At 42.0% G+C, this 72089-nt stretch overlaps 1 protein-coding gene across 2 annotated transcripts; it reads right to left on the reverse strand.

The window, feature by feature from the left end:
* Positions 1–6007: 6007 nt before the first annotated feature.
* vcpip1 (valosin containing protein (p97)/p47 complex interacting protein 1) lies at positions 6008–43639 on the reverse strand. Of its 2 annotated transcripts, none has more exons than XM_067980250.1 (4): positions 40917–43639; positions 24603–24689; positions 11209–12159; positions 6008–9146 (listed from the first exon to the last, which is right to left on the reverse strand). In XM_067980250.1, exons 1-3 carry the CDS (start codon positions 43444–43446, stop codon positions 11240–11242), a joined length of 3537 nt encoding a protein of 1178 aa, XP_067836351.1. In that variant the 5' UTR covers positions 43447–43639; the 3' UTR covers positions 6008–9146; positions 11209–11239. The 2 variants fall into 2 exon arrangements, with proteins under 2 accessions (XP_067836351.1, XP_067836346.1); XM_067980245.1 differs by having other exon boundaries at positions 40839–43639.
* Between the last annotated feature and the right edge of the window lie 28450 nt (positions 43640–72089).

Consider the following 72089-nt stretch of genomic DNA (forward strand, 5'->3'; position numbering starts at 1 on the left):
TAAAAAAAAACCTTTTCTATGAAGCTAGGAAGAGCCTTGATTCCATAGGCATCATGATCATTCCCCCCGACCCCCCACTTGCTCCAAATCCCCTCCCAGGACTTACCTGAGGGCTGCTATTGGCATTGCAGCAGCCTGACATTGATGTCCACTTTGCCAGCGAGCTGTCTGGGGACATGTACAGGCGTCCACAGCTCGCCAGTCTAATTTAAATGAGGCCCAATTTTGATTGGGCACAGGGAATGTAAACTAAGAGATTGAAGAAAATGAGAAGCAAAGGAGAAGAGTAAGAGTGGAAAGCGGATGACAAAGCAAACTAGAAGTGAAAGAAAAAGGAGACAGAAGTGTCATAGGAAAGAGAAACAAAAGTGGTGAAGACCAAGTGATACAGAAGTAAAGGAGAGAGGGATACAAAAGTGGAGCAGAGAGCAACAAGTGAAGGAGAGAGAGTGGGACATACTTTGCAGACATGTAAATGTCAGCTTGGCTCAGCTGGCATTACTCAAAGTCATCCAGGACTTGAGCAAATAATCTAGGTTATTTCAGTGCAGTACTGAGGAAGTGCTGCATTATTGGAGGTGCCATCCTTTGGATGAGATGTTAAATTGAGGACCCATCAGTTTGTTCCTGGTAGTTCAGGTAAACACAAAAGAACCCATGACACTTTTCAAAAGGGAGCAGGGAATTTTCCTAGTGTCCTGATCAACATGAGAATAGTGACTGTTCTTTAAAGTGATTCATTAATTGTGGTGCTTGGAATGTCCTGAGTACATGATAAGGCACTATATAAAATGCAAATTAATTCTTACCAGTAGGAGTAACCTTATCTAGAGGGGTACAAGAGGCTAAGCTATATGTTGGTGGGTTTGAGTCCAAAAAATATAAGAAGGACTCAATTAAATTGTTTTTGGTGCTATTTTATTGTTAAGGATGGATATGTGTGGGGCAGGCTTGATGGACCAGCTGTTTTTTTCCTGCCCGTCAATTTCGTATGAGCGAAAGCAGGCTTAAAAATGACACTATTTTTGTTCCAGTGCTTCAGGATTTTTTCCAATTAAATTGTGTGCTCACAAGGTGCGTCACATCTATCAAGCTCCTAGCCTGTGCTTCTGCTGCGTCCTCGGGCCTGACCACTGCTGGACGTGTAGTCAGGGTCCAGGCTGCTTCCAGCCCTTTTCAAACCCCGTCTCCACCTTAAGTGACCTTAGATCTCCCTAGGTGTTTGCAGTCCCCATTTCCCGCTTCAGTGATCCTACAACCCAGTCACCCTTCAGTAATTCCACAGCCCTACCTCACACCCCTGTCCCATAATCATAAAATCATAGAATCTTACAGCAGAGGAGGCCCACTGTGCCTGTGCTGGCTCTTTGAAAGAGCTATCCAATCAGTCCCAGCTCCCTGCTCTTTCACCATAGCCCTGCAAATTTTTACTTTTCAAAATATATATCCAATTCCTTTTTGAAAGTTACTACTGAATCTGATTCCATCACCCTTTCAGGCAGTGCATTCAAGATCATAACAACTTGATAGAGCAGGAGGTAAGAGAGGAGGGGGAGTTGCGTTCTTGATTAGGGAAAACATCACGGCAGTAGTGAGAGGGGATATATCCGAGGGATCGCCCACTGAGTCTATAAGGGTAGAACTGAAAAATAAGAAGGGAGAGATCACTTTGATAGTCAATGGGAAATTTAGGGGCAAATATGTAAGGGGATTACAGACAGCTGCAAGAAAAATAGGGTGGTAATTGTAGGGGACTTTAACTTTCCCAACATTGACTGGGACAGCCATAGCATTAGGGGCTTGGATGGGGAGAAATTTGTTGAGTGTATTTAGGAGGAATTTCTCATTCAGTATGTGGATGGCCCGACTAGAGAGGGGGCAAAACTTGACCTCCTCTTGGGAAATAAGGAAGGGCAGGTGACAGAAGTGTTAGTGAGGGATCACTTTGGGACCAGTGATCATAATTCCATTAGTTTTAAGATAGCTTTGGAGAATGATAGGTCTGGCCCAAAAGTTAAAATTCTAAATTGGGGAAAGGCCAATTTTGATGGTATTAGACAGGAACTTTCAGAAGTTGATTGGGAGAGTCTGTTGGCAGGCAAAAGGACGTCTGGTAAGTGGGAGGCTTTCAAAAGTGTGTTAACCAGGGTTCAGGGTAAGCACATTCCTTATAAAGTGAAGGGCAAGGCTGGTAGAAGTAGGGAACCTTGGATGACTCGGGAGATTGAGGCCTTAGTCAAAAAGAAGAAGGAGGCATATGACATGCATAGGCAGCTGGGATCAAGTGGATCCCTTGAAGAGTATAGAGATTGCCGGAGTAGAGTTAAGAGAGAAATCAGGAGGGCAAAAAGGGGACATGAGATTGCTTTGGCAGATAAGGCAAAGGAGAATCCAAAGAGCTTCTACAAATACATAAAGGGCAAAAGAGTAACTAGGGAGAGAGTAGGGCCTCTTAAGGATCAACAAGGTCATCTATGTGCGGAACCACAAGAGATGGGTGAGATCCTGAATGAATATTTCACATCGGTATTTACGGTTGAGAAAGGCATGGATGTTAGGGAACTTGGGGAAATAAATAGTGATGTCTTGAGGAGTGTACATATTACAGAGAGGGAGGTGCTGGACGTCTTAACACGCATCAAGGTAGATAAATCTCCGGGACCTGATGAAATGTATCCCAGGACGTTATGGGAGGTTAGGGAGGAAATTGCGGGTCCCTTAGCAGAGATTTTTGAATTATCGACAGCTACAGGTGAGGTGCCTGAAGATTGGAGGGTAGCAAATGTTGTGCCTTTGTTTAAGAAGGGCGGCAGGGAAAAGCCTGGGAACTACAGACCGGTGAGCCTGACATCTGTAGTGGGTAAGTTGTTAGAGGGTATTCTGAGAGACAGGATCTACAGGCATTTGGAGAAGCAGGGACTGATTAGGAACAGTCAGCATGGTTTTGTGAGAGGAAAATCATGTCTCACGAATTTGATTGAGTTTTTTGAAGGGGTAACCAAGAAGATAGATGAGGGCTGTGCAGTAGACGTGGTCTACATGGACTTTAGCAAAGCCTTTGACAAGGTACCGCATGGTAGGTTGTTACATAAGGTTAAATCTCACGGGATCCAAGGTGAGATAGCCAATTAGATACAAAATTGGCTTGACGACAGAAGACAGAGGGTGGTTGTAGAGGGTTGTTTTTCAAACTGGAGGCCTGTGACCAGCGGTGTGCCTCAGGGATCGGTGCTGGGTCCGCTGTTATTTGTTATTTATATTAATGATTTGGATGAGAATTTAGGAGGCATGGTTAGTAAGTTTGCAGATGACACCAAGATTGGTGGCATTGTGGACAGTGAAGAAGGTGATCTAGGATTGCAATGGGATCTTGATAAATTGGGCCAGTGGGCCGATGAATGGCAGATGGAGTTTAATTTAGATAAATGTGAGGTGATGCATTTTGGTAGATCAAATCGGGCCAGGACCTACTCCGTTAATGGTAGGGCGTTGTGGAGAGTTATAGAACAAAGAGATCTAGGAGTACAGGTTCATAGCTCCTTGAAAGTGGAGTCACAGGTGGATAGGGTGGTGAAGAAGGCATTCGGCATGCTTGGTTTCATTGGTCAGAACTTTGAATACAGGAGTTGGGATGTTTTGTTGAAGTTGTACAAGACATTAATAAGGCCACACTTGGAATACTGTGTACAGTTCTGGTCGCCCTATTATAGAAAGGATATTATTAAACTAGAAAGAGTGCAGAAAAGATTTACTAGGATGCTACCGGGACTTGATGGTTTGACTTATAGGGAGAGGTTAGACAGACTGGGACTTTTTTCCCTGGAGAGTAGGAGGTTAAGGGGTGATCTTATAGAAGTCTATAAAATAATGAGGGGCATAGATAAGGTAGATAGTCAAAATCTTTTCCCAAAGGTAGGGGAGTCTATAATGAGGGGGCATAGATTTAAGGTGAGAGGGGAGAGATACAAAAGGGTCCAGAGGGGCAATTTTTTCACTCAAAGGGTGGTGAGTGTCTGGAACGAGCTGCCAGAGGCAGTAGTAGAGGCGAGTACAATTTTGTCTTTTAAAAAGCAGTTGGACAGTTACATGGGTAAGATGGGTATAGAGGGATATGGGCCAAGTGCAGGCAATTGGGACTAGCTTAGTGGTATAAACTGGGCGACATGGACATGTTGGGCCGAAGGGCCTGTTTCCATGTTGTAAACTTCTATGACTCTATAACTCACTGCATTAAGAAAAACTTATCTCCCCTGTTTTTTTTTTGCCATTATTTACATGTATTACAAGAGACCAGGTTAGCGGATGAGGGTAACCTGGTAGACATTTCTGAACTTCCAGAAAGCTTTTGATAAGGTGCTTCACAAGAGGCATCTCTGCAAGATAGAATCTTGTGGAATTAGTGAGCATCTGCTGCGTTCGATTGATGCCCATGGACAGAAAGTTGTCGTCGAATGATTTGGATCTGCTTGGAGACAGCTTACCAGTGATGTTCCGCAGGGATTGATGTTAGGAACTTTGCTATTTACTATTTTCATTAATGACCTAGATGTAGGTATTGGGAAATGATCTGCAAGTTGGCAGACGATACCATGATACATGCACGTTAGGATTGTGGAGCAGATCATGATATATTGGAAGAATGGGCCGTTGTTTGGCAAATTATGTTTAACTTAGAAAAGTGTAGTGTTATGCACAAGGGCAGATCAAATGCTGAATATACTTAAACCCTATCAGGAACAGAATTAAAACCAATGGTGAAAGAAAGAGATCTGGGTGTTTTACTGCATCATCTCTCTCTAAAGGTTCATGACCTATGCTGCAAATGCATAGCTTAAAGCAAACAGGGTTTCAGGTTGTATTCAGAGGACGATTCACTATAAAACAAAGCATGCCCTTGTGTCCTTGTACAAGAACTTGGTTAGGCCTCAGTTAGAACACTGTGTCCAGTTTTGGTCTCCTCACATCGTGGGGGGTGGGGGGGGCCGCTGGTATTGCGGCTCTGGAACGGATGCAGAAGAGAGTCAGAAGATTAATACCTAGTTTAAAACACTGTAGTTACTCAAAGAACTGGGTCTGTATACTTTAGAAAAGCGTAGACTCAGGCGATTTGATCGAGATTTATAAAATAACGAAGGGACGAGATTGTGTCTTTGTGGACCAATTATTTCAACTGAATAGGTTAGCGAAGACCAGAGGTCACACATACAAGTTATGTAATGGCAAAACTAGGTTGGATGTTCAGTGGTTCTTCTTTTCCCAGAGAAAAACAGACCTGTAGAACAGGTTGCCAGCTCATGTGTTGAATGCTGATTTGTTGTATTCCTTCAAGAGTTGGACTTGTTTCTGGCTGAGGTGGAGATCACCTCATACAGGAGGTAGATATCCTATAATATTAAATCAGGGTCTATACGATCTGTGGATTAGTTTCAATCGCCTAAAGGGGTCTGAGAAGCATTTTCCATTTTTTTTTCCTTAATCGGCCAGGGTTTATATCTGGTTTCTCGCCTCTCCTTCAGAGATTACATGGCACCAGGCGGGTGGGGAGTCTCTGTAGCGGGATGCACTAGGCATCACAACTAAATGGGACAGGCTAGATTGACGAGTGGGTCTTGTCCTATCAGTCTTCTTCATATGTGGCACAACAAAACCAACTGAGTTTTAGAGGAAATGCCTCCCCAAAACTGATGCATGTTTTGAAACAAGAGTTTGGAGATTTTGTTATAAATGAATCATAATTCAAAGCAGTTTAAGTAAATCTAGTTCCTACAGATTAAACACAGAGCTTGCAATATTGAAATAAATATTTTGTCTCAATTCTCAAGAGCTGCATAAATCCAACTAATGCAAATGGAAGAAAAGTACATGAAGCTATACCACGTGAAAGCACTGTTTGGAGTGCAAAGATGAAAATATCAGGATTTTCTCTAGAGGACCGACACATATGTAGGGAAGAAAGCAAAATGTAGGTAAAACAGTTTGAAACTTTAAAACATTCTTGGACAATATGCACGTGAAACATTTTAATTTATTGCACCTTCAATATATGCTCATAACTCATGCTAACAGCAAGATGGTACTTATAGACTGTACCACTTTTTTTTAATAAGCATTCAAGGAAAGAACTCCAAGTACTGTACAAGTCACTTATAGTACTGTACAATATATACTATTATAATACACAGGTGTTACATTATAGAGCAATTCATTTTAGATATTTAGTACAGCAACCACAAATATAAACAAACCAAATTTGCTGAACAATTGCCAGTGTTGTCCTGTTATCATAAATGTGTCAGTACATTTCTTATATCTATTATCAACTGTTTTCATTTTCTTTAAACAGGAACATTCAAAGCTCTTACATTTTCTCCATTAAAAATAAACCATATATACAGTACACTATCCATACATACTCAGGGAGAGTTACTTCAACATGTTCTAAAAACTAGATGGCAAACACTGCAAAAAAAGTCCAGCTTTTCTGGGATATTTAACTTTAGGCCTGCTTTGCACTCTCAATTTATCTAAATTCTCATATTTTGTTTCTCAGTTATATTCTCTACAGAATGCTCCATCCAACAATACTTTGCATGAGTTCTGCTATCGCATTTAAAAGGATAATAAAGTTGAAAATCCCATGGAAAGATGGCAATGAATTTTAATGTACATGCTTAATGGAGTTGTCAAATTACCTAAAAACAAATTCAGAAGCAAATGGATCATTAATGTAGCTTAAGGCCCAAACTGCCAGCATACAGCTCATTTTGAAAGGAGTCATGAAAAAAATCAACACTCCTGTGAAATTTGATTTTTACTTTAATCAATACCTTTGTCTGAAAGCACATTCATTTTTGCATGCTAAGAATGTAAATGTTTATGAAGTGTGTAAAGTATACAGCAAGTCTCTAAGCATCTTTAAAAATGATTCAATTGCCATAACGATCACTATAAATTAAATGAAATCTGCCTATTAAAAAAGCAAAATTAAGTTAATATTAAGATTAACAGACTGCGATACTGGCTATTCAAAGCACAGTCTAAATGAAAAGCAGAAACTCTCATCTTTCTGTTTTTGCAAAGGGGAAATCATTGAGGTTTATTCCCAGAGAGTCTTTTTAACATATTGTGTAATAATGGATTTATGAATCCCTTTTAAAAAAAATAAGTAAGGCAGACTTATTTTTATGTAGTTTTACTGATTAAGGCTTGTGCATTCTGATTTCACATATAAGGAGTAAAAACTACCTTATTCATACAATGGCAATATTAGAGTTTGCATTTCAAAAATCAGAAAATATTTGGTAGTTCTTCCCTTTCCCATCGCAACTTAGTCTCATTAAAACTGTTCACTACACACTGCCACTGTAAAATCACCTGCTACAGTTAATAACCACTCTGTTTGACTGCAATAATACTACCAGCATCAGTGACTGCACACACTACAGAATGGCATTTTTAATCGTGGAGAAAGACATCGGTTTTACTCAGAATTTGCAATCATACTAAGAGGAATATTGCGCTCAACGTGTTTGATACAACTTGGTGTTTTGAGTGAGGGTAAAGGAACTCAAATTGCGATTTTTAAAAGACATCGTAGTGCTTATTTTTGTTTTACTTGCACCATAGCTAAATATGTGATGATATTTTTAAACTCAAGTAAAATGGATGAAGTAAGACAAGATGATCAATACTAAACAAAACTGTGAATTAAGCAACAGGAAAATAAATGTCCAGTGAATTTGATACCTTACTTTTGAAACCAGCAGGAATCTACAATTTTGTTCTAAAGCATTCTAATTTTCTGTTCCTCACAAAATAAAGCTAATTTCCAACTCCTGTCCATTGCTGTGAGAGTGGAATGTTAAGCTTGTTGTACTTATTTTCCTTTACAACAATGGGTATAATCTCCAGTCTGACAACAGCCTGTGGACTCACATTGCTGGCTGACATCTGTAATGGAAAATAAAAACACAACCAATATTTCAGACCTCGTGTGTTTTTTTTTAAAAAGAGGAAATTGGATCTTTTCTCACTTCACTTAGTGCCAAGGTTAGGTTAATTTTGGGGAGTACTTTAGAGAACAGCACAGAAAGTTATTGGATCAAAGAAAGTGATTTGTGGTGGAAGTCCGAAAAATGCTGAATTCAAGTCCTTGGTTCTCTCCCAGAAAACAATATAATCTTTCAGTGCAGCATATTATTTTTTCCAAGACAGTCATTAAAACTTTAGGACAGAGAGCTTTTTTTTTTCAATTCTACTATATCACATACTATCTAGACCAAAAACTAAAGATCTTTACATTAGTACAGAATTTTCTAAATACAGATATGGAACCTATGCTCAAGCAAAGATGATTTCCAAGTATGGAATTGGTCAGTTTCACAGCAACTGGTATTCCACTCCTCCTTAAGCACTCAGCCAAAAATATCTGCACATCATGGAAATAAACAAAGTGCAGCATTCAAATATTTTAACTGCAGGTCATTTTGTCATCACCAATTGGATTACTCCTGCACTAAGATCATAGTTTAGTTTGTCATGAAAAATAAAACTTTAAGTGAATCTCAGATCCGTCAAGAACCTTTCTGTGGTAAGGCAATTAATACCTTTATTGCATCATGACTAATTACAATGGTTGACTTAGATTATTTCTGCAAATTGCTGAACCAAAAATATAGACAACTTTTATTATGCTAGGCCCCAGCCCTAGAAGCCAGGACAGTGAAGTGTTTGGATCTTTCTAAAGAGCAATATATTTATTTTGTGTTAATGGATGTACACTATATGTGACCTTATGCAACTTCACATTCCAATATTTTATTTCTAGCACAAACATCACCATCAACTAATATTGCTAAAATCAAATTTTGAATGCATCAGGAAAATGTATTCTTGTGAGACATCTCTTTTTACCAAAGAGGTCTTACTGAGAGCTGCATCAACAACAGAATCTCATCTAAGCGCAAGCTAATAATCATGGTTCTGTGGACTAATTTGGGCAGTAGTAAGGCAGAAACTGTTATATGGATCACCAAGAAAAATCTTGATATCATGCAATGCATAGGGGGATTAAATCTGATTCTGTCTTTTGAACACGATGAGCTTCTTTTGCCATGGCACGACTCTTGGACAAAGCCCAGCTCTGCCTATGGGGGAAAAAAATTAGACAAGTCAATAAATTTAATTTTGACCGTGCAAATTTATTTTTCCCCTTACTTCTTTCTTTTTCCAGGAATTTACAACAATACATCTTTGTCTAGCCAGAGGCACAGGATGGCTGGACAACGTAGTTCCACATAACTGAATATTAATGCTGCTCTCAGATCCTCCAATATTTACCAATTTAGGTGCGGAATTATTAGTTTTGCTTTCTTCATCTGCCCCATCATTCCCTTCCTCCAATCCTGTGGACAGCTGTACAGGGACAAATAATCTTATAACTCAACTACAAAACTTTCTAGTTGGGTCAAACATTGAAACACTCGAGTTATCAGACTGTCTACAGAATGCCTTCTAGCAAGCTTTATTTCTTGTATTTTGGCACATTATATTTACTGAAATTATTAATGTAAGGGCATAGATAGATTTAACAAAGCAATTGTGTTTCAAGAATAATGGATAGCTGGTAGTGTGTTACAAGGCTGCAACTGGGGTTAAACAGAGATAAACGAAGAGTGGACATTTGTTTTGTATATCATTTGAACCACAACCACAAATATTTGTTACACCTTTGAACATACTCCCAGCCATTTTTAAAAATCTTTTACTAGCTTACACTCGCCTCTCATTACAAGTTTTCCCATTTTAATATGTATCTTTTGTTAACCGTGACAATTTTCCCTTTATTGCTAACAAGCTGTTCTAAGTGATGTTGCATTAAGTGTTAGAAAACCTGAGGGGAAAAAAGACAATGATTACTATTCTGCACTAGGGATGTAGTTGCCTCAGCTGACTGGAAGAATATGTTTTATTTAAAATGTAATTATCTCTTTCACAGGGTTAGAATATTTTTGTATGCAATTCCATATGAAAAAACACAGGCTGGAATGTGCTACTAGAGTAATAACACATTGAAGGTTCACAAGATATTGTAAACCAGCTCAAGAAGCTTACAAACACCATCTGAATACTGAAATGCATTTATGCCCTTGTACAACAATCCCTACTGTTATATAAACAGCAATTAAATTAGAGTTGTGGACAGTCTTGCCCTATTTTAATGAATTGTTATTTCCTCTACGTTTGGGGGTCATGCAGTTCATAGTCTCTTAAAATCTCATCATGTGATATGAATTGAAACACTATTGAAACACATGGGACGTGAACTGAAATAGATTTATTTCATTGTATGTTCAAGGGAATAGCATAATCTGTATGTTGATAACAAACATATTTGCATTGTTCTCACCCCAACCTCATGTATCTATCTATTAGAGGTTATTAAAAATCTTACATCTTTTCCTGTATTTCCTGTCTACAAAACCTGACTTTCTGTTGTCATGTTTTTGTAACACTTTTTGTGCTAACTTTTTGCCATTATAAATTCCTATTGCCATATTTATAATAGGTTTTGTCTATGTCAACTCATATTAGAAATCTTACCTCTGTGTGCACTGGGTCAACTTTTCCAATGACAAATTCCTATGTCCATATTTATACAGGAAACTGCCTTATATTTACATCCTCCCACCACTGGCACAGTTGTTGGACCTCAGATTTGCATCTCCCAGCTTCTCAATCTGTACTCCGGAGAAACTCCTATGCTCCAACCAATTCTATTTCTCTACTTCCCAAATAGCGATACATCTTGCTAATAATAACTATAAAATAAAATTATTATATAAAAATAAGGACAGAATACGAGTTTAAAATGGCAACTGCCTTGGTCCAATTACCTCTAGCTCTCTAACCCTGCTTCACCTGAAGACTACACTTGGTCTTGACTCCCTGTGTGCAATGCTATGGGAGATTGACTAATATATCTAATACTTCCAAAATAACCAGCTATACTGTTCCAGTATTTTTAATTCACATTTCCCCACATGACTCTCCTTCAGCTAACAGAATAAGCTTGTGAAGGGCACTGACTTCTAAATAGCTGTTCCAAAAACAATCATTCATTTAATTCCTTTTACCTTTTCCACAGTGGAATATTCTGCTGTTGTAAAGAACAGCTTACAATATCTTGAGTATTTTTTTCAGACTCACCAAGCTTCATTGTATCCATTTCTATATGAAGTCAAGAGTGATCCATAGGTTCAATTGTCCCCTCTATTTCCTGACTATCCATTTCTTCAAGGTCTTCGTTCAAATGGTTTCCATCGTGTGCCTTGCTTGATGGAATGGATGGATGGGATAACAGTTCCACACCAACAGCTGTTGTTTCCATGCCCAAATTCTCACTGTCACCTGCTTGTGGAGTGACTGAAGGTGGCTCCAGAGCACCAGTTAGTAGACTTTCAGTTCTCATTATTAATTCGACTGAGGAAGTTGTAGAGTGTACTTTTGTTTCAGGGAGTTCACTAGGTATTGATTGTTCTGCATTTTGACCCCTCAAGTGTTTATCCATGGAGGCTTGAATGGAAGATACCATTTCCTGCAACTTCTTACGTTGTGCTTCAATTAAATTGGGGTCAAGTTGCCTACTGTCTCGCATTGTTACAAAGCCAGGCGCCATTCTTATTAGCTGACTATCCCCACTGCTGGACTTGGGTGGGGAAGCTCCTTGCTTGGGACTAGACTTGCCAACACCATAATTAAGATCTGTTCCTGAAGAACTACTGGTGCTTTGTTTCCTAGGCACCTGCATTTCCTTGCTATGTCTCTGCTCCAACTGTGGGCTACTTGAAGCAGTCCCAAGGGAATGGCCTTTTCCCTGGAAAGCTGTGACATTTGACATTTGTTCAGATTTTTTTCGCACCACTCCTCCACTGCCCAGTTTCATCCCTCCATGTGAGGAAGGACTTCCTTCCCTGCTTCTTGACCCTCCCTCAGACCGTAACTGACTTAAGGCCTCTTTGATCAGATTGTCAATGTCAGGACCAACGGGAATGTGCCCTGCTGGATCAATGCACAGCTCCAGCCTATCGTCTGTTCCATTATACACAAACGTCTTACCAGGAAGATGGGGAAGAGTGAAGTGCTTGCCATCTGCCAAACCTGCATACAAGAATGAACACCAAGAACAAAATATTAGAATTAGTTGACACAACCTAGCATTTATGATCTCCATTTCAAAAAAGTAACTGCACTGCAATTCAAGAAAAATTTAATTTCATTGGTACTAATGAATTTTCATTTGTGTGTTTCAATGTAGCATCTCTATGAAGATTCAAAAGCCTGTTTTTTCAAAAAAGAAATCCTGCCAATTTTCTCCCCTCCTTCTTGCTGCTGCAGTTTCACTGGTGAACCCCATTACCTTGCCCAAGTAAGCACTCTTCACATTGAATCTAGACAGAGACTGTTAGCAGGCTAATTAACTGCAAGGAACATCACTGCCGACCCAACCCTGTCCACACCCAATGTCCACCTTCCAAAGGAGTTGTTGGATAGATTAGGAGTGAGAAACTTATTGATTTTCCACTCTCTAACCCACAGGCACTGAGGCGAATTGTAGCACCCTACTACTACCACCCCGAGCTGAGATCAACTAACTCAGCACAGTCCAATGATCTGGCCTGGGACCTTGTCTGTACAATTTAATTGCTTACTGCCTTAATCAGCTGAGCCGCTAAACAACTTCTTATTTAAGCTACATGAGAACTACACATTAAAAATGATTTTGTACTAATTACTTTGAACAAAACAGCATGTTTGGATACATTAATCGATGGTAAAAGTAGCAAACTTTTATAGAGGAAGATGTTTACATTTCAATACCAGTTTTTCTCATTGCATGTTTGAACTACAACTATTAGGGGATTAATAATTTTAAGAATTTATATAATTTTTCAAACAGAAAAATTACAATCATTTAAGGACAAGGTGCTAGCAACTGTACAAGTTATTAACTAGGCTGCATTACTTCTTTTTAATTATCTTTCAGCTATTAACTTTAAATCATATTTTTGATGAATTTTTCAACTGCTGGGAAATGGATTACTTTTCACTTACCAATGTCAGCATCAAGCATTCCTAAATCATATATTGCAAGTTCAGGTAGAGCCCCTGTTAATCTGTTCTAAACTCAACTTTAGAAGAGCACCGCCTGCTACAACAGCGAGACATTTTCATTATCCACACCAATCATCCTCACAACCTCTCTGTTGATTGCCAATTTAGTGTCATTTTGTGTCAAATTTTAAGCAATTTGGGCTGGGTTCTCATACTTACTAGGCAATGGGCTGAAAAACTCAATTCACATTTGATTTTCACATAGACTGGAGCTTTTTATCTCATGTCTGAATTTGAATCCAGACGTGACCTAACCCTCTACACCAAGTTTCCATCGTACGTATTATATTTTGAGGTAAAACAGAGCATGTAACCTGCAATGAATGCATTGAGACGCTGACAAGCATGGGTTTCACAGTACAATACATGTACCAGCAATTGTCAGCAGGACAACTAGTCTAGCTGCCTGGAAATTAGAAGTCAACTAGCAAATAAAGCTAATACAGATTCCACAACTGCTGGGGTGACTGAGAAGTGACTGGTTACAGTTTAGTGTTATCAAGGAGTATGAGTTCAATAAGAACATAAGAAATAGGATCAGGAGTAGGCCATCCGGCCCGAGTCTGCTCCGCCATTCAACAAGATCGTGTTGACTCTGCCAAATCCTATTATTATTTTCTAAGTGACTTGTTATCACATCCTTTGTAACAGATTGCAACATTTTCCCTACTACTGATGTCAGGCTAACAGGTCTCTAGTTCCCTGTTTTCTCTCTCCCTCCTTTCTTAAATATTGGGGTTACATTTGCTACCCTCCAATCTGCAGGAACCATTCCAGAATCTATAGAATTTTGGGAGATGACAACCAATGTATCCACTATCTCCAGAGCCAGCTCTTTCAAAACCCTGGGATGTGGATCATCAGGTCTTTGGGATTTATTGACTTTCAGTCCCATTAATTTCTCTCGTACTATTTTTTTTTACTAATACTAATTTCTTTCAGTTCCTCATTCTCGGCAGACCCTTGGTTCTCTAGTATTTAGAGTCATAGAGTTATACAGCACGGATAGAGGCCCTTCGGCCCATCGTGTCCGTGCCGGCCATCAAGCCCTGTCTACTCTAATCCCATATTCCAGCATTTGGTCCGTAGCCTTGTATGCGATGGCATTTCAAGTGCTCATCCAAATGCTTCTTGAATGTTGAGGGTTCCTGCCTCCACAACCCTTTCAGGCAGTGAGTTCCAGACTCCAACCACCCTCTGGGTGAAAAAGTTCTTTCTCAAATCCCCTCTAAACCTCCCGCCTTTTACCTTGAATCTATGTCCCCTTGTTATAGAACCCTCAACGAAGGGAAAAAGCTCCTTAGTATCCATCCTATCTGTGCCCCTCATAATTTTGTACACCTCAATCATGTCCCCCCTCAGCCTCCTCTGCTCCAAGGAAAACAAACCCAATCTTCCCAGTCTCTCTTCATAGCTGAAGCGCTCCAGCCCTGGTAACATCCTGGTGAATCTCCTCTGCACCCTCTCCAAAGCGATCACATCCTTCCTGTAGTGTGGCGACCAAAACTGCACACAGTACTCCAGCTGTGGCCTAACCAGTGTTTTATACAGCTCCATCATAACCTCCTTGCTCTTATATTCTATGCCTCGGCTAATAAAGGCAAGTATCCCATATGCCTTCTTTACCACCTTATCTACCTGTTCCGCCGCCTTCAGGGATCTGTGAACTTGCACACCAAGATCCCTCTGACCCTCTGTCTTGCCTAGGGTCCTCCCATTCATTGTGTATTCCCTTGCCTTGTTAGTCCCTCCAAAGTGCATCACCTCGCACTTTTCCGGGTTAAATTCCATTTGCCACTGTTCCGCCCATCTGACCAACCCATCTATATCGTCCTGCAGACTGAGGCTATCCTCCTCGCTATTTACCACCCTACCAATTTTTGTATCATCAGCGAACTTACTGGTCATACCTTTTACATTCATATCCAAGTCATTAATGTAGACCACAAACAGCAAGGAACCCAGCACCGATCCCTGTGGTACCCCACTGGCCACAGGCTTCCAGTCACAAAAACAACCTTCGACCATCACCCTCTGCCTTCTGCCACTAAGCCAGTTTTGTATCCAAAGTGCCAAGGCACCCTGGATTCCATGGGCTCGTACCTTCTTGACCATTCTCCTGTGGGGGACTTTATCGAAGGCCTTACTGAAATCCATGTATACCACATCCACTGCGTTACCCTCATCCACACGCCTAGTCACCCCCTCAAAAAATTCAATCAAATTAGTCAGACATGATCTTCCCTTGACAAAGCCATGTTGACTATCCCTGATTAATCCTTGCTTCTCCAAGTGGAGACTAATTTTGTCCTTCAGAATTTTTTCCAATAATTTTCCTACCACTGATGTTAGGCTCACTGGCCTGGAGTTGCCTGGTTTTTCCCTACTCCCCTTCTTGAATAATGGTACTACATTAGCGGTTCTCCAGTCCTCTGGCACATCCCCTGTGGCCAGAGAGGTTCTGAATATATGTGTCAGAGCCCCCGCAATCTCCTCCTTTGCCTCACACAGTAGCCTGGGATACATTTCGTCCGGGCCTGGGGATTTATCCATTTTTAGGCCTGCTAAAACCGCCAATATCTCCTCCCGGGAGGTTTTTTGTGTCTTCTTCCGTGAAGACAGGCACAAAGTATTTGTTTAATTTCTCTGCCATTTCCTTATTCCCCATTATAAATTCTCCCATCTCTGTCTGCAAGGGACTCACATTTGCCTTCGCCAACCTTTTCCTTTTTACATACCTATAGAAGCTTTTACAGTCCGTTTTTATGTTTCTTGCTAGTTTCCTCTCATATTCTATTTTCCCTTTCTTTATCAATTTCTTGGTCCTCCTTTGCTGAATTCCAAAATGCTCCCAATCCTCAGGCTTACTGCTTTTTCTGGCAACTTAAATGCCTCTTCCTTTGATTTAATACTATCTTTAATTTCTTGTTAGCCACAATTGCACCACTTTTCCTGTTAGGTTTTAGTGCCTTAAAGGAATATATATTTGTTGCAAATGATGTATTCATTCTTTAAATGCTAGTCATTGCCTGTCTACCGTCATACCTTTTAATGTAGTTCCCCAATCAACCACAGCCAACTTGCGCCTCATAGCTTCATAGTTTCCTTCGTTTGGATTTAAGACCCTAGTTACGGATTGAACTACATCACTTTCAAACTTAATGAAGAATTCTATCATATTATGGTCACTCTTCCCTAAGTGCTCCTTTTCAACAAGATTATTAATTAATCCTTTCTCATTGCACAATACTAGATCTGAAATAGCCTGTAGTATACAAGACCTTGGTGAGACCTCATTTAGAATATTGTGCTCAGTTTTGGTCCCCTCATAAGATGGGTGATATTGAGGCGTTAGATAAGGTTCAGAGGACTACAAGAATAATTGTTTAAAACACCATAGCTACCCAGGTAGGCTTTAAAGAGCTAGGTCTATATACTTTAGAGAAGTATAGGCTCAGGGGCAATTTGACTGAGGTCTATAAAATGATGAAAGGACCAGATTTTGTGCACGCTGACAAATTATTTCAATTAGATTGGTTGGAAGGACCAGTGGTGAGCGTATAAATTACACATGGGAAGAAGTAGGTTAGACATTAGATAGTTCTTTTCCCAGAGTATCGTAGACCTATGGAACAAGTTGCCAGCCTGTGTGGATGAATGCTGATTCACTGTATACCATCAAAAGAGAGCTGGACCGGTTCATGTCTGGGGCGGAGATCGCGTCATACAAGAGGTAGTACCAAATGATAAAAGTTATGGTCACTGTGGTTTCCCGGACTAGTTTCGATCGCTTAGAGGGATTCGGAGAGGAAGTTTCCAAATCTTTCCCCCCCAAATTGGCCTTGGGTTTTTGATCTTGTTTTTTTACCTCTCCCAGGTGAGGAGTCATGACACAGTGGGAATAAAGAGTCTCTTGACGTGATGGCTAAGGTATCTCAACTATATGGGGCAGGCTAGATGGACCAGCCAGTCTTTTCCTGTCTGAAGCTTTAGTACGTTCGTATATGTAATCAGGAGTAAGAACAGATTCAGAAGGATAAGAAAATATCAAAGAGACAGTTAACACTGTTAGACAACCTCAGCATATTGTGGTGTGAACGAAGACAAGGAAAAACATTCATCTAATTGTAATCTTTAAAAATACAACCAGATCTACCACCACTACGCAGCTTGGAACATTTAAGAGCTAATGTTTTGTAAATGATTGCAAAATTAAGACAGATTGAATTGATAGGGTTAAATTCTAAAATTTGATTTGATTAAGAAAGGTTGTTTCTCTCTACTGTATTTCATTTCTCAGTCCATCTTCCTCTACTCCCATTCTTCTTTGATACAATAAAGATCTGTCTCAATAAAGCCTTATGATCTAACCAGTTGGTGACAGGTTTGATTATGCCACATGTTCAATAATATTGTCAAACCTTGTTTGTGACACAAGGTTATTTTAAACTTGTGACACTATTATATTTACCAATGAGTTACAAGAATGATCTCCCCTATGCAACAATGCCCTCAAGTTGCAGCTGCAGGGATTAAATACAGTATCAGCAGTGCCTTAAACAGCTATTACTATGACCCAATTATTTCTTGATAGCACTAGCTATGACTGATTAAACAATGTCAATAGATCTGCAATAGGCTACAGGTTACTATAACCACAAACTCAAACTGCATTTAAACAGTGGCTCAATCACCAAATTTAACTGGCCAAATACTTAAGTAATCAGCCCAATTTTGGAAAACAATTGAAATGAGTATTAGAATATTAACCTCCTGTCTAACGTGTGTATTTGGAGTCTTGCACAATTGTGGGTTAACCTTATGCTGAATGAAATTCAGCATGAGCCAATTCTTAGCTGCCCAAACTAATAACTAAAGATGAAAAATACATTACACTAAGAGATACCCCATAGTATTGCTCACATGTAGTCCAGACCCTGGACCGTAATCTCTGATGTTTACTGTGGTTCTACTCCAGTTAAAAGCAATGGGAAAAGATTTTGAGATAAGGTAGATAGTCAAAATCTTTTCCCAAAGGTAGGGGAGTCTATAATGAGGGGGCATAGATTTAAGGTGAGAGGGGAGAGATACAAAAGGGTCCAGAGGGGCAATTTTTTCACTCAAAGGGTGGTGAGTGTCTGGAACGAGCTGCCAGAGGCAGTTGTAGAGGCGGGTACAATTTTGTCTTTTAAAAAGCATTTGGACAGTTACATGGGTAAGATGGGTATAGAGGGATATGGGCCAAGTGCAGGAAATTGGGACTAGCTTAGTGGTATAAACAGGGCGACATGGACATGTTGGGCCGAAGGGCCTGTTTCCATGTTGTAACTTCTAACCTAGTTTTCTATCGCTTTAATACAGCAAATTTACTGAAGCAATACATCAATACAACAGATGCAAGGTAAAAATTTAATAAAGTTTACTGATACTAAATTATACAGGCCACACCAGTATAACATTTTTAATAGTAATTGCCTACCACTTTATAAAACTTGCTTAAAATTCAAGTAACTTTGTTCTTCCCTCCTAAAAATCTCTTATTCTCAGTTATTTGCATGCTAAAATAGATTTTTGTCCTACTTCCCATGGTGGATTCGTAGTATTTTCTACAGGTGGCAGTATTTTACTCATTTCTTTGTTCTTGCCTCCTTCGCAAAAGCTTCTCAGTTATTTACATGATCACAAAGAGATATCTTTTCTCCCCCTTACTTTTCAAGGTGGATTTGTAATTTTTGCTGAAACTGTTGTAACAAAAATAAGTTATCCTTGAACTGTTAACTACAACTTGCATTTACGTAGCAACTTTAACATAGAAAAATATCCCAAGGCACTTCAGAGAGGCATAACAAGTGTCTTTTGCCAATGATTTGAGCCTGGCTGACTGACTGACTCTGTCTACACATCTGAGTCAAAAATCAAAGTGCCTCATAAACACCTCCTTCCATCTTCAGCACAAATATCAGTTCTCCATAGCAATACAAAACAACCCTCATCCCCAACATCACCATTAGCTCAAAAAATCTATTTGACAGATTAAACAGTTTAGAATGAAAAAAAGAGTTTTGATAATGTGTATTAGGTTTTGTAGTTCCATAGGCAAGGGATGAAATCAACAATTCCCATATGCATCTTTCTCACACATCAAACATGAGAATTGAAAAAAAAACAAATCTAATTTTTTTCCTGAAACTTGTGCCTCATAGTTGTTATTTGTACATTTCTGCCTAGTTGCCATGTTTCATAGAATAGTGTAATGTTACATTCAGCCCATCCAGTCTGTGCTGGTGTTTTTTCTTCTAGCCATAGTCTAATCATACTCTTCAGTTCACTTCCCATACCATTTAATAGTCCTCATTTTCAAGCAACTAGCTAATTCCCTTTTAAATTAATTTATGGACTCAAAGAAAAAAATTGTATTTATATAGTGCCTTTCACGAACCCAGGACATCCCAAAGCACTTTACAGCCAATGCAATACTTTTTAAAATGTAGACACAGGTGTAATTTAGGACCCTGCTTCAACAATGGTTTGTGGAAGAGAATTCCAACCACTCTCTGTGTGAAGATTTTTTTTCTAACCTCCCCTTTAATTCTATTTCTGATCTTCCATTTGTGCTCGTCTCACTGACCAATGGAAACAATCTATCACTATTTACCTCATGATAACCCTTCATAATTTTGAAAGCCTCTATCAAGTCACCCGTATACTTCTCAGATCTAGTTAGAAAGGCCCTAATTTCTCCTAACTACAACTCCCCTTCATCCCCGCTAACGTCTTAGTGAATCTACATTATACCTTTTCCATTGCTTTTATATGATTCCTATAATGGAATGCCCAAAACTGTACACAATGCTCCATTCCAAAGAACAGCTTAACTAAGGTCTTGTAAAAAATCAACATTAACTCCTTGCTTTTGTATTCTATGCCTCCAGATACAAAGCCAAGGTTACCAGGATGAGCTTTTTAAAAAAAATTAGACCTCCCACACCATTGTCTGAGCTGCATCGGCAGCACAGACAGCAACCTCAAATCCAAGCTTAAGCTCAAAGCTGCTGATAGAGGTTTGGTATCAGAAAACTAAGATTAATAGGTGATCTTCCAACAGCTGAAATAAAGTTGAAATATTTTTGAATTTTTTTTTTACACTTTTATACATTGGCTTAGTTATAAGTTGTATTTTTTAATCTGTCTCTAATCAGTAGGGTAAAAAAATGGTGTCTGAAAAAATATTTTGAGTGTTTTGGTTCAGTTCCTCTTTTTTTGAGCAGATTTTGCTTACTGCTCAGTTAACAGTTCTGATATGTTGCTGTTTTAGGAACATGAAATTTAAGCCAACCAGGGAAGAGTGTGACACAAATTTGCATATATACACGCATGGTGCCTGAGACATAATGGGCAAAATATGCACTAGATGTACTGTTTTTATAATACCAGCAAATCTCCCATAGAGTAAGTAAGATGATATGCTGTCTATATTGAAGTGGAACATAATACCATGGAAAAAAATGTTAGTTTTCAGCTAAAGGTACTAGTGTAATTAAGGTTACAAAGTCTAATTGCTATTAAATAAACACTGGGTGAATTTGGACGGATGTCAATTAAGAAGCTGCAAACATCCTGGCTCCATTACTTTGTGATTCTGAACAGTACCTTAGTTACTTTATATTTTCCTTTGAAACATGAGAGACAAGAAACTGATTAGAAGCAGATCTCTGTGATGTTACTTGAGAGTTAGAGGTTAGTTTGTTGCAAAGATGGGGTGAGGTGGGGGGGGGGAAAGAGATGCTGAGGTGTAAAAGAAGGTGTTCATCGCCAGAAAAAGAATTTGGCAAGTAATTTCTAAGACTCCTGCCCAGATACAGTTAAGCAAGTGCTTTTTTAAGTCGCTGTGACAGGAGTTGTAAGGAATCTTACAACACCAGGTTATAGTCCAACAGTTTGGACTGTTGGACTATAACCTGGTGTTGTAAGATTCCTTACATTTGTCCACCCCAGTCCATCACCAGCATCTCCACATCACAGGAGTTGTTGCAGTGCTGTCTGGGTATTCTAGGTGAGGAGCAAAAACTACAATTCCCATGAATCACACAGAATGTGTTATTGGGAAGCTATAACTCCCCATTCCACATGAAGAATTGAAGCCCTACGAAAAGAGCAGAACTCAAGCTCCAGACCTGAAAGAGAGAGAGAGAGAAAGAAAGAGAGAGGAACAGGGGGCAAGGTCTTTCCTGCAGAAACTACTTGGAAGCATTTCTAAGATACAATGGCTGAACTTAGTTTAATGTTCCACCACCCAGTAACTTTTAATGGTATTATGGTAAAAAAAAAACCATAGGGCTTTAAACTAATAAGAGGGAGGAGAGAGTAGGAATAAACAGGTCATTTTCGGGTTGGCAGGTTGTAACTAGTGGGGTGTCGCAAGGATCAGTGCTTGGGCCTCAGCTGTTTACAATATATAATCAATGACTTAGATGAGGGGACCGAGTGTAATGTATCTAAGTGTGCTGACGATACAAAGCTAGGTGGGAAAGTAAGCTGTGGGGAGGACGTAATGAGGCTACAGAGGGATATAAACAGGTTAAGTGAGTGGGCGAGAAGGTGGTAGATGGAGCATAATGTGGGGAAATATGAAATTATCCACTTTGGTAGGAAGAATAGAAAAACAGAATATTTTTTTAAAAGGTGAGAGACTAAGAAATGTTGGTGTTCAGAGAGATTTGGGTGTCCTTGTACACAAATCACAGAAAGTTAACATGTAGGTACAGCAAGCAATAAGGAAGGCAAATGGTATGTTAGCTTTAATTCAAGGGGGCTGGAATGTAAGAGTAAGGAGGTCTTGCTACAATTATATAGGGCTCTGATGAGACCACATCTGCAGTACTGTATACAGTTTTGGTCTCCTTACCTAAGGAAGGACATGCTTGCCTTAGAGGCAGTGCAACGAATGTTCACTAGATTGATTCCTGGAATGAGAGGGTTATCCTACAAGGAGAGATTGAGTAGAATGGGCCTATATTCTCTGGAGTTTAGAAGAATGAGAGGTGATCTCATTGAAATGTATAAAATTCTTAGCAGGCTTGACAGGGTAGATGCTGAGAGGTTGTTTCCCCAGCTGGAGAATCTAGAACTAGACTAAGGGGTCGGCATTTAGGACCGAGATCAGGGGGAATTTCTTCACTCAGAGGGTTGTGAATCTTTTGAATTCTCAACCTGAGATTGTAGTTATTTGAGCTAATCAAAAAATTTCCCTTACAGAAATGCAACAGCTTTGAGATGTGCATTAAATGCAAGGTTTCAATAGGAACACGAGTAGGCCATTTAGACCCTTGAGCCTGTTCCGCCATTCAGCTGAATCATGGCTGATCTGTATCTTAACTCCATCTACCCGCCTTGGTTCCATATCCCTTAATACTCTTCCCTAACAAAAATCTATCAATCTTAGTTTTGAAATTTTCAATTGACCTAGCCTCAACAGCTTTTTGGGTGAAGATAATTCCAGATTTCTCCAACCCTTTGCATGAAGTACTTCCTAACATCACCCCTGAATGGCCCAGCTCTAATTTTTAGGTTATGCCCCCTTGTTCTGGACTCCCCTACCAGAGGGGATAGCTTCACTATCTACCCTATCATGTACTTTAATCATCTTAAACATCTCAATTAGATCGCCCCTTAATCTTCTATACTCAAAGAAATACAAGCTTAGTCTATGCAACCTGTCCGCATAATTTAACCCTCTAAGCCCCGGTCTCATTCTGTGAATCTGCGCTACACCCCCATCAAGGCCAATATATCCTTCCTGAGGTGCGGTATCCAGAACTGAACTCAGTACTTCAGGTCTAACCAGAGCTCTGTAGCTGTAGCATAACTTCCATCCCTTTGTATTCCAGCCTCCTTGAGATGAAAGCCAATATTCCATTGACCTTTTAAATTATTTTTTGTACCTGTTAATTTTTAGTGATTTCATTATAGCATGAATGAAAATCAAGCAGAAATTGGAAACTAGAGAGGAAGCAAAAAAATGTTTAGAAATGCTGAGACATCTCTGTTCAAAAAGGGAGAAAGGAATAACTTGGGTAACAATAGACCAGTCAGCCTAACACTAGGTAAGCTTCTAGAAGCCATAATATAGGATAAAATTAATGTGCGCTGGAAAGACATGGGCTAATTAAAAACAGCCAGCAAGGATTTGTAGAAGGCAAACCACGTTTGACAAATTTAATAGAGTGACGAAATAAGAGTATATTGATAATGGAAATGCAGTGGATGTAGTGTACGTAGGTTTTCAAACGGTGCTGCAAAGGAGGCTTGATGATACAATTACAATACATGGTATTCAAGAGAATGTGACAGCATGGATAGGAAGTTTGTTAAAGGACAGAAAATAGATACTAGTGATTTATGTATGTTTTTCCAGACTGGAGGGATATGATCAGTGGTAACCCCCATGGGTCAGTGTTTGGGACTTGGCACAATATTAATATTTGTTGACATGATAAAGATAGGGAGCATGGTTAACTGTGAAGAGGACCATTCGTGACATCTGGTTATGCCCAGTTTGGAGTGCCCTATTTCAGGAAGGATGCCAAGACCATGGAGGTGGTGCAAAAGAAATGGCCTGTTTCTGTGCTGTGTCACTTTACAAAAGTGATGCACCAATGCAATAAACTAAGCTACACTAGAAATGAGTTACATTTACCTTTTTATTCAAAGTCACCATCGAGCAATAGCTAACAGGTTAATGATGCTCATCTGCTTGTGTTATGTGTCCATTAAAGTAGCAGCAAGCTTTAAACATTCATTTAGACGATTGCCCAGTTGATAAAATATTAAATTGGTTATTCCTGAATATCTATTTTGACTGCCTAAGCGGCAATTATAAGGTTCCTCAATAACCCCAGTATAAAAACACCTTACTAAACTCTCCAATCATAAAATTAAACTATTTTATGACTTTTTTCAATTTAAAAAAGCTGTGCTTTAATTTAGTTCAATGAAGTATTAAGAATTTGCCATCATTAAACAAAAGTAGCTAAGAGAAGATGAAATGAAGAGGAAATGGGTCATGCAGTATTGCTATGTACAGGAGCTCTTACATTCGAAGTCATCAGGTAAAATACAAATTCAATCTTATACACTGCTCACTTCCCAATCTGAGTTGATACAACCAGAGAGCCTCCATGTGGAGGCTGTGGCATTTCCTTGCAGGGTGGAAGTGAAAATAAAACCAATTGGATAGGGGCATTCAGCCAGGTGGTACATCATGTCTCCTAGCAGCTAGTCAAAAATAGTATTGGTAGAGTGGACATTTTGGCAGCAGAGGTTCACGTCCCAGCATATTAATAGTAACTTACACTTGTAAAAATTATGTATTTTTTCCCATTAAATGAGGATCTATAAAGTGATGAAAACTGCAACATGATTCGCCTTACCCACGTCTTTTTTCATTGTGTTATAGAACACTCCACCATGTTCAAATAAGTGTGGTAGTTTCTTTGCGTATGACCAAACATCTTCTCCTAAACAATGCAAAAAAAAACGATACAGTTAGATAGTTTCAAATATCTGATCAATTTTACCACTTAAGGAAAGAAAATAATAATCACTTACCTCATTATTATCTGATTGCAGAATATCTGAATATACTACTGAATGCAATCATAATTTCATCTGAAGCCAATCTTGTTTTTAAAAGTAATTCATATTTTTTATTCTTTGCATCCTCAGTCTTGATCCTAGGCAATGCTCTAACAGAAAGGTTAGATTGGTAACCGAATCCCAAGCTTCATCAATGATGCTCTTTAAACAGCCACAGGGAAGCATGCAAAAATAGTTTGAATTACTTGCCCTGAGATTTTACCTCAAGGCAGTGCCTTACTTGAGCAGCTTATCTAAGACTGCTTCAACAACCTTGAAACAAAAATAAAACTGGAAATGTGAGCAAAAGTCCCTCTCCCCCCCTCGCAAATAAATATTGTCAATAGAGAAAGATATGTAAATCAAGAAGTTTTGAGAATAAATTGTGCAGGCGAGCATAAGAAATATGAAAAAGGGTTCCTCCAAAATAGGATGGCCAATTGGTCAAAGCTCAAGAACCAGAAAAAAAACAATACAGTGACAAAGAAATGCATGTTTAAAATATCGTGCACTAGATTACCCACTGACACTCCCACCGCAATCACAACCAGCACACACATACAAGAAACCCCAAAATCTAACTAATCCATATTAGCCTGAATACTAATCATTGACAATTACCTCCCTGAAATCTAAACTGCACTCTCCAATTTCCTTTTCCCCTCAACTCTCTCCCACTTCCTCATCCGCTCCATCCCTCCCACTCACCGCTATCTTACACAGCGGAAATTCTTTACTCCACAAAGTCCGAGGGGCATCTCTACTCTTTTCTATTGCATAGACCGATAGTAAACAAAGATGTGAGCCCATAACATCAACAATACTATTCCCTTTCCACTCCTCTGCTGGTTTGGGGGCAGTTCGCTGCTCAAGCAGGGAGTATGAGCATATGGGAGCATATCCAAGTCAAAGTTGGTTTAGTTGCAGTGTATAAACACAATCTTTAGCTGAACCAGAAGAAAAGCTGCCTAATCCAATGTCATGTTGCTTCTGTCACATTTTAACTGAGGCTGTGGACAGGTGAAAAGAAACACACCCTAGTAACACAAGAGTCACAAAATGCTAGATGGCCATCCTGATCCATAATAGCACTATTTTTAATAGTGCAAAATAAATCCACATTAGGTTTGTGCACAAAATGTTTCAATTGTGGGTTATATGCTATCATAAATAAGTTTGTTTCTTTTGAGTATACACAAAACAATATAATTGTAAACTAATATCAAGCCTTAACAGTGAATGCCGGCAGGGTACTCGATTACTGGATGCCATGGACATGCATCATCAATTTTGTGCCTTCAGTATTTGTATTTCCCCCTTCAGGCCTTCATGCACTTTTGTTCTTTCTCTCCACTACAATTGAAGGAATGTTCAGTATATTTATTACTTAAATTACAAAGTCTATGTTGTTACTTGTAATATACTTGCTTTCACATTGGCTTAAAAGCAGGGGTGTTCTTGTTGGCTTTATGGGGACTGTGACAGCTTTTGCTTGTTTTCTAGGTTGGCATGTATGCATCGATTTAAGGAATGTTAGGTGAGCCACTAGGGGAGTATTATACTTTCAAAGCTATTCAAATACTATTTTGAGAAGATTGGTAAAAGTACTCTCAAATTCATATTGATATGCAAAAACTGACAACACCTTGCAAAGGGGTGGGGAGGAAATTAAATCAAACTGTTCAGCTTAACTGAAACAAAACATCCTCATTTGAACATATTGCTGATGGTTCCTTTTGTACTTTGAACAGTAATCGATAAGTTGATCTCACTTGCCCCACAACATTGTTCCTGCATAAATGCACATAGAACTGTGCAATATCTTCACTGTTGCAGTTATACTACCCATTTGGTATCTACACCACACTTTATTGTGCACAAACGGTGGAAAAAAACATGCCAGTGGAAAGATCACCTACTGGAGAGGACGCTGCTCACCATTACTAATTAACTGCAGCTGCTGGAACATTATGTTGCAATGCACTTTGGCCTAATGTATGTGTGCGCCATGGTGTGTGCACTCAAGCATGCACTGGACTCCCAGGATCTTCAACATTACCCCAATCAGAGCAAGCACATGGTGAAACTTCGTGCCATTCACCAATACTGCTCTAAAAAAAGCAGTATCATGCGGTTTACAATAGTATAACTATAATATAAAACAACAAGTTTTCAATACATGGAAGTCCTTCTGAGCTTCTTCGAGAAACATTCCACCACTCAGCTGCTTCCAACTGAAAGGTCATAAGGAGATGCACATGTCATGCTCTGTGGAAAGTTCAACAGTTCACTTAAAACTGCAAAGAGATGTTTGATGTGGTAAATTTCCACTGTGATGCTTGGCAAGCAAACCAATTCATTTTTCTACAATCCAAATATGCTCAGTATTTATAAACTGTATGGACACCTGCATCAAATTCTGTCAAAACAGACCAAGCTGGTAGTTTTGATGGGACTATCAACTTAATTTGGACACTCTGCATTTGATCTCAGCCTCAGTCAGAAAATTCCAAATATCTTTTAAAACGATTATATTAATTGTTCAATTTAAGCAATCCAATTTTAGAAACTTTAATCTGCAAAACTGAGTGTGTATGAGGCACTGGAGCTCTGATTGTCCAGTTAACCATCTCTTTGTCTTTTCAGATTTGCCACATGATTAAAGTTAGTGCTGCTTCACTCCAAAAAAAAGTGGCAATACCACCCAGTCCTACAATGTAGTGCTGGAAAAGTAATTCTTGAACTTTTACCTCAGGGAAGAACTGAAGTGCCCATTCTGTGATTCTCTTCAAATGTGAACTGACTCCAGCAATATTCAATGTACTTTTAAGGGTTGTGCACTAAAACTTGTGGAGAGGCCAAATTGAACCTGCTTTATCTGGTCAATAGGTGAATACCAACATTTTTCAACGAATGATGTACAAAAAAATGACTCTCTCATATTAAACAATTATAGCAGCAAAGCTTTGGTTACTTGTATAAAAAGCTAACCGCATAACAGAGGTGCATGAGAGAAAAAAAATTAGGCTACGGGGATAAATAAAAGGAGACCTAAATTTTCCTCGACTGACTGGCCAGATTTTTCAGTCTTAAAAACTCAATTTTTATTGAGCATTAGGCTGACACTCCAGTGCAGTACTGAGGGAGGGCTGCACTGGCAGAGGTGTCGTCTTTTGGATGAGACGTTAAACCAAGGTCCCGTCTGCCCTCTCATGTGGATGTTAAAGATCCCATGGCACTATTTCGAAGAAGAGCAGGGGAGTTCTCCCCGGTGTCCTGGCCAACATTTATCCCTCAACCAACACCTAAAAGAACGCAGACTATCTGGTCATTATCACACTGCTGTTAGTGGGATCTTGTGTGCAAATTGGCTACCGCATTTCCTACATTACAACGGGGACTACACTTCAAAAGTACTTCATTTGCTGTAAAGTGCTTTGAGACGTCCTGAGGTTGTGAAAGGCACTATATAATTGCAAGTCTTTCTTTCTTTCTCTTGGACCCTAGACTGAACATCATTTATTCCTACACAAATTAATGAATTGGAATTAGTGAGATTTGAAGTTGTCAAAAAATAGAGTCGGGGGAGGAAGGCAGGAGGAGGCGGAGGGAATTCGTGGTATGTAGCCACTAGTGTTGCCTTGTAACATACAAATAGTTTTTTTGGGGAACTAAATAAAACTAAAAAACATCCAGACAGAAATTTCAGATAATGTAAATAATGTATCAGTCCAGAAGCCAATATCTGGTGCAAGACCAGAGTCAGATTATTAAATATAATGGGAATACATTTTTATTTTTCAAAGACAAAATATCTTAGCTTCATGCAAAATTACCATTTTCAAATGAAGGTCTATACTTCCTCTATTGCTATTGTAAAAAAAAATGTTGGAGATTGTAAAATTCCCCTATGAAATTTCAACAAGTTCTAGGTAACTGATTTCATATAATAAGCAAAGACACAAAGTAATGTGCCTATACAGTAATAATGTACCATTACAATCTAGCTATTACATGAAATGATGCAATATAACTTAGAATTTAATCTTTTCAGTATTAGCCATTTTTAAAACACAAACAGATATTCAGAAATGTTCACATATTTTGCTAATATAAATTTAGTAATGAAGCAAAAACAAGACCAATAATATAAATATTATTCAGGAAGCATTGGGACTTTTGACAGTGAAACAAAAAACCAGAAGGAAAAACTAACAACACTGTGTACAGATTTTCAAAAGGTCTCTTTTTCTGCAACATTTCTACAAATCTTTGTTGTGCTGTAGAAAAGTTAAGTTTCCCACATTTCCAGTTTTCAGCATCTCTCCTTCGATGTCTGCATCCCTATCTGGTTTTGTTGCAGTGACACAGACAGCTAAAATGTGTCATATTTTTATTGATTCCATTACCCAAAGGAACGGCTGTGCTGAATGGCAAGTTGCATTAGTCCCAACTTGAAAACAAATTATTTTTAAGTTGTAAATTTTACATTTACATTAAATTGTTTTATAATTAATATTCTTCTCCAAATGGTGGCTATTGCAATGTAATTATTAGAACACGCACACATAAAGGGAATTGAATTAAGTAAAAAATTAGCTGGTCATTAATTTTCTTTGCAAAAAGTCAAATAAAAATGAGAAAAGATAATAAACATGGCAAAGAATGCTGCTCTGCATTTTTTAATAAATATACTTTTCCATACACAACTCCCTTGACAGGCACAATCGGCCGAATGGCCTCCTTCTGTGCTGTATGATTCTATGAAATCAATCCATTTTTTCGCACTGTTTTCAACCAATAATATCCTTATTCGTTCTGGTAAGTGGATACAATTAAAAATAACATTTACAACAACAAAACAAACACACAAAGAAATTACGACATTCTGAAAACAAATCACTAAGCTCACACGTAAAATTGATCAATTAACGTTAGAAATGCCTGTAACAAATTTCCTCCACATAAGCCTGCCCATCAGTCCAGTCCGGGCTTGAATTGGGAACTTTACCTGGGCCTTGGGGATTTCCAGTTGCTGTGGACAAATTCTATGTATTTGAGAATCATGGAAGTTATAGTTTTTATGTGCTTCTGTGCAACTACAATACCTAGGGTATTTCTGTAGCTAGCAGGCAGAAAATTTACAAACAATTATTAGGTGCAAGTGGTGGAATAAAACATTATAAAAGACTATTTTTCAATGTTTTATTTTGTTCAAACTATTAAATATATTGGGCCCAGAATTTGCTGTAGCAGGACAACCATCACAGAAGCCAGTCTTCAGCCAATTCGATTCGCTCCACGTGATATCACAAAATGGCTGAGTGCATTGGATACAGCAAAGGCTATGGGCCCCGACAACATCCCGGCTGTAGTGCTGAAGACTTGTGCTCCAGAACTAGCCGCGCCTCGAGCCAAGCTGTTCCAGTACAGCTACAACACTGGCATCTACCCGACAATGTGGAAAATTGCCCAGGTATGTCCTGTCCACAAAAAAAGGACAAATCCAATCCGGCCAATTACCGCCCCATCAGTCTACTCTCAATCATCAGCAAAGTGATGCTCAGTTTGGGTTCTGCCAGGAGCACTCGGCTCCAGACCTCATTACAGCCTTGGTCCAAACATGGACAAAAGAGCTGAATTCCAGAGGTGAGGTGAGAGTGACTGCCCTTGACATCAAGGCAGCATTTGACCGAGTGTGGCACCAAGGAGCCCGAGTAAAATTGAAGTCAATGGGAATCAGGGGAAAACTCTCCAATGGCTGGAGTCATACCCAGCACAAAGGAAGATGGTAGTGGTTGTTGGAGGCCAATCATCTCAGCCCCAGGGCATTGCTGCAGGAGTTCCTCAAGGCCGTATCCTAGGCCCAACCATCTTCAGCTGCTTCATCAATGACCTTCCCTCCATCATAAGGTCAGAAATGGGGATGTTTGCTGATGATTGCAGTGTTCAGTTCCATTCGCAACCCCTCAGATAATGAAGCAGTCCAAGCCCGCATGCAGCAAGACCTGGACAACATCCAGGCTTGGGCTCATAAGTGGCAAGTAACATCCGCGCCAGACAAGTGCCAGGCAATGACCACCTCCCCTTGACATTCAATGGCATTACCATCGCCGAATCCCCCACCATCAACATCCTGGGGGTCACCATTGACCAGAAACTTAACTGGACCAGCCACATAAAGAGTGTGGCTACAAGAGCAGGTCAGAGGCTGGGTATTCTGCAGCAAGTGACTCACCTCCTGACTCCCCAAAGCCTTTCCACCATCTACAAGGCACAAGTCAGGAGTGTGATGGAATACTCTCCACTTGCCTGGATGAGTGCAGCTCCAACAACATTCAAGAAGCTCGACACCATCCAGGACAAAGCAGCCCGCTTGATTGGCACCCCATCCACCACCCTAAACATTCACTCCCTTCACCACTGGCGCACAGTGGCTGCAGTGTGTACCATCCACAGGATGCACTGTAGCAACTCGCCAAGGCTTCTTCGACAGCACCTCCCAAACCCAAGCCCTCTACCACCTAGAAGGACAACACCACCTGCACATTCCCCTCCAAGTCACACACCATCCCGACTTGGAAACATATCGCCGTTCCTTCATTGTCGCTGGGTCAAAATCCTGGAACTCCCTTCCTAACAGCATTGTGGGAGAACCTTCACCACACGGACTGCAGCGGTTCAAGGAGGTGGCTCACCACCGCCTTCTCAAGGGCAATTAGGGATGGGCAATAAATGCCGGCCTTGCCAGCGACGCCCACATCCCATGAACGAATTAAAAAAAAACAGCACCTGCTGTTAGTTAGACTTGCCCCTTTAAACTCCATGATCTATTGTGCCTCAAGTTGCTGGAAGTGGGAGATAGAAATGACACGGCGCCCTCTACAGGGCATCTGGGATCTGAGTAAACAGGGCAAGCAACTGTGTATCTCCTTAACCAATTAGAATGAAGGATTGTGAAATTAACAGCGCAAAGACTAAAAAGGAGGTGTAAATTAGAATGGTGAATTCAACGTCAAATCAGATACAGAAAGAGAAATAAAGAGAGGGAAAGAAAGATTGGATTAAGAGAATGAGGAAAAAAAAGAGACAGAAAGAAAAAGTAAATAAAAAGTTTAACTTTTATTTAAATCTCCAACAACAATTAAAACCTGAAGGAATGAGACTCCAAACTTGTAATAGTTAATTTTCAGTGCCAAAGAGGTTGACTGGCAGTAATTAACACATATCACATTGTTAAAAGGGTACTTAGACTTGAAATGACTTGACTTAACTTTCTTTGGCGAGTTTAGTTCGTATCTACCACAAAAGTACAGCAACTGCACACCATTGAATGCATTTCAACGGTGAGGCAGACAGCGAGATCCCGTTTTCCGAAGCTAACGGCAACTTTTGGATTTCCGCGTTTAACTGCACATCTGCCCTCGCTTGAAGTTGCTGTACAATTTGCGCCATTAGCCTCCACCATTATTTTGACAGCAAATTCTGGGCTAAGATGTTGTTTGGGAGGGGACTGATGTTGGGACCAGTACCAGAGGTTATGGTTGTGGGGTGCTTTGAATATGACCTAAGATAGTCAAAGTCAGTCAGTCAGGCGTGGAGACTCGACAGTGTGGTGCTATATTGACAACAACTTCAGGAAGAACTGCAAATCCACAATGGAAAGCATGAGAGAAAAAAAACTTTTATAATCATATAAATAACTGAGAAAAAGAGGAAGATTTTAGGGAAGGAGAGAAGAATGAAGAAATAAAGTATTTGCCTCTTCAACAAATACTGCAAATCCAACAAGAGAAGTAGAGCAAAAAGTATTTTATGTAACTAACAGAATAAAAGGTTTTGGGGAGGGAAGAACAAAGTTATTTACATCTTGAGCAAGCTTTGCAAAGTGATAGATGTAATAATTGTACTACTATTTACCCCATTCAGGCCTGTATTTTTCATTATTTAAGGTGTGATTTTTCACCTTGTGTCAGTCATGGGGTATGGGCAAACCGCAGTCATGTCTAGGCTGCACTGGAATCAAGGTAAATATCAGAAACAGCACTTCACATCCCAGCCTAATCATGAGCAACAGCATGGGAGACCTACTAATAATTAATATTAAAATTAGTCATGTTACAGAATGCTGCAATGCAGTATGCAAAGTATGCATATGCAGAGTACTAACTATACTATTGGCACAGTGCTTCAAAATCAAAAAGGATGATTGAGCAGGTGCATAGTAATCAAACTAGCAATATGTGAATTTATTAATGAAAACAACAAAGGTCAAGTATGTCAATCTTACAATGTTTCTTCAGTTTGTCATGGGACCACACAATACATTAAGTCATTCACTTCCACTTTCATTAGTTAGGTGCAAATGATCATTTTGCTGCCCTATGAGTTGATATTTAATGCACTTGAAAATAAACTAAATAGCAGTACCATTAATATTGTGGACTCATTTAATACATGTATACAAATGTGCGCACAAGATTAGACTAAATAAAAATAATTGCTTTAACAGTAGAACTACCAGTGGCTTTTACATGTAAATACCTCACTCTGTTTAACAAAACTCCATCTACCCATTTTTTAAAAAGTACAACCTTACAGAAATTATCCCACTGTTTTTTGGAAGGATCAACTTTTTTTCTATTAAATATATAATTATTCAAATTAATGCTGACAGTACTCAGCCTTACCCCTCCGTCACCACTACACCGAACTCCAAGACTGTTCCTGTGCTATAGCTAACTGCCTTCCAAACCATTGTAGTATTGCGTGTGGGAACAAATGATGTAATGGATAAAAAGGCCTTTCTCTTGCAGGATAACTACAGGAAGTTTGTGCATGCACTCAAGGACAAGGGAGCAAAGGTGGTTATCTCCAGCCTTCTTCCAGTGCTACACGGTTCTGCAGAAAGGAGCAGTAGAATCATCGGACTCAACCTGTGGCTCGAGGAGCTATGTAAGAAGGAGAGACTTACTTTTATTGACAACTGGGAAATTTTTCAGCGGCAAGGTAAACTTTTTAGGAGGGATGGCCTCCATCTTAACTTGCTGATGTTGGCGAAAATCTTGAGGTAGCCTTTGAGGATCATTTAAACTCGTTGAGCCAAGGGTTAGAATAGATAAACCAGCTAGTAGTTTTACTGGGGTAGGTAGCACTAATCGTCTACCCAGATTTTCTAAAGGTAAGGCACAGAAAAGGAACAGTGCCCAGAGTCAACTAACTGATAAACCAGTGAAATGCTTCTATGCTAATGCAAGAAGTCTTAGAAATAAACTGCTGGAATCTTATGCAGCATTAGAAAACCCAGATGTTATAGGTGTTACTGAGGCATGGCTAGATTTAAATGATGGTGCTGAATGCCATATCGCAGGGTATAACTGTTTTAGCAATGACAGAATAGGTCAGAAGGGAGGTGGTGTAGCCTTATTTGTCAGAAATAATCTGCCTGCTGTGGCAAGAGATATTAACACATCAGCTGTAGCAGAAGCTGTTTGGATACAGTTAGTTCAAGCCAATGGCCTCAAGATTATGATTGGCACCTGTTATAGACCTCCAGGACAGGCATTCCCAGCTGATGAGGAACTTTGTTCACAAATTGCCAAGGCTTCTATTATAGGAGACTTCAATTTTCCATGAATTAAATGGTCTGATGGTGAAGCATCTAGTGTTGAGGGGAGGGTAGCAGAGACTTTTGTAGACACTATAAAGTAGGGATAAACAAGTTCTAGATCTTGTTTTTAGCAGTGACCCTAGTGCTGTACCAACCCTCCATATGATGGGGGGTGGGGGGGGGGGACATCTGGCCAGCTCTGATCATAATATAATTAGGTTTAATCTTATTGGCTAATCCAAGGCTGCAGCCAATCCAATGCTGGTCACAGATTTTAAGAGGGCTAACTTTGCAAAAATGTCTAAAGAACTGGCAAAAGTTGACTGGGCAACCCTACTAGATAGGCAAGCAAGCAAGCAAGCAGGTTCTATTGAGAACCATTCTCAAACAGAATGAAGCCATATATGTCCCAATGGTTAGGAAAAGGGCACATGGTAAAACAAAACCATTATGGTTGACGAGGAATGTACAGAGGCAAATTCGAACGAAACAGAAGACATTCTACATTCTTAAGGCAATTAACTCGCAGGAGAACAGGGAAAAGTATCTCATGCAATTAAGGAAGACAAAAACAGCCATAAGACTAGCCAAGAGATCTATGAACATAAGAAATAGGAGCTTGAGTAGGCCATATGGTCCCTCGAGCTTGCTCCGCCATTCACTAAGATCATGGCTGATTTTCTACCTCAACTCCACTTTCCTACCCGATCCCCATATCCCTTGATTCCCTTAGTGTCCAAAAATCTATTGATCTCAGTTTTGAATATACTCAACGACTCAGCATCCACAGCCCTGTGGGGTAGAGAATTCCAAAGATTCATAACTCTGAGGGAAGAAATTTTTCTTCATTTTGGTCCTAAATGGCCGACCCCTTATCTTGAGACTATGATGCCTGTTCTAGACTTTCCAGCCAGGGGGAACAACCTCTCAGCATCTACCCTGTCAAGCCCTCTAAGAATTTTCTACCTTTCAATGAGATCACCTCTCATTCTTCTAAACTCCAGAGAATATAGACCCATTCTATTCAATCTCTCCTCATAGGACAACCCTCTCATTCCAGGAATCAATCCAGTGAACATTTGTTGCACCCCCTCCAAGGCAAGTATATCCTTCCTTAGGTAAGGAGACTAAAACTGTATACAGTACTCCAGATGTGGTCTCACCAGAGCCCTATATAATTGTAGCAAGACCTCCTTACGCTTATATTCCAACCCCCTTGCAATAAAAGCTAACATACCATTTGCCTTCCTAATTGCTTGCTGTACCTGCATGTTAACTTTGGAAAAGAAGATGGTGCATAATTGTGGCAGTTTTAGTTATGTCCGTAGTCAGAAGACCATAAAGCAATGTATAGGGCCACAAAAGATACTGTAGGGCAGATTCAAACTGATTCTCAGGTTATGCCAGAGTTGCTAAATGACTATTTTGCATCAGTCGATACCCCTGTAGACGATGCATATGTTCCAGGTGAGGTGCTTTGTATTTAATGCATTAATAATATTAAAATAGATAGTAATGTCATCTTGGATAGGTTAGGAAAGTTCAAAATTGATAGGGCTCCTGGTGCGAATAATATCCATCCAAGGGTGATTAAAGAGATAGGACAGGTGCTCTGTGAGCCCTTTGCCCATACCTTTAATAGTTCAATAGAGTCAGGGACAGTTCCCTTAGACTAGAAGCTAGCTCATGTAGTACTTATTTTCAAATTAGGGGACAAATCAGAGCTGGGGAACTACAGGCCTACAAACCTGACATCAATTATTGGGAAGATGCTAGAAGGGATCGTAAGACAAGCCCTTTATGATCACTGGGAAAAGGAACGGGCCATTCGAAATACACAAAACGGCTTCTGAAAAAATAGGTCATGCCTAACAAATTTGATAGAGTTTTTTGAGGAAGTCATTAGAGGGGGGTAGATTAGGGTAATCCGGTAGACATTGTCTACCTGGACTTTCAGAAAGTCTTTGATAAAGTACCTCACACTAGGTTACTTCACAAGATAGAATCTTGTGTATCAGTAGAAATTTGACAAGCTGGATTAGGAATTGGCTCCAGTCTCACAGCCAAAAAGTTGTAGTTAACGGATGTGGTTCAGCTTGAGACATGTTACTAGTGGTGCCCCCAGGGATCAGTCCTAGGCCCATTACTCTTCACGGCCTTTATTAATGACCTGGACAGTGGTGTTGGGAGTATGGTAAGTAAGTTTGCAGATGACACCAAAATCTGTTCAAGGGTTAAGACAGTAGAGGGGAGTGGGCCACACATTGGCAAATGGCATTTAATTTAGATAAATGTAGTGTTATGCATCTTGGTAGGGCCAACACAGAATACATGTATCCTTTGCAGGGAACAATACTGAAAAAGGTTGAGCAACAAAAAGATCGTGGTGTTATTGTGCACAGATCACTAAAGGTTCATGACCAATGTGGAGAAACTGTAGTTAAAGCTAACAAGATATTGCGTTGTATTAATAGAACCACTCAGTATAAATCAAAGGACACCATTTTGACACTATACAGGTCACTGGTCAGACCATATCTAGAGCACTGTACCCAGTTTTGGTCCCCCCACATGATGGGTGATATAACGGCTTTGGAAAAGGTGCAGAGGAGAGCTACAAGAATGATTCCTAGCTTAAAGAACATGAGCAACTCAGATAGGCTCAAGGACCTTGGTCCACTTACTTTAGAGCAGCATAGACTTAGAGGTGACCTGATAAAGGTCTATAAAATAATTAAAGGGCTGGATAGCGTCCCTATTGATAGATTATTCCAGTTTAACAGGTTGGGGAGGACCAGGTGACACGAGTTTAAACTATGGAAGAGTAGGAATAGACTAGATGTTAGGCGGTTCTTCTTTTCCCAGAGAATTGTGAGCCTCTGGAATACATCTGCCGGCTGGTGCAGTGGGTGCTGACTCTCTGCATGTCTTCAAGAGGGAGCTGGGTTCCTGACTGGGGCAGAGATTGCATCATACAGAAAGTAAGTGTCTTTATAGATAACATTTGGTCCATGTGTTCTCCTGGAATGGTTTCGATCGCCTGAGAGGGTCGAAGAGGAATTTTACAGAGTATTTTTTTCCCTTATTGGCCCTGTTGTTTTTTTGCCTCTCCCAGGAGATTACATGGCTGCTGGGGTGGGTGTGAGGTTGGGGGAAGACTCCAGATGGTCTGGCCAGAATGGTGTGGGGCAGGCTTGATGGACCAGCAGGTCTTTTCCTGCTCATCAATTTTGTATGTTCGTAAGATGTGGAAAACAGAATTTACAACTCAATAATGACTAAACCAAATCCATCCCACCCGGCTACTGCCAAAATCTTCTACTTTAACATCCCTTCCCAACTGCTCGCGCAGGCTGAATCCAAAAGGTGCGCATTCTCAGTGCACTGTTTCACTCTGCGCTGAGTTTCAAATCCTACATCCAGCTCATCACTAAGATTGCCTATTTCCACCTCAGTATTGACCTCTTCTGTTCCAACTACCTCAGTTCCACTGCTACTGAAATTCTCACCCCTCCTCAAATAACCCTCAGTCCTTGTAAACTACTGCCCATTGCCAACCTCCCTTTCCTCACCATAGTCTTTGAACGTGTTGTTGCCTCCCAAATCCATGCCTATCTTTCCCACAACTCCCTGTTTGAATCTCGATCAGATTTCTACACCTACCACAGCACCAAAACAGCTCTAATCAGTCAGAAATGACATTCTCTGCGACTATGACTGTGGTTCATTATCCCTCTTCGTCTTCTCTGCAGCCTTTGACATGGTCGACCACACTACCCTCCTCCAGCTCAGTGGAACTACCCTCGCTTGTTTCCCCTCATACCTATCCAATCATAGCTAGAGCATTTCCAGCAATGGCTTCTCTTCCCACCCCACATCATTACCTCTAGAGTCTTCCAAAGCGTCTTCCTCATCTAAATGCTGCTTTGTGACATCATTTGCAAACATAGGGTCAGCTTTCATAGGTACGCTGATGATTGCCAGCTCTACCTTTCGACCCCTCCACTGCCTCTGTGGTGTCAGATTGCCTGTCCGACCTACAGTCTCACAATTTCCTCCAGCTGAACATCGGAAAGACCAAAGTCATTGTCTTGGGCCCCCACCACAAACTCCGTACCCTTGCCATCAATTACATTCCGCTTCCCGGGCACACTCTCAGGCTGAATCAGACTATTTCCAACCTCAGCGTGCTAATCAACCCCAAGCTTAGTTTCTGACCTCGATCACATAGACTGCCTACTTCTACCTCCATAACATTGCTGGCCTCTGCCCTTGCTTCATCCTATCTACTACTCAAACTTTCATCCAAGCCTTTGTCACCTTCAGGCTGGACTATTTCAATGCTCTCCTGGTTTGCCTCCCATCCTCCATAACTTCAGTTTATCCAAAGCTCTGCTACCCATATTCTATCCCACACCAAGTCCCTCTCACCCATCACTTGTGTCCTGCTGACTTACACTGGTTCCTAGCCCCCCAACACCTCAAATTAAAAATTCTCATCTTCGTGTTTAGATCCCTTCATAAGCCACACACATGCACACATAGAGTAAATACAAATTAACTACAGGCAATGTGGCAGAAAGGTCTCTCACAGCTTTGTCTCCCAGTCCCATACTCTGGTCACATTCTGTAACAAGAGATATTATAACTGCAGAATTAGACTCCATAATGGCCTAGTAGGTAAAAGCATTTGATGGTGTTGCACTGAGACACAGAAGCCAGGAAGGTCCCAGGGTCAATGCCTGGTTTGTGCTAAGTTAACCAATTTCAGCTGGGGGAGTGTAGGATTGCACAACTGGGCTCACCCTCTTTGGCCTCAGGAAGGTACAGGGAAATATATTACACAGCATTTCTACTCCTGACCACTATCCAACTACCTACTGGAAATGCACATGTATAGAAAAGATGAGAACCAAGAATGGTCTCAACTGTGATAGTCTGTGTGGTTAAAAAGCTCAGTAATACAAATACATTCTGGTTGGTGAACTACTTGGGAAACTGCCATTCCCCCTAAAACGGGGTGTAGCCACCTTAATGGACAGAGAAGTAAAGGCAGAAAATTGGTGTTGGGAGCAGAAGAAAATCCAACTCCAGTATTACCAGGCTAAAAAAGTTACCTATTATAATGTGCCAGGCCATTGATTTTCACAGAAAATGGACAGAATTGTACAATATGGTTCCCAAAATATGGGTAAATATTCCAGAATCTAATGTAATAATATTTGTTCAGTCACTATAAACCAGTGGCCATAATAAGCCTGGATACGCTCATACTGTAATAATACTGAAGTTTGAACTTTGAATCATGGCCTACACAAAATTGTGAAGCTTCAAGGTTTCAGCTTATGAATGTAGCATGTAAAACCCAATCAATATTAGAACAGACTCTTCAAAACTCCACTAATGTTATACAGCTCTAAATATTGTATTTACATAGCATGCTAATGATGCCTGGTGGCAGAAAGTCACTAAATCAGTTTATTTTAAAAGTTAAATGCGTGTGAATAAATCAAAAATCAATTTTATACCATTACTAATTCAAGTTCTAACCCATTGCTTACACAAAATTAAATTTTACCCCAAAAGTTATCCACTGAGCAACATGATAATTTTTACAAAGAAGTTTTTAAAAAATCTTCAAAAGAAACAAGGTTCACTTACATTAATCATGATTCAATTGAAAATTCAGATGATTGGGTGTACTCAAACGATGGTCATATTTGTTAATCCATATATAGCAATTTATTTTTGCTAATCATATATTTGAATTTGTGATATATGTAACAGTCAAACACAAAGACAGCATAAATATATTAAGCTCCAGAACATAAAAGTTAATATATCTCTTGTCCTGTCAACACACATCTAGTGTCAATATTTTTCAAAAGACCAAATTGCTACAGTACCATGTTGCAGTCTATTCTACTGTCCCAACGCATTTAACATTGCATAGCCTAATTAGATCATATAACAGCTGGGTTGCAGTGACTTGTGGGCTGCAACACATCATGATCCTGATTACATCAACTGCTCTAGCTTTACGTTTGCTGCTTATGACATCACCCCCCCCCACCCCACAAACACACACACAAATTGTCTTGCAGTCATGTCCATTTCAATTCTTAAAATTAATGTGGATTGTAAATGCATCAGTACCTGTTTCAGCAGGAACAGATACAGAGATGGATATTGGTATGGTAAAGCAAAAGGACCCAATAATGTGTCACACATGAAATGTTAACCTTTGTTATCTTTTGCTTTCAAGTGCTGATTAAACTAATATACATTTCCAGCATTTTCTGCTTTTACTTCAGATTTCCATCTTTAGGATTTTTTTTCTTTTTCTACCTATCAGTTGCGGATGCTATCACAATAATATGCCTAGTTAAATGAACAAAAATAAGATAATGTAACTTCTCACCCATTAAGGTTGCTAGAAGGCAGAGAGACGACATTTCAAGATCAATATGGTCTTGCATATCCTTAACAGAAGCCCTACCAGATGCTTCAGGTTCTTCAGCGTCCCAGGAATGAGCTGCAGATGTTGAAGCAGCAGGCACAAGTTCCTTACTGTCCTTCAGAATCTCCACAGAAACACGATCACCATGCTGCAGGGGCAAAACCTCGTTCTCCCATCCCACTTTAGGAGGATGAAGTTCCTTTGGAGGAAAGCCATACCGTATGCATTGCAAACGTGGAGGAAGGTTAAATTCTTTAGCTATGCTTTCTTGAAATTGAGAAAATGTTACAGATACTTGAAGGATCAGTGTTGCCTGTCGCCCATCACTAGTCGTTACTCTAATCTTCTTTTCCTTGGTAGGTGATGGGGAATAAGGGGACTTAGTGGGAGTGGCTGGAGCAGATGATGAGCCATCTTTAACAATTCCAGGAGAAGATGGTTGGCCTGGTCCCTTTTGATCTTGTCGTAATTTGTCAGTTTTCCGCTTTTGCACAATAGCTGCATGGTCAGTAATATTCTGCTGAATACCTCGTTCGGTTTTACTCATGTTCAGCTCTTCTTTATGCAGAGTCTTTGATTTATGACCCATTAAAATAATTTTAGTAGGTAAATGTGGCTCTGATATTGGTTCATCTTGCAAGTCACCAACTCTACGACTATGTGCACCTTCAACAGTGACTGGAGTATATTCATCGGGATTCTTTTTGGCTGTATGATGTAATATGGTGTTGACAACTTTCTGAATCAAGATTTCACTTCCAAATTCACCAGGAAAATGCTTGGTGACAAGTTTCATAGCAACATCATAAACATTGCTGTTTAGAGCCAATTCACTTTCATACTGAAACCAATAAACAGTTTCTCGCACCACCCTTCCATTCCATTCCAAAGTAATTGGGAATGCTTCAGGTAAGTTATCATATTCCTTTCCTTCCCAGTAATGCTTGTAGCCACAGCCACATTTGCCTCCAGCAGATCTGGCGTTAGTTCGATCTCCATCTAAGTACACAACAGAACCATCCCCTCTAACATGGCGCATGGAAGTACCATGACACCAGTTGCAGGACGTTAAGTGACTCAAATTATAGTCTGGCACCAATACATCTTGTTTAGGGTCATAAGAGCACACCAGATGGTTAACAGGAAAGCTGTAATTTTTGTCTGGCTTCAGTTGACCATGGGTGCTTGTAGCTAAGTTATACAGCTTTCCTCCTGGAGCTAGCCACTCTGTAGGCACATGAAGCTCTGAAAGAGCACCGCAAATCAAACATTTCTGCAAACGGTTTTCAATTACGGCCTTCTTTGCAGCTTCGGTAACATCCTCAGGCTGTATTCCAATTACCCCTGTCCTTCTGTATATATATTGATGAACATCTGCTACCAGAGAAGGGTGGATGTCATGCTTCTTCAAGAAAATTTCTTCCATCGCAGCAACAAGCCTCTGCAAGTATTTATCCTGCAAACTTCGGTCACCTCCTAATGTACAGCTGTCATCTTCAAACTGTATGTACTTCCTAATAAGCTCCTGTGGGACACCCCAGGCTTTAGGCAACAGTTTCAAAGGAAGCCTGGGTAAAGGACCCCTTTTTATTCCAACCAAAGGTATATAATGGTTGCGCCCTGAACTGCTCCAAGCGATGCAAATAGGCTTATTAGGATGACCATCCTTTCCCCTACATTTTTCTTCAGGAACTAATCCTGGGAGAAAGGTAGCTGAATAATCACCGCAACTTCTCATTCCACTCAGAGAATCTATCAAAATGATTGGACGATGCAATACATTGGCCAAACCAAATATATGAATATTACGTAGACCCAAAGGTACTCCTTCAGGAGGGACAAACAAAGGGTCACATTCATTAATGATATCCTCCCATTCTGCTGCATCGATGAAGTCATGGAATAATGCCTTGTAACGATCCAGGTTTACCTTAAAATGCTGTTTGAGATTTTCGCGCAAAGCATGCCAGAAAAGCTCTCTGCCCACCAAAGCCCTGGACACAGCGTGAACTAAACAATGACCATCACCATCAACATGAACAGGGATTAAACATTCTTGATTACTATTCGCCTTCTTGATCTCCTCCAGAGTATCATGGAGATATAACAGACTCCCTGAGCGATCTTTCCCATAGCCCATAGTCCCAATATGCTCTGGATCAATAAGGAAAGCTCTGTCACCCAACAAGGCACAATCAAACATTTCCCCTTGGTTCATCTCTCTCAATAGCTTGGCCTTCCCAGTTTGTTTATCCATGCCATACCGGGTCAGGATAGGAGACAGCAGCTTACAGTGGTAATTGGACAGTCCCATTACTTTCACCATTTCCGTGCCCTTTTTGGGGGCCGTGACTCCCAGCAAGGCATTCCTCAGCAGGTTATGCAGTACCACGTCTGGGTCGGTGACTTCCTCCACATTGAGCAGGTTTCTTTGTTCATGGCGCTGGCCGCATTCGGTGCATTCTATACTGACTCCATAGGCTGGGAAAAACAGCCGAGCCTGGCACTTAGGATCCGGACACGTACCTGACAGAATACGTTTGTCTTTTTTCTTAGCTCCTTGCAACATTGCTTCATTGATTATTCCTGGTTATAGTAAAATCAGTCTATATATTTTTAATCGTTAATGCTCACAGTGTCATGGTCAGTCGATAAGAAGAGGCTGTTCCTGTCAGTAATGTTCTTTACTGGGAGGTGAAACGCGGAAGTACTCAGTTTCCTTTTCTTTCTCTTTCCACTCGCAGTTTCCGTTATCGAACGAAACGAAACAAGTCTCCTTTACTGAAGACAGGAGAGAGAGCGGCGAGGAGAGGGGGGGGGGGGGGTGTGGCAGACACGCATGCGCTGGTAGCGCGATGCACGTCGGGGATCGTAGTTTTCCGTTGAACGCATTGCCGTTGGTATTGCGGATGGAATGGAGAGTTTTTGAACTACGATTCCCGGCGTGCATTGAAGCGACCGTCAGGCTGTCCATCGAGCGGAGGACTCGGACTGCTGGACAAGCGAAAGGTGTGCTGGGAAGAGAGGTGATGGTTATGTCACGTTTGTTTTTTTTGCTTTTGGTGTAGTAATTTTGAAAGTCAGCGATAATAGGAACATATGTGTCTCCTTGACCATGTGACTTGATTAACCCAATTAAAATGTTTTTAAAAATTATTTTCCTGGCAAGTTCCACTTTACGATATGATGCCCTTAGCTTGTGTCTGTGTACTGTAGCCTTTCAAATGTGTTTTGTTCATTGTATTGTGGGGACATGAACGAGCTGATTCGGTGCAATTGTCAGTTTAGAATGAGCTGTCAGGCCTGCTGCATGGTTACTAAGGAGAAGCTGATGTCATAGTTACCAGTCATTGTCCTGGTTTGATGACGTTATAACGTCTTTCTGTGCTTGCGAAAGAAACGCCAATGATGTCACAGTTTATCGTTCCCTGTTGCGGTTTGATGACGCCATAGCAATTTTAATCAGAGCACTGAAGTGCCAAGGGTTACTGTCTTTTGAGAAAACAAAAACATAGATTTCGTTCCATATCGATGACTGCAGTATCCTATATTTTTAAAAAACTGTACACGTTGGAAATCTGAAATAAATACAGAAAATACTCAATAGGGGTGGGCAGCCCTAATTTTGTTTAAGAAACATCCCTAGAAAGCTCTGAAGCAAAAATGTTTTACTTTTATATTTTAAGCCATTTCTTTGTGGCTCATTCAAGCATGTCATCCTTGACAATAAACATAAACAAAACACGTCCAATAGTTATCATAAAATAACTCCCAGCATCTCACGCCCCTGTACCATTGATAACTGGTAAGTCTTGAAAAACATCTTTCACTGTTTTCCTTCTGTATCTCATCTCCTCTGTCTCTCATATCCTTCCCTTCTGTAAATGTCTCTCTCCTATGGCTATGTCGCTCCTTCACTTCTATGTGTTGTTCACTTCTTCCCTCCTGTCTGTCTCACATCTTTCAGTGTGTGTCACCCACTCCTCTTGATGTCTCCCACTTCTCACCTACCTGTCTTTTGTTCCCCTTGCCCTTCTACCTGTTTCCTTTCATTCCCCTCTTTTTCTTTCTCCTTCCCATCTCTTTGACATCCTTGCCCTGTCTCTCCACTCCTTCCCCTTTATCCATCTACTCCTTTCTCTTCTCTCCTTCCCTTTAATCTTGTTTATGTGTCTCTTCCCTCTGTGTCCCTCTCGCCACTTTCCCTTCTCTCTTCTGAAAGGAGAAATTGGTACACATGACTGTAGAGCAACAGTGGGATGTTTTAAAAAATTAATTGCAAAGGTACAGAATAAGTATATTCCATTAGAAAAGAAGAAACTACTAGTAGTTTTAGGATGTCGTGGATAAACAAAGAGGTTAGAAATGACTTGAAGAAGAAGAAGGCATATGAGGACTATAAGAATAATAATGAAAAAATTAAAGGAGAATGTAAGAGAATAAGCAAAGAGCTTAGGAATGGGCTATGGAAAGATGAGGGAGTATGAGGGGGAAAAAATAAAAAAACATCAAAAGGAACATTGGAAATATATCTGTTAAAAGACAATTGTTGAAAGCAAAGTAGGATCGCTGAGAGCAAAGGATTGTCAATTTGTAACGGGTGACCAAAAAATGGCAGAGGTTTTTAATAAATACTCCACATTGGTCTTTGCTAAAGAGAAGAATGTCAGAGAGGAAGTGAATCCTGAAGTGGTTGAGAACAAGATGAGTGATATTGTGATGGATCAAGGGAAAATTTCAGATAAGTTAGTTAAGCTAAGGGAAGACAAAGCGCTATGGTCCAACAAAATACACCCTAGGATTCTGAAAGAGTTGAGGGAGGAAATTGCAGAGGTGCTAGAAATTGTATTTCAGGGCTGTATTGAGTGTGCATGTGTGCCAGAGGACTGGAGAGTGGCCAGTGTAGTACCCATTTTTCTAAAGGATAATTAAAGATGAAATTACCACATAGCTAGATAAAGAAAAAATAATTAGAAGTAGCGAGCACACATTTCAAAAGAGACAATTGTGCTTGACAAACCTCATTGAGTTCTTTAAGGAGGTAACAGACATGGCAGATGGGGGAAATGTAGTGGATGCAGTTTACATGAACTTTAGGAAAGTCTCTGACAAGGTACCACATAGGAAATTACTAGAGAAGATTAAGGGGCGTAGAAATAGGGGAGGGTAGCAAACTGGATTAAGGGAGAAAACAAAGAGTAGGAGTTAAGGGGAGTTTTCAGAATGATTTGCAGGAGGTAGTGGTGTCCCTCACGGTTCAGTTCTGGGACCACTGTGTATATGCAGATACAATTCAAGGTCAGTGAGTGAGGTGATGCATTTTGGTAATAAAATGGTAATTATACTCTATATTGAAGTAGGCTCGGTGCTGTGGAAGAGCAAAGGGACTTGGGGGTACACGTTCACAGGACATTGTCCACTGCCTCTGTGTTGTCAGACTGTTTGCTGATGTGCAGTCCTGGATGAGCCGCAATTTTCTCAATTTAAACATTGGGAGGATCAAAATCATTCTCTTCAGGCCCCGCCACAAACTCTGTTCTCTTGCCATCAATGACATCCCCCTCCCTGGCCACTGTCTTAGGCTGAACCAGACTGTTCGCAAGCTCGTCGTCCTATTTGACCCTGAGCTGAGCTTCCGAGCCCATAATCCTCTTTATCACAAAGACCTCCTATATCCACCTCCATAACATCATCCGTCCCTGCCCTTGCCTCAGCTCATCTGCTGCTGAAACCCTCATCCATGCTTTTATTACCTCCAGACCTGACTATTCTAATGCTCTTCTGACAGGCCTCCCTTCTTCCACCCTCCATAAACTTGAGCTCATTCAAAACTGTGCTGCCCGTATTCTAACCTGCACTAAGTCCCGCTTACTCATCACCCCTGTCCTCGCTGATCTACAACCCTCCAAGAACTCTGCGTTCCTCCAACGCTGGACTCTTGTGCACCCCCACTTCCTTCAGCCCACCATTGGAGACTGCCTTTAGCCATCGAGGCTCTAAGGTCTAGAGTTCCCTCCCTGAACCTCTCTGTCTCTCCACCTCTCTCTTCCTTTAACATCCTCCTTAAAACTAACCTCTGACCGAGCTTTTAGTCAGCTGTCATATCTCCTTCTTTGGCTCGGTGTCCATTTTTGTCTTATTATTCTCTTGAGAGGCGCCTTGGAATGTTTTCTTACATTAAAGGCACTATATAATTACAAGCTGAGTACAGTGTTGTTGTACTAAAGGCAGCACAAAAAGCGAAATACTGCAGATGCTGGAAATCTGAAATAAAAACAGAAAATTTAGGAAATACTCAGCACGTCAGGCAGCATCTTTCCTCAGACGCTGCCTCACTTGCTCAGTGTTTCCAGCATTTTTCATTTTTACTAAAGGCAGCATCTCAGGTTGATAAGGCTGTAAAAATAGCTAATAGAATTCTAGGTTTTATTTCAAGAGGTATAGAATATAAAAGCCAAGGTAATGATGAACTTATATAAAACCTTAATAAGACCTGTTAGAGTACTGTGTGCAGTATTGGGCTCCACACGATAGGAAAGATGTTGAGACCTCAGAGAGGGTACAACGCAGATTCGCTAGGATGCTGCCTGGTATGGGGAAATACAAATAAATGGGACTTTTTTGATAGATTACAGGGTGATATAATAGAAGTTTTAAAAATTATGAATGGGTAGATAGAAGCAGACTGTTTCCAGTAGTTGAGGTGTCAAGAAAGAGGGGCCGTAAAAATAAGATTAAATGTAAGAAATTTAGAACAGAGGGCATAAGAAACTTCTTCATACAGAAAATTGTGACACTGGGCAATTCATTTCCAGGGCTAGTGATTGAGCCAAGTACACTTCTTAAAAATGGCAGCCTAGACTTGCCACTCAAGTTTTATTGGCTCCCCAGCATGACTTGAGCAAATTGGGGCTAGAATGCAGCAGACATTGACAATCCATTAGCTCCCTGCTTGTTCCTGCTGCTTACATAAGAACATAAGAAGATAAGAAATAGGAGCAGGAGTAGGCCAATCGGCCCCTCGAGCCTGCTCCACCATTCAATAAGATCATGGCTGATCTGATCCTAACCTCAAATCTAAATTCATGTCCAATTTCCTGCCCGCTCCCCGTAACCCCTAATTCCCTTTACTTCTAGGAAACTGTCTATTTCTGTTTTAAATTTATTTAATGATGTAGCTTCCACAGCTTCCTGGGGCAGCAAATTCCACAGACCTACTACCCTCTGAGTGAAGAAGTTTCTCCTCATCTCAGTTTTGAAAGAGCAGCCCCTTATTCTAAGATTATGCCCCCTAGTTCTAGTTTCACCCATCTTTGGGAACATCCTTACCGCATCCACCCGATCAAGCCCCTTCACAATCTTATATGTTTCAATAAGATCGCCTCTCATTCTTCTGAACTCCAATGAGTAGAGTCCCAATCTACTCAACCTCTCCTCATATATCCGCCCCCTCATCCCCGGGATTAACCGAGTGAACCTTCTTTGTACTGCCTCGAGAGCAAGTATGTCTTTTCTTAAGTATGGACACCAAAACTGTATGCAGTATTCCAGGTGAGGTCTCACCAATACCTTATATAACTGCAGCAATACCTCCCTGTTTTTCAATACCTTCCTGTTTTTATATTCTATCCCCCTAGCAATAAAAGCCAACATTCCGTTGGCCTTCTTGATCACCTGCTGCACCTGCATACTAACTTTTTGATTTTCTTGCACTAGGACCCCCAGATCCCTTTGTACTGCAGTACTTTCCAGTTTCTTGCCATTAAGATAATAACTTGCTCTCTGATTTTTCCTGCCAAAGTGCATAACCTCACATTTTCCAATATTGTATTGCATCTGCCAAATCTCCGCCCACTCACCCAGCCTGTCTATATCCCCTTGTAGGTTTTTTATGTCCTCCTCACTCTCTACTTTCCCTTCCATCTTTATATCATCTGCAAACTTTGATATGTTACACTCGGTCCCCTCCTTCAAATCGTTAATATAGATTGTAAAGAGTTGGGGACCCAGCACCGACCCCTGCGGAACACCACTGGCCACTGGTTGCCAGTCTGAGAATGAACCATTTATCCCAACTCTCTGCTTCCTGTTAGATAACCAATCCTCCACCCATGCCAGAATATTACCCCCAATCCAGTGATTCTTAATCTTGAGCAATAATCTTTTATGTGGCACCTTGTCGAATGCCTTCTGGAAGTCTAAATACACTACGTCCACTGGTTCCCCTTTATCCACCCTGTACGTTATGTCCTCAAAGAACTCAAGCAAATTTGTCAGACATGACTTCCCCTTCGTAAAGCCATGCTGACTTTGTCCTATTAAATTATGTTTATCCAAATGTTCCACTACTGTCTCCTTAATAATAAACTCCAAAATTTTACCCACCACAGATGTTAGGCTAACTGGTCTATAATTTCCAGCCTTCTGCCTACTACCCTTTTTAAATAAAGGTGTTACATTAGCAGTTTTCCAATCTGCCAGGACCTTTGCCGAGTCCAGAGAATTTTGGAAAATTATTACCAAAACATCCACAATCCCTACTGCCACTTCCCTCAAGACCCTAGGATGTAAGCCATCAGGTCCAGGGGATTTATCCGCCTTGAGTCCCATTAATTTACTGAGTACCAACTCCTTAGTGATTTTAATCGTATTTAGCTCCTCCCCCCCCCTAGAGCCCCCTGTTTGTCCAGTGTTGGGATATTCTTAGTGTCCTCTACCGTAAAGACTGAAACAAAATATTTGTTCAGCATTTTTGCCATCTCCATGTTTCCCACCATTAATTTCCTGGTCTCATCCTCTAGGGGACCTACGTTTGCCTTAGCCACCCTTTTTCTTTTTATATAACTGTAGAAACTCTTGCTATCTGTTTTTATATTTTTTGCTAATTTATTTTCATAATCTATCTTCCCTTTCTTAATCAATCCTTTCGTTACTTTTTGCTGTCTTTTCAAGACTTCCCAATCTTCTATCCTCCCACTAAGTTTGGCTACCTTATATGTCCTTGTTTTTAGTCGGATACTATCCTTAATTTCTTTACTTAGCCACGGATGGCTGTCATTTCTTTTACACCCTTTTTTCCTCAGTGGAATTTTTTTTTTGAAAGTTGTAAAATAACTCCTTAAATGAACACCACTGCTCATGTACCGTCTTACCCTTTAAGCTTCCTGAATTTCCAACTGGAAGTGACATGGGACATACATGACATCTGTCCATATATGAGTGTGCATTTTGTAATAATATACAAATGAGGGAAATTATACTAAAATGAAAAATTAGGTTAGTGACGCTACTATTTGTTCTGTTTATGACTTGAGAGGTAATTTGTCTCTGAGCATTAGGGTGCAGTTACATTACAAGTTTAGCATTGGTACAAATTGGTTTCTACTTCACATTGATGCTAAATTAAGACGGGCAATTTTCCCCTATATTGTGCCCTGTGAGCACTTCTTTCCAGTGCACAATGGAGAAGAAAAAGGGGAGGAGGCCTCTTAAATGCTGGTCTCTGTCCTGTGTACTTTTTGCAGACACTTCTAGTTATAGGTCATGTGGGGGCTAAGACATTGTACATGAGACATGTTTCCATACAATTTCAATTGAAATAAGCTGAAAATGATGTCCTGGGGGCCAGCACATGCATTAGCTCCAGTTCCACTAATTGCAAGTTATGTGTAGATAGCCCTTATATAAACTGGGAGTTGTGGCTTTTAATGATGTGTTTGAAATGCTCCATACTCAAAGAGACAGGTAGCAACTTGGACAGTTTGGGGCTCGAATGGGAATCCAATGCATTTGAGACGGTTTCCTAGAGCAATATGCCATGGAACCAACCAGGGAACAGGCTATTTTCAATCTTGTATAATGTAATGATACAAGGTTAATTAATAATCTCACAGTAAGAGATCCTATGGGGAAGAGTGATCATAATATGATAGAATTTCACATTGAGTTTGAGAGTGACGTACTTAAGTCCGAAACTAGAGTCTTAAACTTAAATAAAGCCAATTACATAGGTATGAGGGGCGAGTTGGCTAAGGTAGATTGGGAAACAAAATTAAAGGGTATGATGGTTGAAAAGCAATGGCAAATATTTAAAGAAATATTTCAATTTTCTCAATAAATATACATTCCATTGAGAAATAAAAACTCCACAGGGAAAGTGCTCCATCTGTGGCTAACTAAAGAAGTAATAGATTAAAAGAGGAGACCTATAATGTTGCCAAGAAGAGTAGTAAGTCTGAGAATTGGGAGAGTTTTAGAAACCAGCAAAGGATGACCAAAAAATTGAAAAAAAAGAGAAAATAGAATATGAAAGTAAACTAGCAAGAAATATAAAATGGATTGTAAGAGCTTCTACAAGTATGTAAAAAGGAAGAGAGTAGCAAAAGTAAACGTTGGTCCCTTAGAGGCTGAGACAGGGGAAATTATAATGGGGAATCAGGAAACGGCAGATGCGTTAAACAAATATTTTGTATCTGTCTTCACAGTAAAAGACACAAAAAGCATACCAGAAATAGTGGGGAAACAAGGGGCTAATGAGAGTGAGGAACTTAAAGTAATTAATATCAGTAGAGAAAAAGTACTGGAGAAACTAATGGGACTGAAAGCCGATAAATCCCTTGGACCTGATGGCCGACATCCGAGGGTTCTAAAAGAGGTGGCTGCAGAGATAGTGGATGCATTGGTTATGATCTTCCAAAATTCCCTAGATTCTAAAATTGTCCCTGCGGATTGGAAGGTAGCAAATGTAATCCCGCTATTCAAAAAAGGAGGGAGAGAGAAAACAGGGAACTACAGGCCAGTTAGCCTAACATCAGTCGTCGGGAAAATGCTGGAATCCATTATTAAGGAAGTGGTAACAGGGCACTTAAAACACCAAAATATGATTAGACAGAGTCAACATACTTTTATGAAAGGGAAATCGTGTTTGACAAACCTATTAGAGGTTTTTGAGGATGTAAGTAACAGGGTAGATAAAGGGGAACCAGTGGATGTCGTATATTTGGATTTCCAAAAGGCATTCAATAAGGTGCCACATAAAAGGTTGTTACACAAAATAAGGGCTCATGGGGTGGGGGGGGGGGTAATATATTAGCATGGATAGAGGATTGGTTAATGGACAGAAAACAGAGAGTAGGGATAAACGGGTCATTTTCAGGTTGGCAGGCTGTAACTAGTGGGGTGCCGCAAGGATCGGTGCTTGGGCCTCAGCTATTTACAATCTACATTAATGACCTAGATGAATGGACCGAGTGTAATGTATCCAAGTTTGCTGCCGATACAAAGCTAGGTGGGAAAGTAAGCTGTGAGGAGGACACAAGGGGCTCGAATTTAGGGTCGGGTTTCCGGCGGGTTACCAGCGGGGTGGCCCCGAAAATCCCGATCTCCGGTCACGTGACCGGATCGCGACGAAATCCCAGCCACTTCCGGGTACCGCGCTGACGTGCGGGGCTGCGCGCGCAAGCCCCGCTGGTGGGAATCCCGCAGGCAATTAAAGCCAGCGGGGTTCCACTTGAGAGTACTTAACTTGCTCGTTGTGGTCAGTTAATGAGCTGAAGCAGCTGTCAAAAGGGGTCGGTGCTGGGTCCCCAACTCTTTACAATCTATATTAACGATTTGGAGGAGGGGACCGAGTGCAACATATCAAAATTTGCAGATGATACAAAGATGGGAGGGAAAGTAGAGAGTGAGGAGGACATAAAAAACCTGCAAGGGGATATAGACAGGCTGGGTGAGTGGGCGGAGATTTGGCAGATGCAATATAATATTGGAAAATGTGAGGTTATGCACTTTGGCAGGAAAAATCAGAGAGCAAGTTATTTTCTTAATGGCGAGAGACTGGAAAGTACTGCAGTACAAAGGGATCTGGGGGTCCTAGTGCAAGAAAATCAAAAAGTTGGTATGCAGGTGCAGCAGGTGATCAAGAAAGCCAACGGAATGTTGGCTTTTATTGCTAGGGGGATAGAATATAAAAACAAGGAGGTATTGCTGCAGTTATATAAGGTATTGGTGAGACCGCACCTGGAATACTGCATACAGTTTTGGTCTCCATACTTAAGAAAAGACATACTTGCTCTCGAGGCAGTACAAAGAAGGTTCACTCGGTTAATCCCGGGGATGAGGGGGCGGACATATGAGGAGAGGTTGAGTAGATTGGGACTCTACTCATTGGAGTTCAGAAGAATGAGAGGCGATCTTATTGAAACATATAAGATTGTGAAGGGTCTTGATCGGGTGGATGCAGTAAGGATGTTCCCAAAGATGGGTGAAACTAGAACTAGGGGGCATAATCTTAGAATAAGGGGCTGCTCTTTCAAAACTGAGATGAGGAGAAACTTCTTCACTCAGAGGGTGGTAGGTCTGTGGAATTTGCTGCCCCAGGAAGCTGTGGAAGCTACATCATTAGATAAATTTAAAACAGAAATAGACAGTTTCCTAGAAGTAAAGGGAATTAGGGGTTATGGGGAGCGGGCAGGAAATTGGACATGAAGCTGAGTTCGGATCGGTCAATGCCCTGTGGGTGGCGGAGAGGGCCCAGGGGCTATGTGGCCGGGTCCTGCTCCGACTTCTTGTGTTCTTTAGATTTGTGGTTGGGATCAGATCAGCCATGATCTTATTGAATGGCGGAGCAGGCTCGAGGGGCCGATTGGCCTACTCCTGCTCCAATTTCTTATGTTCTTATGTTCTAAAAGAGGAAGAGTGGGATTTTAGGTTCAAGGCAGTGAGTTTCCCACACTGGGGGAAACAGTCTCCCTCCAACCAGGCGTGTTGCAGCCAGCAGCCTGTGGCAGGTGCCAAGGTGCGCTCCACGGGGGAGAGCCCTCACCCACGCAGGAGGCCACCGCATCACATAGGGCAACACCTGCCCTCCACCACCCCCCAAGCCAGAGGACAGACCGACACGAAACCGCAGCCCCAGTCCGAGGAACCACACACCTACCCTGCACAAACCCTCAGACCAACACCTGCCAGTTGGGTGGTGTGTGGACACCCTCGGAGGACGAAGAGCATGACCAGCACCAGCAGCCTCGCAGTCCACGCCGTCCGCCGCAGAGACGTGGATCCCCCCAACACGGTGTTGTTGCACGCCCACTTGCACAGCAGGAGGGAGGGCTACCGCAGAGAGAGACGCGTCGCAGAGGGCACTCCCCTCGCCACAGGGTCCACAGACCGAGGCGCAGCTCCCCGGACCTCTCCGAGCAGCAGTGCACAGGGAGGCGCAGATTCGCTCGACATGTAGTCGTGGAGATCTGCAGCCTCTTTCATGCCGAGCTGCTCCTGGCTGGCCCCAGCACCAACTGCTTACCTGTCGCTGGCAAAGTCACCACTGCCCTCCACACCTTCTCCTCCGCATCCTTCCAGGGTGCAGCCGGCTACACCGCCGATGTCTCTCAGTCGTCTGCGCGGACGAGCCCTGCAAATACACCTGCACCTACTCTGCAGTAACACGATGGGTGGCATCAGTGGTGGGTCCTCATAGTGATACCCAGGAGCGGGCATTATTGGACACAACGGACAGGATTCGCGGAGACATGGCAGTGGTGGTGTCAATATAATGTGTGCTGTTTGTTGCTCTGAAATTCAATATGGGTAACACCCATGACAAACCCTCAGACACCCTTGTGCACCCCCTTCATGCTGACGAGACGTTTGCCTTACGCTGCCTACTGCACATATGTGATGCATGCCCTGTGGCTGCAGCACAGGTGGTGGCAGGTTGAGTGAGGCTGGCCGTGAGGGAGATGCACGAGAGGGTGAGTATGGGATGGAGCCATGAGATTGGGTTGCGTGTTAGTGGCAGGATGAGTACTGGCGAGGTGAGTAGGTGGAGGTAAGATGAGGACGGGGTGTGAGTGGGTATGAAGGGTGATGTGACGGAATAGTGTTGGCGGTGCCGAAGGAGATTTGGGGTGGGGGCAGTGTTGTGGCAGACGGAGTGTAGGGGAAAGACTTCGTGTTCTCACTGTGGCGGACCTACTGCGGTCATTGCAGCGCCTCCTGCACTGTATGCAGGTGGGCCATATGTTGGTGGCGCAGGTGACCCCCTCTGCCACCTCGAGCCAGGCCTTCTTGGTGGCAGAGGCAGGCTGCTTCCTCCCGCCCGCCGGGGGGAAGATCTGTGTCCTCCCCCTCCTCCTCACCCCATCTGATGATAGCTGGGGTGAGGCATCATTAAACTGGGAGCAGCCTTCCCCCTGGGCTGCTCCATGCTGCAATTTGTCCCATTGGTTGCAGCATCTGTCAGTGGAGGACTGCCCCTTTAACTAGAGAGCCTCCAGCTGACAGATCGTACTGCGCATGCGCAGCCCGACCGCCGCGCAGGCCAGCGCCGTGGACCCCGGAGGAGCAGGTAATTGATTCCTATTAGGGTGTTGCCTGCTACGATCGCATGGGCAACCCACGAATTTCGCCGTCCGCGTTTTCGACGCTCCCGGAGGACCACCCGCTGGGAACCCGCAGGCCTGCTAAATTCGAGCCCAAACAGTCTGCAAAGGGATATAGACAGGTTAAGTGAGTGGGCATAAAGGTGGCAGATGGAGTATAATAAGAACATAAGAACATAAGAAATTGGAGCAGGAGTAGGCCAATCGGCCCCTCGAGCCTGCTCCGCCATTCAATAAGATCATGGCTGATCTGATCCCAACCACAAATCTAAAGAACACAAGAAGTCGGAGCAGGACCCGGCCACATAGCCCCTGGGCCCTCTCCGCCACCCACAGGGCATTGACCGATCCGAACTCAGCTTCATGTCCAATTTCCTGCCCGCTCCCCATAACCCCTAATTCCCTTTACTTCTAGGAAACTGTCTATTTCTGTTTTAAATTTATCTAATGATGTAGCTTCCACAGCTTCCTGGGGCAGCAAATTCCACAGACCTACCACCCTCTGAGTGAAGAAGTTTCTCCTCATCTCAGTTTTGAAAGAGCAGCCCCTTATTCTAAGATTATGCCCCCTAGTTCTAGTTTCACCCATCTTTGGGAACATCCTTACTGCATCCACCCGATCAAGACCCTTCACAATCTTATATGTTTCAATAAGATCGCCTCTCATTCTTCTGAACTCCAATGAGTAGAGTCCCAATCTACTCAACCTCTCCTCATATGTCCGCCCCCTCATCCCCGGGATTAACCGAGTGAACCTTCTTTGTACTGCCTCGAGAGCAAGTATGTCTTTTCTTAAGTATGGAGACCAAAACTGTATGCAGTATTCCAGGTGCGGTCTCACCAATACCTTATATAACTGCAGCAATATCTCCTTGTTTTTATATTCTATCCCCCTAGCAATAAAAGCCAACATTCCGTTGGCTTTCTTGATCACCTGCTGCACCTGCATACCAACTTTTTGATTTTCTTGCACTAGGACCCCCAGATCCCTTTGTACTGCAGTACTTTCCAGTCTCTCGCCATTAAGAAAATAACTTGCTCTCTGATTTTTCCTGCCAAAGTGCATAACCTCACATTTTCCAATATTATATTGCATCTGCCAAATCTCCGCCCACTCACCCAGCCTGTCTATATCCCCTTGCAGGTTTTTTATGTCCTCCTCACTCTCTACTTTCCCTCCCATCTTTGTATCATCTGCAAATTTTGATATGTTGCACTCGGTCCCCTCCTCCAAATCGTTAATATAGATTGTAAAGAGTTGGGGACCCAGCACCGACCCCTGTGGAACACCACTGGTTACTGGTTGCCAGTCCGAAAATGAACCATTTATCCCAACTCTCTGCTTCCTGTTTGATAACCAATCCTCCACCCATGCCAGAATATTACCCCCAATCCCGTGATTTTTTATCTTAAGTAATAATCTTTTATGTGGCACCTTGTCGAATGCCTTCTGGAAGTCTAAATACACTACGTCCACTGGTTCCCCTTTATCCACCCTATACGTTATATCCTCGAAGAACTCAAGCAAATTTGTCAGACATGACTTCCCCTTCATAAAGCCATGCTGACTTTGTCCTATTAAATTATGCTTATCTAAATGTTCCGTTACTGTCTCCTTAATAATAGACTCCAAAATTTTACCCACCACAGATGTTAAGCTAACTGGCCTATAATTTCCAGCCTTCTGCCTACTACCCTTTTTAAATAACAGTGTTACATTAGCAGTTTTCCAATCTGCCGGGACCTCTCCTGAGTCCAGGGAATTTTGGAAAACTATCACCAAAGCATCCACAATCCCTACTGCCACTTCCCTCAAGACCCTAGGATGGAAGCCATCAGGTCCAGGGGATTTATCCGCCTTGAGTCCCATTATTTTACTGAGTACCATCTCTTGAGTGATTTTAATCGTATTTAGCTCCTCCCCCCCGAGAGTCCCCTGTTTGTCCAGTGTTGGGATATTCTTAGTGTCCTCTACTGTAAAGACTGAAACAAAATATTTGTTCAGCATTTTTGCCATCTCCATGTTTCCCACCATTAATTTCCCGGTCTCATCCTCTAAGGGACCTATGTTTGCCTTAGCCACCCTTTTTCTTTTTATATAACTATAGAAACTCTTGCTATCTGTTTTTATATTTTTTGCTAATTTCTTTTCATAATCTAACTTCCCTTTCTTAATCAATCCTTTAGTTACTTTTTGCTGTCTTTTGAAGAATTCCCAATCTTCTATCCTCCCACTAAGTTTGGCTACCTTATATGTCCTTGTTTTTAGTCGGATACTATCCTTGATTTCTTTACTTAGCCACGGGTGGCTGTCATTTCTTTTACACCCTTTTTTCCTCAGTGGAATATATTTATTTTGAAAGTTGTAAAATAACTCCCTAAATGAACACCACTGCTCATGTACCGTCTTACCCTTTAATCTATTTTCCCAGTCCACTTTAATCAATTCCGCTCTCATACCATCATAGTCTCCTTTATTCAAGCTCAGTACGCTTGTTTGAGAATCAACCTTCTCACCCTCTAATTGGATATGGAATTCAACCATGTTGTGGTCGCTCGTTCCAAGGGGATCCTTAACTAGGACATTATTAATTAATCCTGACTCATTACACAGGACCAGGTCCAAGGTTGCCTGCCCCCTTGTAGGATCAGTTACATACTGCTCAAGAAATCCATCCCTGATGCACTCAATGAACTCGTCCTCAAGGCTGCTCTGCCCAATTTGATTTGTCCAGTTAATATGATAATTAAAATCCCCCATAATTATGGCTGTTCCCTTATTACATGCCCCGACTATCTCCTGATTAATACTTCTTCCAGCAGAGTTGCAACTATTAGGAGGCCTATATACTACGCCCACTAATGTTTTTTTTCCCTTATTATTCCTTATCTCCACCCAAACTGTTTCATTATCTTGATGCTTTGTCCCAATATCATTTCTCTGTATTACAGTGATTCCTTCCTTTATTAACATAGCCACCCCACCTCCCCTTCCTTCCTGCCTGTCCTTCCTGATTGTTAAATACCCTGGCATATTTAATTCCCAGTCGTTGTCACCCTGCAGCCATGTTTCTGTAATGGCCACAAGATCATACCCATACGTAGTTATTTGTGCCGTTAACTCGTCCATTTTATTACGAATGCTACGTGCATTCAGATAAAGAACTTTCAAATCTGTTTTGTGACGCTTAGTTCCTGCTTTTTCCTTTTTTAACACTTTACCTATAACTCCATACCTTCTGTCCCTTCCTGTTACGCTTTCCTCTCTCTCCCTGCTCAGGTTCCCAACCCCCTGCCACTTTAGTTTAAACCCTCCCCAACAGCACTAGCAAACACTCCTCCTAGGACAGCGGTCCCGGCCCTGCCCAGTTGCAGACCGTCCGGTTTGTACTGGTCCCACCTCCCCCAGAACCGTTTCCAGTGTCCCAGGAATTTGAATCCCTCCCCCTTGCACCATTCCTCTAGCCACGTATTCATTTGAAATATCCTCCTATTTCTATTCTGACTAGCACGTGGCACTGGCAGCAATCCTGAGATTACTACCTTTGAGGTCCTATTTTTTAATTTACCTCCTAACTCCCTATATTCTGCTTTTAGGACCTCATCCCCTTTTTTACCTATATCGTTGGTGCCTATGTGCACCACGACAGCTGGCTGTTCGCCCTCCCCCTCCAAAATGTTCTGTAGCCGCTCCGAGACATCCTTGATCCTTGCACCAGGGAGGCAACACACCATCCTGGAGTCTCGGTTGCGGCCGCAGAAACGCCTGTCTATTCCCCTTACAATTGAGTCCCCTATCACCATAGCTCTGCCACTCTTTTTCCTCCCAGCCTGTGCAGCAGAGCTACCCGTGGTGCCAGGAAGTTGGCTGCTGCTGCCTTCCCCTGATAAGTCATCCCCCCCAACAGCATCCAAAGTGGCATATCTGTTTGAGAGGGGGATGGACACAGGGGACCCCTGCACTACCTGCCTGCATCTCTTACTCTTCCTGGTGGTCACCCATTCACTTCCTGCCTGTATACCCTTTACCTGCGGTGTGACCAACTCGCTAAACGTGCTATCCACGAGTATAATATGGGGAAATGTGAGGTTATTCACTTTGGTAGGAAGAATAGAAAAACAGAATATTTTTTAAATGGTGAGAAACTATTAAATGTTGGTGTCCAGAAAGACTTGGATGTCCTGGTGCAAGAAACACAAAAAGTTAGCATGCAGGTATAGCAAGCAATTAGGAAGCAAATGGAATGTTGGCCTTTATTGCAAGGGGGTTGGAGTACAAAAGTAAGGAAGTCTTACTACAATTGTACAGGGCTTTGGTGAGACCTCACTTGGAGTATTGTGTACAGTTTTAGTCTCCTTATCTAAGGAAGGATATACTTGCCTTAGAGGCGGTGCAGTGAAGGTTCACTAGATTAATACCTGGGATGAGAGGGTTGTCCTATCAGGCGAAGTTGAGTAGAATGGGCCTATACTCTCTGGAGTTTAGAAGAATGAGAGGTGATCTAATTGAAACATAAAAGATTATGAAGGGGCTTGACAGGGTAGATGCTGCGAGGTTGTTTCCCATGGCTGGAGCGTCTGGAACAAAGGACATGGTCGCAGGATAAGGGGTCAGCCATTTAAGACTGAGATGAGGAGGAATTTCTTCACTCAGAGGGTTGTGAATCTTTGGAATTCTCTGCCCCAGAGGGCTGTGGATGCTGAGTCGTTGAATATATTCAAGGCTGAGATAGACAGATTTCTAGACTCTAGGACAATCGAGGGATATGGGGATCGGGCAGGAAAGTTTTTTTAAAAATTCGTTCATGGGATGTGGGTGTCGCTGGCAAGGTCAGCATTTATTGCCCATCCTTAATTGTCCTTGAAAAGATGGTGGTGAGTCGCCTTCTTGAACCGCTGCAGTCCATGTGGTGAAGGTTCTCCCACAATGCTGTTAGGAAGGGAGTTCCAGGATTTTGACCCAGCGACGACAAAGGAATGGCGATACATTTCCGAGTTGGGATGGTGTGTGACTTGGAGGGGAACATGCAGGTGGTGTTGTTCCCATGTTCCTGCTGCCCTTGTCTAGGTGGTAGAGGTCGGGGGTTTGGGAGGCACTGTCGAAGAAGCTTTGGCGAGTTGCGGCAGTGCATCCTGTAGATGGTACACACTGCAGCCACAGTGCGCCGGTGGTGAAGGGAGTGAATGTTTAGGGTGGTGGATAGGGTGTCAATCGAACGGGCTGCTTTGTCCTGGATGGTGTCGAGCTTCTTGAGTGTTGTTGGAGCTGCACCAAGGTGAAAATAATTCTAAAGTTTTCCATTATAATAGGGCTGCACAGTAAGCAGGGGGTTTTGTTTTGAAAGAGAGTTGGGGAGAGTTGTGTTCAAAACACCCCCATTAGAACAATCGTGTCCCATTCAGAATCCACGTACATGTGCTACTTAGAGGAGGATTAGACGGAGGAAAGAGAAGGTTTGGATGTCAGGGAAGTGGAGCGTCACCACAGAAGGAGGTTTCTTATACAAACGAATATATTGGCCACATAAAAATTATCTTGACCTCACAGTGGAGCAATGTCTTCAGAGGGTTTAATTCACCAGGGAGGCAATGACAGAGCTGTGTAAGATGTTGCAGGAGGACCTGCAGCCAAACTCCAGGGCAGGTACAACACTACCAATGGCAATGAAAGTACATGCTGTCCTGATTTTTTTTTCATTCAGACTCTTTCCAGGGGACCAGGGGGGATATCGGTGAGTCCACAGTTCATCACTGCTTAAAGCAGGTGACTGATGCCTTGTTTGCCAGAGAAACCAAGTACATCACTTCCCCCTTGAACAACAGAGAAGAACAGTAGAGGACTCAAGGCTTTTTTTCAGAATGACAAGATTCCCCAAAGTCCAAGGTGTCATTGATGGCATCCATAGAGCCCCACATGCCCCTGCAGATAAGAGTGCCTCTTACATGAACTACAGGTACATTTATTCCCTTGCGCAACTTGTGGGCAACAATCTGCATGGAACACTACAGGTCAAATGCCCGATTCCCACACATCAGACACGGCACATTCATTTTACAAAAGTCCACCCTGCCACCATTATTTGAAGAAACCCAACATGTCAAGGGTTGGGTCCAGGGAGACCAAGCATTCCTGCTGCTGCCTTGGCTTGTGACTCCTCTGCATCTCTGCCCACCCACTGAGCACATTTACAATGAGGTGTATGCCTTCTTCAGATCCATTATCAAGCACATCATTAGCCTGCTGAAACAGCATTCCTAGTGTCTTGAGAGGTCCGGGGCATCCTTCGATATAACCCCACCAAAGTTTTTCAGATCATCGTGGTCTTCTGCATTCTCCATGACTTAGTAATTCATAGAAACATCCACATGGAGCAGCTAACAGCAAGAGTCTTCTGAAGAGCAGCCGGAAAACTGGCTGAGGAAGCTGAGGAGCCACAGGAGGCAGTGGCACAGACACCTTGAGCAGTTGCTAGAGCCATTCGACAAACCTTAATGCAGGAGACTTTCTCCTAAAGATATTCAAGAACCGTTCCCATTACCAGTCCTCCCAGCATCTTCTCAGTCTCCTGCAATAAACCATTACCTTCAATATTTGCATGCCCATCCTACTTAACTGCCAGCCATGCCATTACCTCTTCACTTCACATTTGTTACTCCAGACTCACAAATTAAACTCTGTGCAGATACTGCAGATACTGTGTTAGCATCATTTATTAGCCAAAGGGTAAAGTTTCTCTGAAACTGGTGTCTGCTATCACAGTGCTTTCCCTTCCTATGAGTGGTTGTGTGTTGTGCTTAACTGCCTAATCTGGTGCTTTTCCTCAGTACAATACCCACAGTGGGAGCGAGTGAGGTGGCTGGCAGCTGAGCAGCTGTGAGAGGTTCCTGGAATTCAAAGTGACTTTCAACCTCAGGTCTGTAGCTAGTCTCAAGGCTATATAGTCATTTATTTCTGTAGTCAGCTACCTCTCCATCTAAAGGGAGGACAGCTATCAGCATGAGAAACTCAAAGTAATTACACAATTGTGCTTCTATGTGTTTTCATGAGAAACTTTATTATGTGAGTTTAAGTGAATTAGCTAGTCAGTTAATATGGTCAAGTATCCCTTCATGCATTTTCACGTTCGTGAGTTAGGTGAATTAGAGAGAGAGTTAATATGGTCAGGTATCCCTTTGTGTACTTCCACATTGGGTAGTATATGGCTGTGGATGTGTTGTCATCGGAAAAGTCAGCAACTCTATGACCACAATATTCCTTCCTCTTCTTTTTCAAGGAGAAAGCCACAAACAACATATGGGAGCTGTCCACTACTGGAGGAGACACAGCAGTAATCATGGATCTGACCCCTTATGAGAAGCATGCTTGGGAATTTGAGGGGAAGGCAGCAGATGGTGAAGCAGGAAGCATGGCAGTTCAGGGACATTCTCCTAATACTTTCCTACCAGAGAACCTGTGTGAAAATTCCAGGCTATAATCTAGGCTGATGCTTCAGTGCAGCACTGAAGAAGAGGTCTGGTATCAGAGACACTGTCTTTAAAGAAAGAAAGTATGTGTATTTATATAGTCACTGTTGCAATGTAGGAAAAGTGGCCCCCAATTTGCACACAGCAAGGTCCCACAAACAGCAATGAGTTAATGACCAAAAAATCTGTTTTAGTGATTATGGTTGAATGATAAATATTGACCAGGACACCAGGGAGAACTCCCCTGCTCTTTGAATAGTGCCATGGAATCTTTTATGTTCACCTGAGAGGGCAGCAAGGACCTCAGTTTAACGTCTCATCCACAAGATATGCAGTGCTCCCTCAGAACTGCACTAAAGTGTCAGCCTAAATTATATGTCTCTGGAGTGGGACTTGAACCCACAACCTTCTGATTTAAAGGTGAGAGTGCTACCACAAAGCCAAGGCAGCCATAGTTTTTGGAAAGGGAACTAAAGGGTATTACAGAGGTAAGTTGTGATACTATTCACATTATTACCAGCATAGTTGCTGAACAGCTGTGAAAACTTAAGGTAAATAAATCTCAGGAGCCGGATAAGATGCATCCAAGAATCCTGAAGGAACAAAGGGAGGAAATTGCAGGAACTGTGGCACACATCTTCTAGAAATCACTGAATACTGGAGAGGTTCCTGGGGACTGGAAAAAGGCAGATGTAACTCCTATTTTTAAAAAAAGGTAGCAAAAGTGACTCAGGAAACTATAGGCCTATGAGTTTCATGTCCATTGTGGGTAAAGTTATGAAACCCTTATTAAAGATAAGATCATGGAGCATCTGGATAGAAATAAAATCATAAAACATAGCCAATATGAGTTCATGAAGGGGAGGTCTTCCCAATCTAATTTACTGGTTTTCTTTGAGGTTGTGACAAAGGAGTTTGATAGGGGTAAAGAAAGAAAGATTTGGATTTATATAGTGCCTTTCACAGCCTCAGGACGTCTCAAAGCGCTTTACAGCCAATGAAGTACTTTTGAAATGTAGTCTGTTGTAATGCAGGAAATGTTGTAATGTGGAGTAAGGCAGTAGATGTGGTGTACTTGGATTTTAGTTCCTCTGGAAAGGTTGGTACTGAAAGTAAAGAAAGCGAGACAGTAGAAATATTTTACGATGGATACATAATTGATTGACCGATAGCACCCAGAGGGTGGTGGTACAAGCATTGTCATCAGCCTGGGAGAATGTTACCAACAGTGGTCTGTTTTGGGACCTCTTTTGTTTAGTATCTTCATAAATGATCTGGAGCCTGAAGTCACAAGCACAGTGGCTAAGTGTGTAGATGATACAAAGCTAATGAGGACTTCAAGAGGATATAGATAGGCTGGTGGCATGGGCGGACACGTGGCAGATGAAATTTAATGCAGAAAAATGTGAAGTGATACATTTTGGTAGGAAAAACGAGGAGAGGCAATATAAACTAGAGGGCATAACTCTAAAAGGGGTACAGGAACAGAGAGATCTGGGGGTATATGTGCACAAATCGTTGAAGGTGGCAGGACAGGTTGAGAAAGCGGTTAAAAAAGCATACAGGATCCTGGGCTTTTTAAATAGAGGCATAGGGTACAAAAGTATGGAAGTCATGATGAACCTTTACAATACACTGGTTCAGCCACAACTGGACTATTGTGTCCAGTTCTGGGCAGCGCATTTTAAGAAAGATGTGAAGGGGTTAGTACTTAAATGGATAGAAAAAAATGTGAACGGAAAATGAAAAAGACCTGGGGACCTTGATTGACAATAAACTGAAGCTATCGCAACAATGCTCGGTGGCAGTAAGTAAAGCAAATCAGATGTTGGGATGTATTAAAAGGTCAATATTAAGCCAAAATAGTGAGTTAATTCTGCCACTTTATAAATCATTGATGCCACCACACTCAGAATACTATGTACAGTTTTGGTCACCTCAGTACAAAAAGGATATTGCATCCATTGAAAGGATACAGAAGAGGGCAACCAAAATGATTGAGAGGATGGAGGGATTGGATTATAACAAGCGATTATGTAAATTGGGCATGTTCTCACTGGAATAGAGAAGATTGAGAGGTGATATCATTGCTGTTTTTAGGATTGTAAAGAGATATTGTAATGTAGACCATGACAAGCTATTTCACCTTGTCCACAACAGTAGAACCAGAGGACACGGCCTGTGCTTGAAGGAAGGTAAATTGAAAAGTAATCTGCGGAAACACTGGGCCTGATTTTGCTCTGAAAATAACATGAGCCTAACAGGGCTCACCGTTATTTCACTGCATCTGGTACAGCAACTTTCAGCGACCGCACATGCGCAGTTAACACGGAAATCCAGAAGTTGCTGTACCAGATACCCTGCTTCTTCGTAAGCTTCGCAGGAAGGAGATCTCATTGGCTGACTCACGTCCGGTTGAATGGAACAGCGTGAAGTTCCTGCACTGCCCTGACGGATACAAAGTAATCTCTAAATGTAGGTCAAGTTTTTAAAGTCTAAGCACCCTGTTAACGGCCTGGTAAGTCTTAATGACTGCCAAACAATCTCCCTGGCACTGAAAATTAACTTTTACATGTGTGGAGTCTCATTCTATCAAATATTAATTGTTTGTTGGATTTTTTTTTAATGTTTTAGATTTAATTTTTTTTTTACTTTTACCTTGTCTCTTTTATCTCTGTCTCTTAATTCAATATTTCTTACCAACTCTTAATTTCACTTTCTGTACCTGATCTGACATTGAATTTACTATTCTAACTTACACCTCCTGGTTCTGACTCTGCGTGGCTTATTAACATGCTTCAATCTGATTGGTTAAGAGGACAAACGGTTGCTTGCCCTGTTCACACAGGTCCCAGATGTCCAGGAAAGGGCACTGCCCTGGATTGAGAGCCCCATGAGAGGAACTTGCTGTGCGAAAGCCCATGAAAAGCGTATGGACAAGTGCAAGTCTACCGAACGATGATCGTACGCCGCTCAGAGCAAAATACGGCCCATTGTTTCAGTGGTACAATTATTTTAGTGGTAAATCTATGGACTAGGCTCTCTATGGAGATGGTGGAAGCAGTAGCGTTGATTTATTCAAATGCAAATTGGATAGATTTCTTTCAGAAAATAATATTTTGGGATACAATATACGAGTAATTTGAGATATGACATATGGTAAGTGCAACATGTTTGGGAGGAACAGATGACTTTGGACCTATGGTTCCCAAAGTTTTCCACCACTGGGGCTTTTCCTCACCTCATGTCCAGGTCTGTTGTAGACTAATTGATAGAGATTGATTGTCATGATTAGACAACAACTGCATTATTGTTGTATCATGCAACTACCAGAATGGTAGAAGGCGAACTAGGTGGACCTTGGTCTTTTTTTGTCTAGCATTTTCTATGTTCCCATTTAAGAAAAAAATGGGCATGGTGAGGGGGAAGGATCACAGTTACAAGTTGAATGGTGATTGCAAGGTAAAGATGTGGCCATGAAGAGGGAAAGGGAAGAAGAAAAGGGAAGCAGAGAGGAAGAGGGAGATGGAAAGGGGAGACAAGAGGAACATTGTGAGGAGCAGAACAAGAAAATGGAAAAGGGGAGGAGTAGGGTAGAAAGTTAGAGGGAAGGGGAGGCAAAAGGAAAGGGTGAGAAGCCAGGGTGAAGGGAAGCGTGGTGGAAGAAGAGGAACGGAAACAGGATAAGTAGAGCAAGAGATAATAAAAGATGAAGAGAATGGAAGGGGTGGAATGAAAATGGTAAGACGCGAAACATGAAACAAAACAGCAGAAGTAACAAACAATGACAGTGGGCAGGATGGGACAAAGTGACAAGACATGGTGAGGGGCGAATATGTGATAATGGTGATGTGAGGCAGACAATGGAGTTAGGTGCACATGGGGTAAGAAAACAGAAAGGCGGTACTGACAGGTAAAACAATATAGCTAATGACTTACTGTGAGAAAAAGCATGAGAGGTCCATTAGTGTTTAAGAAATATTGATCACTTGAATTTTACACTGGTTTTGATATTTTAGGATTTTGTGGGAGATGAAGGGAAATTTCTCAGAACTTTCTCTTCAGAGACTAAATGGTTGAAACTACTTATTATGGGATTTGTGATAAACGTATCAACAACAGTGTGAGGTCATCCAGTAAGTGTGAGGTCATCCATTTTGGACCAAAAAAGAATAGGTCCGAGTATTTTTTTAAATGGTGAAAAACTAGGAACAGTGGAAGTCCAAAGTGATTTAGGGGTCCATGTACATAGATCACTAAAATGTAGTAGTCAGGTACAAAAAATAATCAAAAAGGCTAATGGAATGTTAGCCTTTATAACTAGAGGGCTAGAATATAAAGGGGAGGAAGTTGTACTACAACTATACAAAGCCCTGCTCAGACCACATCTGGAGTAGTGTGTACAGTTCTGGGTACCATACCTTAGAAAGGATATATTGGCCTTGGAAGGAGTGCAGCGCAGCTTCCTCAGAATGTTACCAGGCTCCAAGGGTTGGATTCTGAGGAGAGATTACATAAACTAGGCTTGTATTCCCTAGAATATAGAAGGTTAAGGGATGATTTGATAGAGGTTTTTAGGATTTTAAAAGGAATTGATAGGGTAGAGAGAAACTTTTTCTGCTGGTGGGGGAGTCTAGGATAAGGGGACATAACCTTAAAATCAGAGCCAGGCCATTCAGGAGAGAAGTTAGGAAACACTTCTTCACGCTCAAAAAGCAGTAGATTTAGCTCAATTAATAATTTTAAATCTGAGATTGATAGATTTTTGCTAGCCAAGGGTATTAAGGGATATGGAGCCAAGGCGGGTGGAGGGAGTTAGGATACAGATCAGCTATGATCTCATTGAATGGTTGAACAGGCTCGAGGGGCTGAATAGCCTACTCCTGTTCCTATGTTCCTAGCAACAACTTGCATTTATATAGGGCCTTTAACATAAAAAAATGTTCCAAAGTGCTTCACAGAGGCACAATCAAAAAGTGGATCCTGAGCCAGTAAAGGAGATTTTAGGAGGGGTGACCAAAACCCTGGTCAAAGAGGTGGGTTTTAAGAAGGATCTTTAGGAGGAGAGGCGGAAAGGTTTATGGAGGAAATTCCAGAACACGGGGCCTAGTCCCTAAAGGCACCTCCACCAATGGTGGGCTGAAGGGGAGATGCACAAGAGGCCATAGTCAGAGGAACAGAGAGTTCAGTGGAGTGAATTGTAGAGCTGGAAGAAGTTACGGAGGTAGCGAAAGGCGAGGCCATGAAGAGATTTAAACACAAAGATGAGAATTCTTAAATATGGGGCATTGGGGAACCGCGAGGTCAGTGAGAACAGGGGAATGGGTGTGGGATAGGACATGGGCAACAGAGTTTTGGATGAGCTAAGTTTATGGAGGGTGGAGGAAGGGTGGCTAGCCAGAAGAGCTTTGGATGAGTTGAGTCTGGAGGTGACAAATACATGGATGAAGGTTTCAGCAGAAGATGGGCGGAGGTAAGGGCAGGGCGGGCACTGTTATGGGGGTGAAAGTAGCCGGATTTGTGATGGAGAGGATAAGGGGTGGGAAGTTCAACTCGGGATTCAATAGGTCACCAAGGTTGTGGACAGTCTGGTTCAGCGTGAGGCAATGGCTGGTGAGGGCAATGGAATTGGTGACAAAGGTACAGAGCTTCTGGCAGATGCTGAAGATGATGGCTTGGGAAATTGCAGCAGGATACCGGACGAGCAGCCTGACAACATAGATGCAGTAGAGTGGTCGAGAGAGGTGGTGAAGGGGTAGAGTTGTGTGTCTGTGGATGATGTCACTAGGGTGACATCATCCACAGACACACAGTACAACTGTACAGGGTGCTGGTGAGACCACACCTGGAGTACTGCGTACAGTTCTGATGCCCTTATTTAAGGAAGGACATACTTGCATTGGAGGCAGTTCAGAGAAGGTTCACTAGGTTGATTCCGGGTATGGAAGGGTTGTCTTATGAGGAAAGATTGAACAGGTTGGGTCTATACTCATTGGAGTTTAGAAGAATGAGAGGAGATCTTATTGACACGTGCAAGATTCTGAGGGGACTCGATAGGATAGATGCTGAGAGGATGTTACCCCTCATGGGTGAATCTAAAACGAGGGGGCATAGTCTCAGAATAAGGGGTCGCCCGTTTAAGACGGAAATGAGGAGGAATTTCTTCTCCCAGAGGATCGCGATTCTTTGAAATTCTTTACCCCAAAAAGCTGTGGAGGCTGAGTCATTGAATACATTCAAGGCTGAGTGAGACAAATTTTTGATCAGCAAGGGAGTCAAAGGATATGGGGAAAGAGTGGGAAAGTGGGGTTGAGGTAAAAATCAGATCAGCCATGATCTTATTAAATGGCGGAGCAGGCTCGAGGGGCCAAATGGCCTACTCCTGTTCCTATCACTTATGGAAAGGCATGGTTTAATCAGGGATAGTCAGCATGGATTTGTTCAGGGAAGGTCATGCCTTACAAATCTGATTGAATTCTTTGAGGAAGTGACAAGGAGGATTGATAAGGGTTGTGCAATGGATGTTGTCTACATGGATTTTAGTAAGGCATTTGACAAGGTCCCACATGGCAGACTGATCAGAAAGGTAAAAGCCCATGGGATACAGGGAAATGTGGCGAATTGGATTCAAAATTGGCTCAGTAACAGGAAACAAAGGGTAAAAGTCGATGGATGTCTTTGTGAATGGAAATCCGTTTCCAGTGGTGTGCCACGGGGCTCAGTGTTGGGTCCCTTGCAGTTTGTGGTATATATTAATGATTTGGACTTGAATGTAGGGGGCATGATTGGCAAATTTGCAGACGACACAAAAATTGGCCATGCTGGAAGGTGGGATTAGAATGGGCATCTGGTTGTTCTTCGAGCCGGCGCGGACACGATGGGCCGAATGGCCCCCTTCTGTGCTGCATCTTTTTTATGGTTCGATAGTCTTATGGTCTTATCGGCAGCATGTAGATGAGCAGAAGGAGAGGGCAAAGAATAGATCTGCGGGGGACATGGAAGGTAACAGTGTGGGGTTGGGAAGAGAAGCTATTGTATGAGATGCTCTGGCTAAGATTGGATAGGTAAGAGTGGAACCAAGCGAGGACAATTCCACTGAGCTGGAAAACAGAGGAGATGTGTTGGAGGAAGTTGATGTGGTCAAACATGTCAAACATGTCAAACATGCAGAGAGGTCAAAGAGGCATAATGCACCATGCTCAGGGTACAGTAGCATAGTGGTTATGTTACCGGACTAGTAATTTAGTAGGCCTGGACTAATAATCCAGAGACACAAGTTCAAATCCCGCATTGGCAGCTGGGGAATTTAAATTCAGTTAATTAAATAAAACCTGGAATAAAAAGATAGTATCAGTAATGGTGACCATAAAACTACCGGATTGTCGTAAAAACCCATCTGGTTCACTAATATCCTTCAGGGAAGCAAACTTGCCGTCCTTACCCAGTCTGGCCTACATGTGACTCCAAACTCACAGCATTGTGGTTGATTCTTAACTGCCCTCTGAAATGGCCTAGCAAGCCACTCGGTTTTACAATCCCGCTACAAAAAGTCATAACAAGAATAAAACCGGACGGACCACTCGGCATCGGACCACCAGGCACCGGACATGACAAAGGGAAAGGCAAACCAAGCCCAGTCGACCCTGCAAAGTCCTCCTCACTAACATCTAGGGACTTGTGCTAAAAGTGCGAGAGCTGTCCAACAGACGAGTCAAGCAACAGACTGACTTGGCCATACTCACAGAATCCTCCATCACCATCTCTGGGTATGTCCTGTCCCACCGGCAGGACAGACCCACCAGAGGAGGCGGCACAGTGGTATACAGCCAGGAGGGAGTGGCCCTGGGAGTCCTAAACATTGACTCCGGACCCCATGAAATCTCATGGTATCAGGTCAAACGTGGGCAAGGAATCCGCCTGCTGATTACCACCAACCACCATCCCTCAGCTGATGAATCAGTCCTCCTCCCTGTTGAGCACCACTTGGAGGAAGCACTGAGGGTACCAAGGGCACAGAATGTACTCTGGGTGGGGGACGTCAATGTCTATCACCAAGAGTGGTTCGGTAGCACCACTACTGACCGAACTGGCCGAGTCCTGAAGGACATAGCTGCCAGACTGGGCCTGCGGCAGGTGGTGAGAGAACCAACACGAGAGAAAAACCTACTTGACCTCGTCCTCACCAATCTACCTGTTGCAAATGCATCTGTCCCTGACAGTATTGGTCGGAGTGACCACCACACAGTCCTTGTGGAGACGATGTCCCATCTTCACACTGAGGACACCGTCCATCGTGTTGTGTGGCACTACCACCGTGCTGAATGGGATAGATTCAGAACAGATCTAGCAGCTCAAAACTGGGCATCCATGAGGCGCTGTGGGCCATCAGCAGCAGCAGAAATGTATTCCACTACAATCTGTAACCTCATGCCCAGCATATCCCTCACTCTACCATTACCAACAAGCCAGGGGATCAACTCTGGTTCAATGAGGAGTGTAGAAGAGCATTCCAGGAGCAGCACCAGGCGTACCTAAAAATTAAGTGCCAACCTGGTGAAGCTACAACTCAGGACTACATGCATGCTAAACAGCGGAAGCAACATGCTATAGACAGAGCTAAACGATTCCACAACCAATGGATCAGATCAAAGCTCTGCAGTCCTGCCACATCCAGTCGTGAATGTGGACAATTAAACAACTAACGGGAGGAGGAGGCTCTGCAAACATCCCCATCCTCAATGATGGCGGAGTCCAGCACGTGAGTGCAAAAGACAAGGCTGAAGCGTCTGCAACCATCTTCAGCCAGAAGTGCCGAGTAGATGATCCATCTCAGCCTCCTCCCGATATCCCCACCATCATAGAAGCCAGTCTTCAGCCAATTCGATTCACTCCATGTGATATCAAGAAACGGCTGAGTGCACTGGATACAGCAAAGGCTATGGGCCCCGACAACATCCCGGCTGTAGTGCTGAAGACTTGTGCTCCAGAACTAGCTGCGCCTCTAGCCAAGCTGTTCCAGTACAGCTACAACACTGGCATCTACCCGACAATGTGGAAAATTGCCCAGGTGTGTCCTGTCCACAAAAAGCAGGACAAATCCAATCCGGCCAATTACTGCCCCATCAGTCTACTCTCAATCATCAGCAAAGTAATGGAAGGTGTCGTCGACAGTGCTATCAAGCGGCACTTACTCACCAATAACCTGCTCACCGATGCTCAGTTTGGGTTCCGCCAGGACCACTCGGCGCCAGACCTCATTACAGCCTTGGTCCAAACATGGACAAAAGAGCTGAATTCCAGAGGTGAGGTGAGAGTGACTGCCCTTGACATCAAGGCAGCATTTGACCGAGTGTGGCACCAAGGAGCC

The sequence above is a fragment of the Heptranchias perlo genome, chromosome 3 (genome assembly GCF_035084215.1).
Source record: "Heptranchias perlo isolate sHepPer1 chromosome 3, sHepPer1.hap1, whole genome shotgun sequence".
NCBI lineage: Eukaryota > Metazoa > Chordata > Chondrichthyes > Hexanchiformes > Hexanchidae > Heptranchias > Heptranchias perlo.

Excerpts from the sequence above, each read along its gene's own strand:
- vcpip1 (XM_067980245.1), bottom strand. The coding sequence starts at position 43,446 with ATGTTGCAAGGAGCTAAGAAAAAAGACAAACGTATTCTGTCAGGTACG. Across the intron at positions 24,690-40,838 it reads CCTTCTAGCAACCTTAATGG|GAGAAGATGTTTGGTCATAC; the intron begins GTGAGAAGTTAC and ends TGCATTGTTTAG. Across the intron at positions 12,160-24,602 it reads CACAATGAAAAAAGACGTGG|GTTTGGCAGATGGCAAGCAC; the intron begins GTAAGGCGAATC and ends TCTTGTATGCAG.